This window comes from Pleurodeles waltl, chromosome 9, assembly GCF_031143425.1.
Source record: "Pleurodeles waltl isolate 20211129_DDA chromosome 9, aPleWal1.hap1.20221129, whole genome shotgun sequence".
Classification (NCBI taxonomy): Eukaryota; Metazoa; Chordata; class Amphibia; order Caudata; family Salamandridae; genus Pleurodeles; species Pleurodeles waltl.
This window is the reverse complement of record NC_090448.1, coordinates 194,441,914-194,514,002: the sequence shown is the minus strand read 5'-3', so window position 1 is coordinate 194,514,002 and position 72,089 is coordinate 194,441,914.

The following is a 72,089-nucleotide window of genomic DNA, read 5'->3' as shown; positions in this document are numbered from 1 at the left end:
GAATTCGGAATTCACAAAAATCAGGAATGGAGGTACATGCAACTTATGCACTGTGTGCGCAAGGTCCTAGGACCCCCCCGTGGACGATCAAAACCTCACCCGTTGTCAATTACCTGCAGAAATGGGGCCGACACAGAGGAGTTATGGCCGGTCTATACGCAGAGATTACGAATCACCTTTACTCGCAACCTCTCCTAGAGCGACTGCGTCTCAGATGGCAAGATCGACTAGCGATAGCCTACACAGAAGAAGACTGGCAAGACATAATCGAAGCCCTAGACAGGGGGGTCCGCGAGGCCCGCCTGAAAACCTGTCTCTTCAAAATCCTCCAGGACTGGTACTGGACTCCCACATAACTCTTCAGGGCAGGTCTGATACCACATGCGAAGTGTTGGCGATGTGCAGATCTCCATTGCGATCTACTTCATATTTTATGCCACTGTCCGACGATACAGCCCCTATGGGAAGCTGTGTCCCAGACACTTAGGGATTTCATATCAATACCAAACCCGTCACCAATAACACTCATTATCCTACACGACATGCGCCCATACCCCTCCCTATCACGTCCCCATAAACGGCTACTCCACACGGCAATTGCCACAGTGAAAATCCGCATTCTTCGACACTGGAGGTCTGCTATCGCCCCAACACCAACGGAATGGATGACAGCCATGTTCCAAACAGCTACCCATGAGCGAGTCATTTATAACCTACAGGATCAAACGGCCCTATTTACAGAAATTTGGAGCCCCTTCCTGTCAAGACCATGAGGCAGCTGGCTGATGGTCAGTGGATGACAGTTGACACCCCATCATCTTCCTTCCTTTCTTTCCCTCACTTCCCTCCCCGCCCTCCTACCCCTTTCCTCCACTCCGGAGAATATTCATCCCAGAGAACACCCTTTACACCATGCCATATCGACCTGCTTAAATACGTACTAGAAACTATCCTTCTTTGACTTGCTCGACCAGAGGCTAACTGTCCAACATTAGTAAGCAAGGCCGGATTCTTTATACATCTGACCCTGAATCTACACAGGTACTCTCTCTTGTCTACCCTCCCCCAGAATGGCCCCCTCCCCCCCCATAAATGTATCCTCTTGGCCCATCCCACTCTCCTCTCTATCATTCTTCTCTCTCTCCTGCTCCCTTCTACTACAATCTGACCCCCCAATAACCTTTACCCCCCTTCCCCCTACCCTTTATAATCTTCAAACCACAGTCTATGTCGACGAATCAGTGTACCTATTAGACAATGTACATTCAGATATCATTTGTAAAATTACCGACTGAACTACGGATTACTGGAAAAATGTCAATGCATACTGTGTACCGTCTTACATTTTTTTTTCTAATAAAAAATGTACAAAAAAAAAAATGACGTGCTGCTAGCTTCGAGGCAAAAATCGATGCTCCACCTCCATCGCGGCTGGGAAATCGATGCAACGTGGCTGGAGAAACGACATGCAACTGCCACTTACGGAGGCTGATACGACACAAGCCCCACGCAGCGCTGTTTTCTGATACCGTGCGACTGGATTTTCCATGCATGGTCACTGGGCATCCAAGTCCACCCGACTCTGCGCGGATCTGAGGTGCCCTGTCCGGAAATCAACGCATCGCTCTTTTGCGAGGGAGAAAAACGGTGCATCGCTGACCCAACCAGAGAAGGAATTGACGCAAGAACTCACTAGCAAACAAGGAATCGACGCATCACTACCCTTTTCTGATGTATGCTCACCCGTGTGGCTTAATTTTTTACACTTACTAGGTACTTTGTCTAACAACAACATTCTCACTGTTTTCTAAGGATTAAGACTCTACTCTTTTGAAAATTGGTATCTTGACTTGTGTATGTTGGATTTTTGTTGTTTTGGTCTTGTTTTTTTAAAGTAAATATTACCTATTTTTCTTAATCTGTTTTGTGTCATTATGTAGTAGTTCACTGTATTACTATATGCGTTGGTACAAATTCTTTACACATTGCTTCTGAGGTTAAGCATGCCTGCTCCTGCCAAGCTACCAAGGGAGTGAGCGGGGGTTAACTGAGTGTGATTCTCCTTTACCCTGACTAGAGTGAGGGTCCTTGCTTGGACAGGGGGTAACCTGACTGCCAACCAAAGACCCCATTTCTAACGAAAAAATATTTATAGAATGATTAAGAGAAGGAAGATTTGATTCAAGAATGGCCCGTGTATCAAATCCTTCTTTTATGCATGGTGACTCCAGACTCTTTAATATTCTGTGGGCCCTATTTGTATTTTCCATGTGCACTTTACCCTTGCTAAATAGGAGTAAAGTGCCAATAGATCCCTAGTATATGATGTAGAATGTACACCCAGGGGCTGGACATTTAGGCCCATATTTATGAAATGCTTGCGCTAGCTTAGCCTAATTGTTTATGCTAAAATGGTGCTACCTTAACTACATATACATATTTTGACTCTAGACCCATCAAAATATTGGAGTTGGTGCCATTTTTAGGATGTGCCAACCCACCTTAAGTCAATGAGATGCAAGATAGGGATTCCCTTCCTAAAAATGACGCTAGCCCCCCAGTGCCATATTTAACTCTGACACAGAAACGATGCACAACTGGGAGGAGGGCCTAAATAATGGCTCTAAGTCCATTGTTTAACATCTGGCAAACCAGGCGGTAGAGTGCAGGTAGGCCCATTTCTGTGGGAAACACCATGGAATTGGCACATAAATGCCCAACCCAACCCCCAGCAATACCACCACCCACACCACAGAGACACTACAGGAGGAGGGAGCCCATCCCAGGTAAGTTGCAGATGAGTGTTTGTTTATGTGTGTGGTGTACCATTGGGGGCTCATTACAGAGGGCCCCTTGCCCGGCACTGGGTATGTAGGGCTTGCCCAGGGGACACTGGTCCCCTGTGGTGGGCATTGGGATAGGGGTAATGACTGCTGTCTATACTTAGACAGGAGTCATTTTTTGGCTGCTTGTGCGTAAAAAAATGACGCAAGGCTAACTAGCAGCAGATATTCTGCCGCTAAGCTCATTTCTGACCCACTAGCCCCATCACTTCGAATGCCATCCCTCAATGGCTAGCATTTTTTTTAGAGACACTAGCCATTCCTTAGCACCATCGTGTGCCATTTTATAAATATGGCACATGGATGGGGTTAGTGACTGTCATTAGCCAGCATTAAACAAAATGTTAGCACAGTTGTGAGCCATTTTTCATAAATATGGGCCTTAATGTCACCTGTAGACTGTAGCACCTGTGGTTTAACTGTAAAATATGCCTTCAGGCCTTCAAGGTGTAGGCTCACTGCAGCAGCCTACACAAATGTCGAGTCTGTCAAAATAACCCTGTTTGACAGATGAGAACCCCTGCATTTAAGTGTGAATAGGTTATGTCTAAGTGCACACAAGGTGAGGTACCTGATATTTGCAAGTAGAACATGTGTCAAATCAAAGTTGGCATGTTCCTCCAGTGAATACATCCCAGAAGATTTTTCACCACAGGGCTGTCATTTAATCCTCAAAAATATCAGAGTCCAGAGATAAATTTTAATTTACAGTTTGTTACACAAAATGGCTAGTCATTCAAATACTATTCTTCATATTAATGAAAATTTAATCGAGAAGTTCAATTTTTTATATTTATAAAAAATAACTATGTGAAAGCTCCAGGAGCATAATTTTCATTAGCCAGCTAGCAGCTGTCCAGCCAGTGCCTTATTTTATTGAGGTGTGAAAACTGCTTGAAGAACAGAACAGTGACATAGGCCTTGAGACAGAATTCCCTGAGTGTGGGCCATTTTACACCTATCAGTTGAGGAAGTACAGTTTGAATGCATCAATGAACTTCATTAACTTGAGAGGGACAGAGGAGAGGGTACACTGGTCTATTCATATTCTTATGTAAGGGGAGACCTGAATGTGGCAACCCGGCGTGCAAATGATCAGATATCTCGCTAGACCTGCTGCCAGTGACCTGAGGAGAGCCCTTAAATACTGGACCTTCTCCCTCTTGATCTCATGGCAAAGAAGTGGACTCTAAGGTTCAGTGGGCGGAACTCCTGTGTGGCTTTTTTTTTCAGAAATGACAGTTGACCAGTACCAACTGCACCGGGACAGGGCCTTGCTGATGGCCTCTGCTGGAGTGTGGGTCTTGGCCCCTAAGTGGTGTCCCTTATCAATGACTCAAAAGAGTTGCTTCAGAAACCCTGATATGTTGGGACTTAATAACATTTGGACTTCCAAATCCTCTAAAATCATCAGGAGGTCCTCACAGAAAAGGTATCTGATTCCAATGGAGCTTCCTCTGATGTTATGCAAGGATTGCCTCTCCAGGGGATTTTAATCTCTATAAAAAGCTGCTAACATTTTTGATGGGAGGAGCACACTTGCATTCATCACTGTCGGCCTGATATCGTACTTAGAACTGGGATACCTCTTCCATAGACTACCATTGGTGCTTTCTGGTGCTATTTGTGCTTAAAACTTCAAATTCAAATATTTGGTTCCCCAATTGGATGGTTGATGTTCTGGTTTCAATTTGTTTACTAAAATATACAAAAATTTTTGTATTCAGTTTTGGATTTTTGGCAGCATATTTATACTTTTTGACGCAAAACTGCACCAACTCAGTTTTTCATCAAAATGTTTAGCACCCGCTTGCCCCTTTCCTAAGCACCAGCGAGGCACCATATTTATAGAATGGCACAATCCGGTGCAAAGGGTGGGCTAGCATAAAAAAAAAAAAAAATTATGTTAGCCGGGTGGGGGTGGCGGTATGGGAGAAGGGGATTTTTGCACCAAAAAATGACATTAGGCTAGTTAGAGGCAAAATAAAATGCCTCTAACCAGCCTAGCATCATTTTCTGACACAAAACCATCCATACCACATAACTCCTGTCTTAGAAAAGCCACCCCTAGGGCCAGCACAGGGGCCCAGTGTCCCCTGGGCATGTCCATTGCACCCTGTGCCATGCAGTTGCCCCCGATGGCACTTTAATTTAATAAAAAAAAATACTTACCTATACTTACCTTACGTCTCCCATCCTCCAGTGTCCCTTTGGTATGGGTGGGGATGTTCCTGGGACTTGAGAAAGGCACCTCTGGACCCATTCCGCCTAGTCTGACCCCGGCGTTATATGGGGCCATGGGGTTAGCACCATTGTTTAGATGGGAACACCTACCTTGCATCAGATTGATGCAAGGTAGTTTCATGCATCTAAAAAATGGTGCAAAATCCAATATTTTGACGTTAGACGTGTCTAACATCAAAATGTAAATATGGAGTTAATTTAGCGCAGAATTTGAAAAAAAGATGCAAATTTTGCGCAAATGGGGTATAAATATGCCCTTTATTGTTTAGTGTTATGAGTTTGTTACTGGTTTGGTAACAGGGTGCTGGGCTCAGGTTAATGAAGTGTCTTGTGTTCAGAGTTCAACTTGTTGACAGCATAAGATTCCTTAAATTGGGGGACCTTCCAGTCCAAATATTAATCCATTTCTTAGAGTTAGTTTTTTGCAACATCCCAATACTGATAAGAAGTGTGATCAAAACATTGCTGCCTAAGCGACTATAGCACTGGCTGTAGTACGGATTCTTTCTTGAGAGTCTGAGGGGAACGCATGAACTAGCTTCAACCAATGCCAACTGTCATTTATCCACTCTTTCTAACTTTATAAATACTCATGCATAGCAGGGAGTAAGAGCTGGATTGAAAGTGAGAATGAAAGAAGAACCCACACAATTGTGTTCTTAGCCCTCTACGTTTGAGCTTGATCATGTTGTATTCCTCTTTTTCTTTACTGGTTGTATCCATTGTACTCGATCTTATATTTACAGCAAATCTGAAACACAACTATGAAATTATGAGATTTTAACATTCTGTATACAAACGCACTCCCTGTGTTGGCCACAAACAAGAAAATAAGCCTACAATTATAATTTTAGTCCGCTACCTTAATGTGAATAATTATTTTCAATACTCGTTATTAAAAAAACATGCCATTAGCAATAAAACGATCTTATTTTGGAGAGACTGTTAATAAATATAGACTGCACGCTAATTTCTGCTTTACAAAACGGAAATAAAGTGTTGGAAAGGACGTATTTTCTGAATCAGCTAAACTGGCAGCATGCCCTACACATTCTTGCTCACATTGTTACAATATCAGAAACATAGCTATCAAGTTAAGTTAATTAGACTAATGCTCAGAAAATATGGCACAGCAGATTGGGGGTAATGAATTATGCAGTCAGATTGAATGATGAAATAAACAATAAAAGAACGCAAAGAAAACTCAATTTGACAGCATGACTGAGCATACACAATTGATAGGTCAAGTTTAAGAACCATGACAAAGACATTGGGCTTTGCGGATAAGGATGTGTTAATGAGAACGTGTGGAAGACTTTATAACAGCTCTTTTCATTTAATATTAAATGTAAAGACATTTTTGTTTAGCTGTTAACACAGCGATCGCAAAGTGATTTATTTTCTAATGCTAGAATTGTGCAAAACGCTCCTTATGTTACTACTTTATTGTATATATTTCACCTATGTTATTTATAGAGTGCAAACCTATCTTCAAATCAAAGAAGAATTGTACAAGAGGTGTAATACAGAAGAAAATTGGGGTAGTAAAAGAACACACGACTGTGGAAAGGGGAGAGAGACGAGTTAGCAGCTGGCTGAGAGGGGTGCTAAATATAGGATTAAGAAGGCACTATGCACCACAGACTAGTGGGATTGGAGATGTATCGGCAAGCTATGTGCTTCGTATAGATAGATGCTTGCATTTGCAAAAGAGGAGCACGTTTAGAAACTGAGAGATTGTCATGCACGTTTAAAGATGGGAGCAGGTGGAAAAGATGGTATTTTGTACAATGAACTATGGATTTGTCATTTCAATTCCAATAAATTGGATTTTGGAGAGGTTTTATAGTTACTCTTTAAAAAACATGTTCCTATCATTTGGTATTATTATTATTATTATCATCATCATCATTATTGTCTTGTTTCCCACCGTCACATTTATCATAATTTTTTATCAATATCAGTAGTAGTGAGGATATTATCAACATAATCATTTCAGAAATACAGATTCAAGCTTAACACATTCCACTGACTCCTTGGCATAGTTCCCCCAGAATAAACAAGACATGATTAAAATCCAAAATGTGTCCCCTTGGCACCCTGCCAAATATTAAATGAAAAATAGCCTTTTCCAGACATTCTTGTTATATTGACTTAAAATTTTAAACTGAATATTTCTGGTTCTACTGCATTCCTATAAATTGATTTTGATTTTTTTTTGTGTTGGGTCTCCTTTGTATGAGTGTTTGCGTTTTGTCCAAATACTTTACACATTTCCTATAAGTTAAACCTGACTGCTGAAGGGTGAAGCGCAGGTTAATTTAGTGACTTTTGTTGATCACCCCGACAAGGATTGTGCTTACTGTATGAGTAGGGAATAGGGCCTCCTCAGCCAATAACCTTGATGTCTTACATTGGTATTCAATGGTGGGATCCAGTACTTGTGTTTGTGGAGTGCCACTCAGTGATTTTGTGTAACTCTAAAATCCCATATAAATTACCTAGCACCAGATTCATCTTTATTTTACAATTCCCCTTGATTGTCCTTGTTTGCTTTTTTCATATGTAATTCATACCTCATTTGTGCACCTGTAGCTCTTGCCTGCAAAGAGTTTGAGTTTAACAACCTGGAGTTCTACATTGTGACTGGGCTCAAGGGATTCTGCATGGAGATGGGGCTTCCAGCAATCAAGGGATCAAAGAAGTAAACCTCCTGACTATGGCCCCAGAGGAGAGAGAGAGAGCTATTCTGCTACATCCAGGGTAGGCATCAGCATCTCTTGCCACAACATCTCCCCTGAAGAAGTGGAGGACCTGATAGGGGGAATGCGCAAATAGGCAGTGAATATGTTCCTCTCAGTCTTTGACCCTTTTCTGTGTAGGTCTCATTGTGTAGGTATGAAAGTGAGTTCAGGCTGCAGCTGGCAAAACTCAAGATGGAGGAGGCTGATGCAAAGAGGATTGCAGAAGACACTTGCTATCCGGAGAGCTAAGGAGAAGAAAAAATGAGCTGTAATTAAGAAACAAGCTGTGAGTCTCAAGTAGCTGGGCATAAGGGTCAAGCAATGGACAAGCTCCTGCAACAATGGTGGCAGCACAAACCTAGTACCCAGTGGACAAAGGAAGGTCCACATCTTATCTGGAAGCACATGCCTATGATGGGAAGGGATAACTTGCTGAATTTAGAAGTAGAAGAAAAGATGATGTATGTTCTTGTGAAAGTCATTTTCATCGCCAAATTTAGACTCTCCCCAAGGAAGTACTACTTGTGATTTAGGGACAGACAGAAACTGCCAAACCAGTCTTTGGAAGATTTACTTCACTACTCCAGTAAAGCACTAAGTGGTTAGGTGAGAGAGCACATGTTCAGTATGTGCTTTACAGAGTAGGACCAACACCTGATTGATAGCAAGCTAGCATTTCCTAGGGAGCTTGCCAAAGAAGACCTCTGGGTGAGCACCAGAGTGTCCAAATCATTACCTGGAGGATCCCCAGAAGAATGGACAGGGTCCCCACCAGTTGGAAGATGGAGGAGACAAAAATAAAAAAGTGTTTAGCTAATGGCTACCAAAACAGTCATCAGGAAAAGGAGTCCTAGTCCCAATCTGATCGGGAGCATAGTTTCTGTGAGCTGAAATTATCAGACAAATTCTTCCCCAAATACTATGAGCAGCAAAGGTACAGGCATATCAAGGGGGACCCCCAATTCTCTAAGAAGGCATAGTCTCCATTGTCAGGGGACACCATGGTTGAGGAATGTAAGCTGTAGGAAGAGATTGTCCCAGTTGGTATGGGGGGGTCATGAAGAGGTTACCCTAGTGCTCCTGGGTGAGAAAGAGATGCCTAACGCACACATGCCTAAAATATTTTCAGTAAGCAGTGGGTCACAATCAATTGTCAGTGGGTGGAGGCTCTGAAAAACGCAAGAGCTGGTATCACTACTGTTAGGTGTCATCTGGTGTCCTCAGAGCAGATAATCCCTAATGTAGTCCACGCGGCTGAGGTAGCAGTCAACCGTGAGAGTCACTATTCTGTGGCCCTGGTTCACTTTGAATGTGGAGCAGGCGGGCTTAGTTTCCTTAAGGGTAGCTATAGGTCCATCCATGATTATCTGACGGGCAAAGACATTGAGCACACCACCTAGAAGGAGGATGAGCTGCAAGTTCAATTAGAGATGTTAGGAAATTCGCCCAGGTACTTGCCAAAAAGAGGAAAGGCTAGAATGCAGGAAACCTCCTACTGCTCTCATGGTCCGGGAAAAAGCTGAGCTGGAGGGTGACACATCAGAACAGGGTAGGACATCTGACTGGGGAACCAACATTATGTGGGATGAGTGTGCAGTAATTTACAAGTTCCCCATACTCTATCATATTTAGACCATTGGGGTTGTTGAGAGATTCAACTAGACCCTACAAGGCATGATCCTGCAACTGTCAGAACCCATGGGACAGAAGTGGTTTGTCCTTTTGCCATGCCTGTTTCTTGAATACAGGGAGGTGTTACAGAATAAAGTTAGCTTCCGTGGCTTTGTGCTCCTCTATGGATACCCTGTCAGAGGACCTCTCAGCCTTATAAAGGAGTGGGGCAAACTCCAAAGAAGACCCTCCAGGATGTAGTCAGCTACATTTTGCCTCACAGGATTCTGATGAAGCATTTTTAGAAGAAGTATTCTGAGAACCTTGAAGCCAGCCAGGAGCTTATGATTCTCTGGTATGACCAAAGACAACTCTGGTTGAGTAGTAGCCTGGTCAAAAAGTATGGGATGTGGCAGGACCAGTGGTCTAGGCCCTATGAGGTGAAGTTGCAAAAAAATTAGGTGTCCTACTAGGTAGACCATAAGACCCCCTGGGGCCTTTTGAGGGTCATGCATGTCAATCGCCTCAAAGCTCAGATGATGGAGTAGATTGGAAAGTGATCCTCTCCCTAACACCTTAGCTACGAAGGAGTAGGAGGAGTCAGTGGAAGGTGTCAACCTATTCCCTGACCCCAGAGCAACAGAGGGACTGTCACCACATTTTGGACAGTTTTCCTGTATGTTCTCACTTACCCCTAGGCTCACTAATCTGTGTACCCATGATATTGACACTGGGGGCAGTATGCCTGTGAAGAACAATATCCACAGGGTATCTGACAAAGTGAGAGACATCATCAAGGAGGGTTTCTCCAAGATGCTAGAGTTGTGGGTGATTAAGCACTCCCATTGCTCTTGGTCCAACACTGTGGTCATGGTACCTAAAGCTGCCCAACTGAGTGCCACACCATAACTCCAGTTCTGTGTGGATTACAGAGGAATCAATTCAGCCACCAAAACTGACACTCACATCATCCTCCAAGCTGATGAGCTTATAGAGTGGTTGGGCTCTGCCAAGTTTGTTTTGATGTTCAGGTACTGGAAGATTGCCATAAATTTGGGGGCTAAGCAGAGGGCTTAATTCCCCACCCCAGAGGGCAACTTTCAGTTTAAAGCAATGCCTTTTCAGTCAAAGTATGCCCCTGCCACCTTTCAGAGGTTGGTTAACAAAGTCCTGGCTGGGATGAAGACTTTCAATGCTGCCTACCTGGACAATATTGTAGGATTCAGTTCTAACAGAGAGGACCTTCTGTTCCACCACCAGGTAGTTCTTGAGGCCCTGCAACAAGTGGGCTTCACCATCAAGGCCAATAAGTGCTGGATAGGAGAGAGTTATTTGGCCTACTTGGGAGTCTAAATTGATGGTTGGCACGGTGCAGCCCCTCCAGGCCAAAATTGAGACCATATCGGATTAGGAACCTCCAGGACTTAGACTGAGGTGAGAATTTTCATAGACCTCACCAGATACTATAGGAGATATGTCAACCATTGTTGTCCCCTTCACCAAGCTTACTTCAAAGAAGCAGCCCAGAAATATAATCTAGACAGAGATGTGGCAGACTGCTTTTGATACCCTGAAGGAGGTCCTGCATACAACACCAGTGCTCAAGACCCCTGACTTCTCCCAGGAATTAATTGTCCAGACGGATGACTTTGAGCATGACATGGAGGCTGTGCCCTCCCAGCTAAATGAAGACAGCCTAGACCAAACTGTAGCCTTCCTTAGCAGGAAGCTACCTCCCAGGGGCCAAAGGGGGAATGCAAAAGAAAGGGAAGCCTTTGCAGCAGTGTGTTCACCTTATCTGTCTGACGCTCACTTCTGGGTTCAGACAGACCACAGACTACTCAGATGGATAATGCAGCTGAGGGTTGAGAATCCCAAAATGTTGAGGTAGTTCATCTCCCTGCAGGGAATGGACTTTACAGTGTAACATCACCCTGGAACTGACCACATTAATGCTGATGGTCTTTCCAGGTACTTCCACCTTAGTGATTGCCACTGCAAACTAGTACTAAAATGCTTATGCTTTCTCGCTAAAACATGGTATAATTGTCTCACACCTAATTGTCACATTCATTTTACTTGTAAGCCCTTAGTAAGTGGCAATAGAGGTACCCAGGGTATGTAAATTAAATGCTACTAATGGGCCTGTAGTACGCATTCTGTCACCCACTTATGTAGCCTTTTAAAGCATATCTTAGGCCTGCACTGCAGCCTGTAGTGCAATTTTAAACTGTAATTTCAACATTATAAACCTATTGCCAAACCTAAACCTTCCTTTTTAATACGTGTACATCACCTCTAAGGTAGGCCCTAAAAGGCTTATAGTGCAGGGTGCATTGTAGTTAGAACGTAGGACATGTACTTTCACATTTTACATGTTCTCTTGGTAAAACACTCTTGAAGTTGTTTTTTTATAACTATAAGTCCTGTCTCTCCCATTGACTGACATGGTGTTACCTTTAAAAAGTGACACACTTTGATTGGGAGCAGATAGACATGTGATGCTTACACTCAAATGAATTGTCATTTAAAAAATCCTCTAAAGTCAGATTTTAAGGCACAATTCTGAACATGCCACTTTTAGAAAGTTGGTATTTTCCTGCCTTAGCCATTCAGTGCCTGCTGCCAGTGTCCTGGGTCAAAGACTGTGAATGGCTCTGCTTTGGGGATTTTTCCATTCCTGCTGGACAGTGAAACAAAGAGCATTAGATATTGGTAGGTTGGGCCATCCTTCCAGGATGTTTGAGGGCATAGCTGTTCCCTGCCCTACTTGCACTTCAAAGGGCTTGCCTCCAGCATACACAGAGGAATCTGGCACTAGTAATTTGTCACCCAAGTCTTATTGGAGCCTTGAGGGGAAAGATAGAACTTTCTGCTGCTTTAGGTTTGCCTTGTATCTCGGAGGACTGCCCAACTGCTACCAGATCACTGCCCTGCTGTGTGAGACTTGCCTTATCTTCCCCAGAGGACTGCTCTGCTGCTTGATGCCTGCCTTGATGCTTGAACCCAGGAATACCAGAGTGACTCCATGGGCTAACTGGCAGGCCTTCTGTGTATGCTCCAGAGACCTTAAACCTTGCACCCGGGATCTGCTGGAGTAAGTCCTGAACGTTTGGATGTGGTGTTAAACGTGCTGCTCTTGCTTTACGCTAAAAGTCAAACTTAGAAAAATGTTCACCAAAAAGTGGCCTGAGATGACTTACCTGCTCCCAAATACCCCAAAGGTGCATCGCCGATTGACCTGACTCTGCAGTAGCTCCTGCCTTGCAGCAACAAATCCTCTTCAGCAAGACTTCTCAGAAAATATATTTAGACCATATTTATACTTTTTTAGCACCGCATTTGTGTCATTTTTTTATGGAAAATCGGCTGAAACTTAATTGTATTTTGTAAGTTTGCGCCGATTTTGAGTAAAAAAACGACGCAAATGCAGCGCTAAAAAAGGATAAATTTGGGCCTTAATCTTTTGAAGTGCTCTTCAACTAAGTCCTGCAGCTCCACCCCACTGGAAACCCTATTTAAAAAAAAGGCCCCTACAACATACCACCAGGCGGTGGTGCAAGCACTGCTGCCCTGTGGATTATGAGTCATCAACTGCCAGCACCTTGGAAAGGCTGGCGGTAAGAGGGACTCGGGGTGCCCCTGAGGGCCCCTGCACTGCCCATGCAGTTGGCATGGGCAGTGCAGGGGCCCCCATGCACAGCTCCATCGCCCATTTCACTGCCTGAATTTCAGGCAGGGAAATGTGTGACGGGTGCTGCTGCACCCGCTGCACATCAATATTGCCACCGGCTCTATTATGAGCCGTCTGCAATGTTGATGTGACTTTTCCGCTGTCCCAACAGAAAAGTCATAGTAGGAAGCCACAAATGCGGTGCTAAAAAAGTATAAATATGGGCCTTAATCTTTTGAAGTGCTCTTCAACTAAGTCCTGCAGCTCTGCCCCACTGTAAACCCTATTCCCCAAAAAGGGACAAAGAGCCTCACTACGACCCTGGCGGCTGGCGGTACACCGGCAGTAACACCACCAACAGGCTGGCGGTGTACCGCCAGTAGATTATGACCGTGGCGCATTAGCCATGGCATTACCGCACGCCCCTACAACATACCACCAGGTGGCGGTGCAAGCACCACTGCCCTGGGGATAATGAGTCCCCAACCGGCAGCCTGTCCATGGCGGTAGACACCGCCATGGAAAGGCTGGCGGTAAGGGGGACTCAGGGTGCCCCTGAGGGCCCCTGCACTGCCCATGCAGTTGGCATTGGCAGTGTAGGGGCCCCCAGGTACAGCCCCATCGCGCATTTCATTGCCCGAATTTCAGGCAGTGAAATGCGTGACAGGTGCTGCTGCACCCGCTGCACATCAACATTTGCGCCAGCTCTATTATGAGCCGGCTGCAATGTTGATGTGATTTTTCCGCTGGCCCAAAGGAAAAGTCATAGTAGGGAGCCACATATACCGCCAGCACTGGCGGTATAGTGGTGCCCAAGGCTTCGGCAGTCTTCTAGTAAGACCCCCGAAGTCGTAATGAGGGCCAAAGTTTGAAGGTAAAAATCTTCACTACATCTCTGTCCAGGGTCTCCTCTTTTCCAATGCCTCCTCCTCAGACAGTGCAGTTACCTTGCCCAGCTGAACTTTGCCTGTTCAGAAACTTTTCTTCAAGTTCCTTCTAAGTCTGAAAATAAGTTGAGACAGTGCCAAACCACCTCAGTATGTGACCCACACTGCATTACAGTTGGTCTTAAATTTGGACTTTGCCCCAGTCTCGCAAGACCAGATACCAGCATTTGGCGCTTTGATCTTTTAGGTGCTTTTTCCACTAAAACTTTAAAAATACATAATTCCAGTTCTACCAAAAAGATTTTTAGTTTTGGTGTCATTTTATTACATTTTTCACAATTGTTTTAGAATTGATGTGAGCATTTCTTCTGTTATATTTTCACTTTACTTCTGTTTGTGTGCTTCAAAAATACTTTGCCTCTAAGTTAAGTTATTTGTGCCAAGCTACAGGAGAGTTGAGCACAGGTTGATTTTGTAACTTTTGCTGTTCACCCTGACAAGAATTGGGCTTACTGCTTCAGTAGGTTTATCACTCGACTTTATACCTTTCACAGATGCTTTGCAATGTTATTTTCTGAGATGTCAAATCGGTCTTGGTATTATGTGCAGAGGCCTACTTTTTCAGTGAAATAGCAGGATCTTTTTGAGACATGTTTGGTGGTAAGTATTATACACAATATAGGGACCTCGGGGTCTCGACACAGAATGAGGAGACAGAGGGGGCTCTCAGCACTTTAGAGAGCACTCAGAATACCAGGTAGCACCCATGGGAGTCCCAGAGCACGGGGACAAAGGAGTTGCAAAGTGCGGTCGTCGCAGCATTACATTGGAGGATACCACGCTGCAGGAGAACAACTCAGGGAGCTGCGCGTCGCAGGATGGAATGCTAGGGACCAGGGCTATGTTGTGCATGAAGAACTTTTGGAAGAAGTGCACAGAAGCCCAAGGAGTTGCAGAAGACATAGTGCACAGGGGTACTGTCGCAGCACGGGGAGGCAAGATCTTACCTCCACCAAATTTGGACAGCTGGACCTTTGGACAGTCTGGACCACTTCAGCTACCACCTGTGTTCCAGGGGGCATGCTCATCACCAGGAGAAGAGTTCCAGAATACCGGTTGTCATCGCAGAGGGGTACCTGCTGAAACAGGGAAGTGACTCTGTCACTCCATGGGAGATTCCTTTGGTTCTTCTCATGCAGGGTGAAAACAGGCAGACCTCAGAGCATGCACACCTGGGAAACTGTTGTAATTGCTGGCTGGAGCTGAAGTTGCATGTCACAGGAGTCGTCCTAGATACTTTGTTGCAGTTACAGTGGTTCCTGGAGCAGTCTGCCGTTGATCCAACAGTCAGAACCTGGTGAAGGACGGGGCGTGTCCAGTTTCACACCAGAACAGGGACTTGGGGTCCCTGAACCAGTGTAGACTGGATTATGCAAGGAGGGCACCGTTTGTGCCTTTCAAAGAATTCCCAGAGGATCTAGGAGGATACCCCTCCCATGCCTGTAACACCTACTTCCAATGGGAGAGGGTGTAACACCCCTCTCCTAAAGAAAATTCATTGTTCTGCCTTCCTGGGATTGAGCTGCTCAATCCCCAGGAGGCCAGAAACGTGTCTCTGAGGTGGCAGCAGCTGGGGCTGCAGTTTAAACCTCAGAGAGCTGGATTGGTAATTCTGGGGGTCCATGGTAGAGCCCCCAGGGTGCATGGGATTGTCCCCCTAATACCAGATTTGGACTGGGGGGTTAAATCCATGATCTTAGACACCTCACATGGCAATATTCGGATTTACCATTCTGAAGCTCCCTATGTGTATTGACATAAATGTAGTGCATGCTTATAATGGCGTCCCTGCAGTCACGATGTCTGGGGAATTGGCCTGGACAACGTGGGGGCACCTTTGCTAGTGCAAGGGTGCCCTCACACACAGTAACTTGGCACCTAGCCTTCAATAAATGACGGGAAGACATATAGGTGACTTATAAGTCACCTGTGCAGTGAAAATCAGCTGTGAAAGAGTGTGTGCACTATTTCACTCAGGCTGCAGTGGAAGTCATTATGAAAGGTTTGTATGAGGTCCTTATGAGTGGCAAAAGAAAGGCTGTAGCCCATAAGAGTCTTCTGGAACCCCAATGACTTGGTGTGAGAGAACAGGGCTGATTGCAGAGGCCCCCTAACTTTTTGCCCCCATTTTCCACTTTTTGCTGGTGTTTTCCTGACTCTGATGGTGCCCTGGGTACTGCTAACCAGACCCAGGGCCTGTGCTCTGTGTAAAATCAGTATGCAAATTAGGCTAATTATAATTGGCTAGGTCAACCTACCTATAAGTCCCTAGTATATGGTAGGGCATGTAGGTTTAGGGACCCCATCATAGGTAGTGCACCCATAGGTGCACTGCTGAGGTGCCCAGTGTCATTTTTAAGGCAGGCCTGCCTTGCTGGCTGCTTTTAAACTAAAATTATATGCAAATTTGACTTTGGAATTAAAAGTAAAACTTGATGAGGTAAGGAGTTTAAAACTTTACCTGAAAAGTTGCCAACTTCAGCCTTGCAGTGTTTTTGCTGCTGTGCTCTGATTGGCCAGCCTCTGACAGCCTGGCCAGGCTGCCTTGATGAGGTGTGAAGTGGCCTGGCTCCACACAAAGAGATGTGCCTGTGGGAGGAGATCTCCCCTCAGCAGATGGTGAGGCAGGAAGTAGGAGGGCTGCCAAACTGGTCTTCAAAGGCAGAGAAGGACATTTGGAGCAACCCAGCAACACCCTCACATCCTGCAAACCCAGACAATTAGGTGCCCCCTTGATTAGATTAGGAGAGGGCAGGAGAGGAGTATGTTTAGGATTTTTAGCCACACCAGTGGGTGGGCTCAGCCAGATGTAACCTCCAAAAATCACTTTCAGCTATGATGGATTTTTGAGGAATGTTGCTCCCTGGGATTGATTTTTGCCACACTTCCCAGGAAGTGGTCATCACAGGGGGAAGGACCCTGCCCCTGATTGGAGAACCAGGACCCCCCTGTTTTTCACCCAGGAGCAAGGACAAAACTAACAGACCTGCACCCACACCTCAGTTCCCTACCAGATCCCTATCAGATTCCAACAAGGAAGAACTACAGGAGAAGAAGGACTGCCCTGCTGGACCCCTGACCTGCACCTGGACACTGCACTCTGGAGGACTGCACAAGCTGCACACTTGGGCTTCACCACTAAAAGGACTTTACCTGTCTTCTACTGCTTCAAGAAGGGACTACCTGTTTGCTACAGGTACAAAGGAGCTACCCAGAGTCCCCTGCATCAAGTCCTGCAAGCAGAGCCCAGCCGACCAACGTGCAGTGGCCATTTGAGGATTCTGACCAGGTGCATTCTGGGAATTGTAGTCCCAACTCGCAAGGAGAAACTCAGAGCTTCTGGAACCTTGGATCAAGTTGTGGACACAAAAAGGACCTCTGGAAGAAGATTTAGAAGTTTGGAAACTTTTGGAGCAACTCCATAAGTTAAAGAGGTGCATTATGGGAGTTGTAGTCCCAGACCCCAAGAGGCACACCAGAGCCTGTGAACCCTTGGCTGGTGCTGTTGACCACTTTCCTGAATCAAACACTTCTGAAAGTAAGTGTGACAGTGTTACCTCGTGGGTGGCCTGAACTCTAGACTTTGTTCCTTTCCTGTGTGACGTTTTTTAACCCTTTGAGCGCTAGTTGCTTCTGTGCGCTAGAAAGCATTAATTCTTTAAAAATTCATATCTCTGGTTCCCCTTATCTGATTTTATTCGTTTTGGTGTTATTTTAATGATAAAAATATAATCTATTGTTATAAATTGATTTTGGATTTTTAGACTGTTTCCTGTGTTTTATTTAATTACTGTTTTGTGATATTTGAATGCTTTACACGCTGTCTCCTAAGTTAAGCCTTGTCGCTTGTTGCCAAGCTACCAAGGGTTGAGCTGGGTTTAATTTACTGAGACCTAACTGGACATAAGTGGAGGTTAGTGGCCTATTGCTAAGTGTGGGTACTTACCTGCCCTTACCAGTAATCCATTTTCCAACACCTGGGTACCATATACTAGGGTCTTAAAAGGGGGAGGAGGGTGCAGTGTGCCAATTACGATTTGAATATGGAGTCACTAAACTATAGTGACAAATTTGGTAACAGAGAGAGCATAAGCACTGGAGTTCTGGTTAGCAGAAATCCAGCGACAGTCAAGCATACTGACAACACACATAGGCCACAAAGTATGAGCACTGGGGTCCTGGCTAGCAGGATCCCAGTGAGACTGTATAAACAAACTGACAAATTGGGTTTAAAGTATGAGCACTGGGGTCCTGGTTAGCAGGATCCCAGTGAGACAGTAAAAACACACTGACAAACACTGACAAACAGGCCAAAAATGGGGGTAACCATGCTGGAGATCCTTTGTTTCTTGTCACGCAGGGTGAAGACAGGCAGTCCTCAGAGCATGCACACCTTGGAAACTGTTGTAATTGCTGGCTGGAGCTGAAGTTGCAGGTCACAGGAGTCGACCTGGATACTTTTTTGCAGTTACAGCGGTTCCTGGAGCAGTCTGCGGTTGATCCAAAGGTCAGAAGCTGAAGCAGAGGATGCATAGGAGTCCTAGAGGGATCTTGAAAACTGAATCTGAGGAAACACCCAGAGGAGAGACCCTAAACAGCCCTGAGAGATGGATGGCTACCTACCGAGGTATGCTCTTATCAGGGGAGGTCTCTGATGTCACCTGCTGGCATTGGCCACTCAGAGGTCTCCAGAGAATCCCCACACCTTGGAATCCAAGATGGCTAATGCCAGGGACACTCTGGAGGAGCTCTGGGCACTACCACTGGGGTGGTGATGGACAAGGGAGTGGTCACTCCCCTTTCCTTTATCCAGTTCCACACCAGAGCAGGGACTTGGGGTCCCTGAACTGGTGTAGACAGGATTATGCAAGGAGAGCACCATTTGTGCCTTTCAAAGCATTTCCAGAGGTTCTGGGAGGATACCCCTCCAATGCCTGTAACACCTACTTCAATGGGAGAGGGTGTAACACCCCCTCCTAAAGGAAATTAATTGGTCTGCCTTCCTGGGATTGAGCTGCTCAATCCCTAGGAGGGCAGAAACCTGTGTCTGGGGTGGCAGCAGCTGGGGCTGCAGTGGAAACCTCAGAGAGCTAGATTGGCAGTACTGGGGGTCCATGGTGGAGCCCCCAGGGTGCATGGGATTGTCCCCCTAATACCAGATTTGGATTAGGGGGTCAATTACATGATCTTAGACACCTCACATAGCAATATTCGGAGTTACCATTCTGAAGCTACCTATATGTATTGACATATATGTAGTGCACACTTATAATGGTGTCCCCGCACTCACAAAGTCTGGGGAATTGGCCCTGGACAACGTGAGGGCACCTTTGCTAGTGCAAGGGTGCCCTCACACACAGTAACTTTGCACCTAGCCTTCAGTAAATGACGGTTAGACATATAGGTGACTTATAAGTTACCTGGTGCAGTGAAAAATGGCTGTGAAGTAGTGTGTGCACTATTTCACTCAGGCTGCAGTGGCAGTCATGATGAAAGGTTTGTATAAGCTCCTTATGGGAGGCAAAGGAAAGGCTGCAGCCCATAAGGATCTCCTGAAACCCCAATGACCTGGGTATCTAGGTACCATATACTAGGGTCTTAAAAGGGGGAGGAGGGTCCAGTGTGCCAATTACAATTTGAATATGGAGTAACTAAACTATAGTGACAAATTTGGTGACAGAGAGAGCATAAGCACTGGAGTTCTGGTTAGCAGAACTCCAGTGACAGTCAAGCATACTGACAACACACATAAGCCATAAAGTATGAGCGCTAGGGTCCTGGCTAGTAGGATCCCATTGAGACTGTAAAAACACTCTGACAAATATGGTTTAAACTATGAGCACTGGGGTCCTGGATAGCAGGATCCCAGTGAGACAGTAAAAACACACTGACAAACACTAACAGACAGGCCACAAATGGGGGTAACCATGCTGGGAAGAAGCTACTTTCTCACTTAACCCCCACCCCAAACGAAGGACAATAAGGCTAACCTTGGACAGTTGAGACTTTATTGTCTGAGTGGTGTTAAGTGGAGAGTAGATCTACAATAGAGTGGTTACTCCATTTATCATCCACTGTATGATTACTTCCCTTTGGGGATGTAAATAACCCTGTTTGGAGATTTCTACCTAGAAAACAGTGCAAGTGTATATTCTTAGAGTATCTATTTTTAAGTTTTAAAGTGGGGTAGTGCAATTGTTCCTCTGAGCCTATGTCAAGACAGGGGTGCTGTCCTAAGGAAGAGAATGCTAGACAGGGATGCTCTCAGTAAGGCCATAACTGGCAAAAAGTTTATCTCTGGCTGAAAGAGAGAAGAGGGTTGCTGTTTCTCTTGGGTTGGAGCAGGGCATGGATGCTGTTCTATAAGCTCCACACTAGGACAGGGCTGCTGTCCTATGTGTTCAGAGGTAGTGCAGGGCTGCTGCACTCACGTTTCTCTGAGAGGGCTGGAGGGTTGATCCAAATTTACTAAAACAGTGCAATTTTGCAAAATCTGGTTTAGTGGTTCAACAGAGAGGTATGTTTACTTCTGAGAGTTCAGCTGTGGTAGCTGTGAGCTCCCTTGGTACAGGTTCCACCCCTGGAGACGTTTCTCCCACCACAGGAATGGTATCTTAGTGGTAGGGTAGGGAAGGGATATTTTGATACCCTATTTCTCTTCTTTGCTTTTTCATTTCACCTGAAATGAGAGGAAGAAATTCCTCAGGGATACCCACCATGGATGCATGGTTCCTAAACTCTACCTCAGTCGAGCCTGAGGCCTCTAGGTCATTACCTAAGAGACAGTCTACAGGTAAGCTAGGTGATACCACAACCTGCTTTGAGCCTGTAACTCCACCCCAACTGAGTTGCACTACAGCTAAGAGGGGAGACTGAGTGGAGTTGTTGACATCAGTAACCTGGTACTTCTGTCCAAGGAGGTGTTGTGCATGTGACACCAAGTTTTCAGTCACCAAGGTGATACTGGCACTTTTGTCCCTGTATGCCTTTGCCTCAACCCCATTTATTAGAATTGACTGCTTGTATTTGTCCATGTTAAGGGGACAAACAGACAATGTGGCAAGGCCAACTGTCTTGAGAGTGTCTCCCCCATTTTCTATGATGGATCCAAAAGTGAACCCAACTACACCCTTTGTTTGACTATTGCCAGTAGGCTCACCCCTATTACCACTACTGCTAGGGGCAGTAGAGTTTGATGAATTAGTGGTGGTAGGCTAAGGGGCTTTACCTGGGCAGGACTTAACCCCTGGCCTATGGCCTTTACCTCTGCACACATAGCGCAGTGGCTTTTTATTGTGTGTATAGTGAGAAGAAGAGGAAGATGATCCATCCCTACCCCCAGAGGAGTGTTGTGGACTTGAAGAAGGATCTACGTGTATCCCCATGCTTAACCTGAGATTTGTCACCATCTTTCTTATTTTCTTTGTCACCCCCTGTATGAGCTTTTCTGCTCACTCTTGCTCTAACCCATTTGTCTGCCTTCTTTCCCAATTCTTGGGGAGAGGTCAGATCTGAGTCAATAAGATACTGGTGTAACAAGTCAGACACACAACTATTCAACATATGCTCTATCAAAATCAGATTATACATGCCCTGGTAATGAGCCACTTTATTGCCATGTAACCAACCCTCTAAAGCTTTCACAGAACAGTTCACAAAGTCAACCCAATTGTGTGAAGATTCTTTCTTGGTTTCCCTAAACTTGATCCTGTATTGCTTTGCAGTTAGGCCAAAACCATCAATGAGTGCATTCTTTAAAATGTTGTAGTTGTCTGCATCCTCCTCCCTAACAGCGAGCTGAGGAGTCTGACCCTCCCTTTGCCAGGGAAGGACAACCAAAGTATAGCAGCCCACTGCTTTTGAGGGACCTTTGGAACCTTACAGGCCCTCTCAGTGCAGCAATCCACTTTTGAATATCATCCCCCATCTTGTATGGAGGGAACAATTTTGTGTAAGTTTCTGAAGTTAATGCTGTCCTCCCTGACCTCATGAGTCCTGAAACTTTCAATGCTGCTGCCACCATGGGGAACTAACCCCAACCCCTGCCTTTCTCTTTCTAAGCTAAGGCTGTCCTATCTAGGGCCAGCTGTTGCTGTTTCAGCCTCAGCATGGCCTCCTCTATTCTCAGGTTTCTGAGTTTCCTACCTAGGGAGTTATCCTCAGGATTGGATATGTTAGACCCTTCAGAGGCTGATGTGATGTGAGAATGAGCAGAAGTAGATCCCTCCCTAACTTGTGTAACCTTAGTGACCTGGCCTCTAGTTGTGAAGGGTGCCCTACTTGTGTGAGACCCCTTCCCACTACCAGCTACACTAAGAGGTTTATTAAAGGAAAGATCTGTGGAAGGACCCTCCCCTGGATCTTCAGGACCCTCTCCTGAATCTACCTGGGTAGAATATCCCTCTACCTCCCCTTCTGGTTGTACATAACCATCAGGATGCTCCTGGTCATCTTGTAAGAGGAGATTCAAGAGGGAATCCTTGTTAGGATTCTTCCCAATCCCTAGTCTTCTCTCTAAACAGGGACCCCTCAGACTTTTGAAAATAAGATTTTCATAAGTGGTCTTGACAACCGTGGGGGTAGCCTCGACAGAAGACATAGGCCCTCATTACAACCCTGTCGGACGGCGGAAAAAGGGCGGTAAGACCGCAAACAGTCCGGCGGTCATTACTGCCCCATTATGACATAATGTCCTGCACCGTCCGCCACAACGGTAATGACCTCCAGGCTGGAGTCAACGGTCTCCAGCCCAGCGGCCGTCACTGGACCGCCGGTGCTATCAGGACCCTGCATACCTCCATGGATTTCATTGGGTTTTGTACTGCTACAAAATCCATGGCGGTATGTACCATCATCGCCAGGGAATTTGTTCCCTGGCACTGATTGGGGTCTCCCCCACTCTCCTCCCTCTCCCCTGAGTCCTCCTCCAACACCCACGACCCCCCTAACAACCCCCAAAGGTAGTAGGACCTCCTCCTGACCCCCATTGAAACCCACACACATACCCCCCACACCTCCCTACCCGCACGCTCACACCACACATACACGCGCACATACATGCACACATGCACACATACATACATGTTACATTTCCCATACACCCCCGCATGCACACACACACTCACACAACCCCTCTACACACTCACATGCACACCACCATGCACGCACACAACACACAACACCCCCCACCCCCTCCCCTAACGGACGATCACCTTAACTGTTCTGGTGATCCTCCAGGAGGTCACAGGATCCATGGGGGCTACTCCGCCACCAGCACCCCGTCACCAGGACACCGCCACACTGAATACTGGGTCATATTACGGTCGGCGGAGTTCTGATGATGTGGTAGTGACGGTGGAGCAGCATCCACTTCACCGCCGAACGCCAGTATGGCTGCTGGCAGGTCTCCGTCCAAAAATAAACAGAGGGCTGCCAGCAGTCATAATATGGTGGGCGGAAGACAATCACCGCTGTGAAAAGACCGCTGAGGTTGAAATGAGGGGCATAGTTATAGAAAAGTTGGAGAGAAGAGTAAGAAGTTAGCAAAGTATTTCAGCTAACTTTTTAGAAGAAAAGAAAAACTTTTCAGAACTTTGTAGAACTTTTTGGAAGTGAAAAAATGACTGCTAGTTACAATTGTATATAGTTCTAAGTATTGCGGTACACTTGTCTTGTGAAAAGCACCAGTAACAAAGTAGTAAAGCAATTGCAAGTACTTATCCCACAAGGCAAAAATATCTTAGAGGCAATACTCCTTCTGGAGGTAAGTATTATACACAATATTTACACAAGTAACCAAAATCAGGTCAGTAAACAGTCAAAGAATAGTGCAAACAGTAGAAAATACAATAGACTGCAATCGGCCTAGCGGCAACACAAACCATATACTGAAATAGTGGAATGCGAATGGTGAATTCCCCCCTAGGCAAGTGTAGTGTGTGGAGGGGCACTGGGAGTGTAGGAAAACACCAAAGGTAAGTAAAGTAGCCCAGAAAACAGGAGTAAAGAACAGCAGGTTTCCTCAGGACACACTACAAGTCATGATGAAGAATTATGCAAGAACCAAGTGAGACTGCAAGCAACAAATGATGGATTCCTGGACCTAAACACCTGTGGACAGAGAAGACCAAGTCCAGAAGTCAAAGAAGAGTGCGGGAAGATTAGGAGCCCCTGCCAACCTGGAAAAAGGTGCAATATTGGATTCTCCGGTTAGAAGAGAATTAGAGAAATGCAACAAAGAAGACAGCTGTGGGTGCCTGCTTGGTGCAAGAGATGTCCCATGTTGAATTGTTGGATGCAGGCTGTTTGTGTCACTGGATTCTGCCAACAAGCCTTGGTTCAAGCAAATATGCGGTTTGCGTCAAAGCGGAGCTGTCTGGACCCAGGAGGGACCTGGGGATCTCAACTCGGACTGAGGAGACAGAAGGAGCTTTCAGCACTACTGAGAGTCCTATGACGACCAGGCAGCACCCACTTGAGTCCCAGAGCACAAGGACAAAGGAGATGCAAAGTGTGGTCATTGCAGCACTACTCTGGAGGATCCTACGCTGCCAAAAACAACTCAGGGAGCTGTGTGTCACAGGATGGAGTGCTGGGGACCTGGGCTAAGCTGTGCACAAAGAACTTTTGGAAGAAGTGCACAGAAGCCCAAGGAGCTGCAGAAGACATGCTGCACAGGGTACTATTGCAGCAGGGGGAGGAAAACAATTACCTCCACCAAATTTGGACAGCTGGAACTTTGGACAGTCTGGGTCACTATGGTCCACCACCTTTGTTCTAGGGAGCACTCTCGTCACCAGGAGAGAAGTCCCAGAGTACCGGTTGTCATTGCAGAAGGGTGCCTGCTGAAGCAGGGAAGTGACTCCGTCACTCCACGTGAGATTCCTTTGGTTCTTCTGGTGCAGGGTGAAGATAAGCAGTCCACAGAGCATGCACACCTTGTAAACTGCTGCCCTTGCTGCCTGGAGCTGAAGTTGCCGGTCACAGGAGTCATTCTAGCTACTTTGTTGCAGTTACAGTGGTTCCTGGAGCAGTCTTCAGTTGACCCGACGGTCAGAAGCTGAAGCAGAGGATGCAGGGATGTCCTGGAGGAATCTTGCAAACCGAATCTGAGGTAACACCTAGAGGAAAGTGTAGGAGGTTGGCCTGGCTTATAATGGGTACCTGATGGTACTTACAACTTGTGCCGGGTCCAGTTATCCCTTATTAGTAGATTAGTAGTGTTGTAGCAGCTTAGGCTGAAAGAGGTATCTATAGCAGAGCAGCTTAGGCCGAACTAGGAGACATGCAAAGCTCCTACTATACCACTTATATCATATAGCACTATGGGGGTCATTCTGACCTTGGCGGTCCATGACCGCCATGGCGGAGTGCGGCGGAAGCACCGCCAACAGGCTGGCGGTGCTTCCTGGGCGATTCTGACCGCGGCGGTAAAGCCGCGGTAGGAAAAGGGGAGTCGGCGGTTTCCCGCCGGTTTCCCGCTGGCCCAGGGAACCCGCCATGGCTGCGCTGCTTGCAGCACCGCCATGGGGATTCCGATCCCCTTCCCGCCAGCCTGTTTCTGGCGGTGTCCACCGCCAGAACCAGGATGGCGGGAACGGGTGCCGTGGGGCCCCTGGGGGCCCCACAAAGATTTTCACTGTCTGCTTAGCAGACAGTGAAAATCGCGACGGGTGCCACTGCACCCGTCGCACCCCTTCAACTCCGCCGGCTCCATTCCGAGCCGGCTTCATTGTTGAAGGGGCTGTCCCACTGGGCCGGCCGGCGGTCTTCTGGCAGTCGCCCGCCGCCCCAGCGGGAAAGCCGGAATGGCCGCCGCGGTCTTTTGACCGCGGTGCGGTCTTTCGGCGGGAACCGCTTGGCGCGCGGCGACCGCCGACCGCCGCGGTCAGAATGACCGCCTATATCATAAGAATCGCAATACTCATAGTTATTAAAAATAAAGGTACTTTATTTTAGTGACAATGTGCCAAAAATATCTCAGAAGATATACTCCCTTAGGAGGTAAGTAAAATAGATAAAATATACACACAAACCAAAATCAGGGAAGTAAACATTTAGAAAAGTAGTGCAAACACTAGAATACAATAGGATGCAATAGGCCTAGGGGCAACACAAACCATATACTAAGAAAGTGGAATGTGAACCACTTAGGGACCTCAGGCCTAGTGCAGTTTGTAAAGGGTCGCTGGGAGTGTCAGAAAACACTAAGGGGCATATTTATACTCCGTTTGCGCCAAATTTGCGTCATTTTTTTCGACGCAAATTCGACGCAAAACTAACTCCATATTTATACTTTGGCGTTAGACGCGTCTAGCGCCAAAGTTCCTGGAATTAGCGTCATTTTTTTGCGTGAACACCTTCCTTGCGTTAATGATATGCAAGGTAGGCGTTCCCGTCTTAAAAAATGACTCCGATGCTTTTGCGTCGGATTTATACTCCCGGGCAAAAATGACGCCCGGGAGTGGGCGGGTCTAAAAAACCCGCATTTGCACCGGATTTTAGCGCCTGGGTCAGGGCCGGCGTTACGGGACCTGTGGGCTCAGAATGAGCCCAGAGGTGCCCTCCCCTGCCCCCAGGGACTCCCCCTGCCACCCTTGCCCACCCCAGGAGGACACCCAAGGATGGAGGGACCCACCCCAGGGACATTAAGATAAGTCCAGGTAAGTATTTTTTTTAAAAAAAAATTGTGGCATAGGGGGGCCTGATTTGTGCCCCCCTACATGCCACTATGCCCAATGACCATGCCCAGGGGACAGAAGTCCCCTGGGCATGGCCATTGGGCAAGGGGGCATGACTCCTGTCTTTGCTAAGACAGGAGTCATTTCAATGGGGGATGGGAGTCGGAAAAAAATGGCGCAAATCGGGTTAAGACGATTTTTTTTGCCTCAGCCTGACTTGCCCCATTTTTAGACGCCCAAACGCCATTTTTCCCTACGCCGGCGCTGGCTGGTGTATGTGGTTTTTTTTCACGCACACCAGGCAGCGCCGGTCGGCTAACGCCATTCAATAAATACGGCGCCCGCATGGTGCTTCAGAATGGCGTTAGCCGGCGCAAATTTTTTGGGCGCAAAACTGCGTTAGCGCAGTTTTGCGTCAAAAAGTATAAATATGGGCCCAAGGGTCTCCAGGATACTCCACACCAAGACCCTGAAAAGTAGGATTAAAGTTACCCTACTTCCCCAGAAACACACTAAAGTTGTGATAGGAGATTCTGCAAAGACCACAACAGACTGCAAAGCACTGAAGATGGATTTCTAGACCTGAGGACATGTAAAGGAAGGGGACCAAGTCCAAGAGTCACAAAAGTGTCCGGGTGGGGGGCAGGCGCCCACTAAACCCCAGATGAAGGTGCAAAATGGCTGCCACTAGGCAGAAGAAGCTGAAGATTCTGAAACAACGGAAGATGCCAGGAACTTCTCCTTTGCACTGACGATGTCCCACTGCATGCTGGAGGATGCAGAGTTCTTTCCGTGCAGAAAGACTGCAAAAAAGCCTTGCTAGCTGCAGAGGTCGCAGTTGAAGAAAAAGGGTGCTGCCTGGGCCCAGGAAGGACCAGGAGGTCGGCACTTGGAAGAGGAGACAGAGGGATGCCCAGCAACACAGACAGCCCACGCAGAATCAGGCATCACCAGCAGAAGCACTTGAACATGAGTTCAGGAAAACTGAGCATGGCGGTCATCTCAACACTAAAAAGGAGGGTCTCACGAATCCGGAGGTCAACTCAACGAGTTGAGCAATGCAGGACGGATTGTGGGGAACTGGGCTGTGCTGTGCATGAATGATTCCTTGCAAAAGTGCACAGAAGCCCTAGCAGCTGCAGTTCACAAGATACACAGGATTACAGTCTGGCGTGGGGAGGCAAGGACTTACCTCCACTAAATTTGGACAGATGGACAAAGTGGATTGTCGGTGTCACTTGGATCCAGCTCCTGTGTTACAGGGACCACACTCGTCACAAAGAGAGGGGACCCAGAGGACCGTTGAAGCAGAAGTTTGCTGCCTGCATTAGCAGGGGGAAGATTCTGTCGACCCACAGGAGATTTCTTCTTGGCTTCCAGTGCAGGGTGATGGCAGACAGCCCCCAGATCATGCACCACCAGGAAACAGTCGAGAAAGCCGGCAGGATTAGGTGCTACAATGTTGCTGGAAGTCTTCTTGCTACTTTGTTGCAGTTTTGCAGGCGTGCTGGAGCAGTCAGCGGTCGATCCTTGGGGAGGATCTGAAGAGGGAGATGCAGAGGAACTCTGGTGAGCTCTTGCATTCGTTATCTCAAGAGAAGCCCACAGGAGAGACCCTAAATAGCCCTCAGAGGAGGATTGGCCACCTAGTCAGGTAAGCACCTATTAGGAGGGGTCTCTGACATCACCTGCTGGCAATGGCCACTCAGAGGCCTCCATTGTGCCCTCACACCTCTGCATTTAATATAGCAGAGGTCTGGGACACACTGGAGGAGCTCTGGGCACCACCCCTGGGGTGGTGATGGACAGGGGAGTGGTCACTCCCCTTTCCTTTGTCCAGTTTTGCGCCAGAGCAGGGGCTGGGGATTCCTGAACCGGTGTAGACTGGTTCATGCAAGGAGGGCACCATCTGTGCCCTTCAAAGCATTCCCAGAGGCCGGGAGAGGCTACTCCTCTCAGGCCTTTAACACTTATTTCCAAAGGGAGAGGGTGTAACACCCGCTCTCAGAGCAAATACTTTGTTCTGCCTTCCTGGGACTGGGCTGCCCAGACCCCAGGAGGGCAGAATCCTGTCTGTGGGTTGGCAACAGCGGTAGTTGCAATGAAATCCCCAGAGAGCTGTTTTGGCTGTACCCAGGGTCCATGCTGGAGCCCCAGGGATGCATGGGATTAGCACCCAAATACCAGGTTTGGCATGTGGGGACAATTCCATGATCTTAGACATGTTACATGGCCATATTCGGGGTTACCACTGTGAAGCGACATATAGGTATTGACCTGTATGTAGTGCACGCGTATAATGGTGTCCCCGCACTCACAAAGTCTGGGGAAATTGACCTGAAATATGTGGGGGTACCTTGGCTAGCATCAGGGTGCCCTCACATTTAGTAACTTTGCACCTGCCCTTCACTAAGTGAGGTTAAGACATATAGGCGACTTATAAGTTACTTAAGTGCAGTATAAAATGGCTGTGATATGTAATATGTATTTACATATATGTAGTGCACTCTTACAATGGTGTCTCCGCACTCACAAAGTCTGGGGAATTGTCTCTGGACGATGTGCAACGGTGCCCTCACACACAGTACCTTTGCACCTAGCCTTCAGTAAATGAAGGTTAGACATATAGGTGATTTATAAGCTACCTGGTGCAGTGAAAAATGGCTCTGAAATAGTGTGTGCACTATTGCACTCAAGCTGCAGAGGAAGTCCTGATGAAAGGTTTGTCTGAGCTCCGTATGGGTGGCAAAAGAAATGCTGCAGCCCATAAGGATCTCCTGGAACCCCAATGCCCTGGGTACCTAGGTACCATATACTATGGACTTATAAGGGGGGTCCAGTGTGCCAATTAGAATTGGAATATGGAGTCACTAAACTATAGTGACAAATTTGGTAACAGAGAGAGCATAAGCCCTTGAGTTCTGGTTAGAAGAACTCCAGTGACACAGTCAAGCATACAGACAACACACATAGGCCACAAACTATGAGCACTGGGGTCCTGGCTAGCAGGATCCGAGTGAGACAGTAAAAACACACTGACAAATAGAGTTTAAACTATGAGCACTGGGGTCCTAGTTAACAGGACCCCAAAGAGACAGTAAAAACCCACTGACAAACAGGCCAAAAATGGGGGTAACCATGCTGGAAAGAGGCTACTTTCTCACATTAACCCCACCCCAAATGAAGGACAATAAGGCTAACCTTGGCCAGTTGAGACTTTATTGTCTAAGTGGTGATAAGTGGAGAGTAGATCTACAATAGAGTGGTTACTCCCTTTATCAGCCACTTTATCATCCACTGTATGATAACTTCCCTTTGGGGATGTAAACCACCCTGTTTGGAGATTTTTACCTAGAAACAGTGTGAGCATGAGCACTGGAGTTCTGGTTAGAAGAACTCCAGTAACACAGTCAAGCATACTGATCACACACATAGGCCAAAAATGGGGGTAACCATGCTAGAAAGAGGCTACTTTCTCACAGTGTTTCCTTCTTTTATATCCAAACACACCACATAATTTCTCAGTTGGAGTCATATTCGATAACTCTTCTTCCAGTGATTATGCGGGAGGTGATGAGGACAGTCCTGCTGTCCCTTCGCAAGCACAGTCTGTGCAGCGAGACAATAGCGGGTTAGCCCTATCCAGACAGCAGGTGCATGCGGCGGCAAGCACAGAGAGAGTGCTCTCTTGGGAGCTTCCCAATTTAGTTCAGCCCCAAATTCCACCGCCCAAATCCTATTGTGTAGACATCAAAATTATCTATCACAAAACAAACTGGGTTTGTAAGGCAGGGACCAGCAATTTTCGTCCTGGGCTCAGTGACCATATAAGGAAAGATATCAAACCAAGACATTTCTGGAAACTACATCCGGGGGAGTCCACAGAGGTGGAACTTGTGTGGATTCTCCAAAGTTTTCTTACCCAGAATACCCTGCAAAGCTGAAATGTTGAATAAAAACTCTATTTTTTCTTGCATTTCTATCATACAAACTACAGGAATATGCTGGTTTCCACAAAATTCTTACCACCCAATGTTTCCCCACCTGTCCTGATAAAAACACTACCCCACTTGAGTGCCTGTACCTAGTGCCTGCATCAGGAATGGATCACACCAGGGTCAACAGTTGCCCTCATGTAAGGACCAACATTGACCATTGTGTGATCTATTCCTGTCGCGGGCACTAGCCTACCCACACAAGTGAGGTTCCATTTTTATTGGGAGACCTGGGGGAATTCTGGGTAGATAGAAATGTGTGGCTCCTCTCAGATTACAGAACTTTCTATCACCGAAATATGAGGAAAAAGGTTTTTTTTAACCAAATATTGAGGTTTGCAAAGGATTCTGGGTAACAGAACCTGGAGAGAGTGCCACAAGTTACCCCATCCTGGGTTTCCCTCTGAGTTTAGTTTAAAAAAATGCACAGGTTTGGTAGGTTTCCTTAGGTGCCGGCTGAGCTAGAGGCCAAAATCCACTGCTAGGCACTTTGCAAAAAACAGATCTGTTTTCTTTGGGAAAATGTGATGTGTCCACGTTGTGTTTTGGGGCATTTCCTGTCTTGGGCACTAGGCCTACCCACAAAAGTGAGGTACCATTTTTATCGGGAGACTTTGGGGAATGCTGGGTGGAATTAAATGTGTGCCTTCTCTCAGATTTCATAATTTTTCTTTAACCGAAATGTGAGGAAAAAGTGTTTTTGTTTTTGCCCAAATTTTGAGGTTTGCAAAGGATCCTGGGTAACAGAACCTGGTGAGAGCCCCACATGTCACCCCATCTTGGATTCCCCTAGGTGTTTAGTTCTACAAAATGCACAGGTTTGGTAGGTTTCCCTAGGTGCTGGCTGAGTTAGAGTCCAAAATCCATAGCAAGGCACTTTGCAAAAAACAGCTCTGTTTTGTTCGGGAAAATGTGATCTGTCCATGCTGTGTTTTGGGGCATTTTCTGTCATGGGCGCTAGGCCTACCCACACAAGTGAGGTACCATTTTTATTGGGAGACTTAGGGGAGCGCTGACTGGAAAGGAAATTTTGGCCCCTCTCAGATTCCAGATCTTTCTGTCATCGAAATATGAGGAAAAATTGTTTTTTGGGCCAAATTTTGAGGTTTGCAAACGATTCTGGGTAACAGAACCTGGTGAGAGCCCCACAAGTCACCCCATATTGGATTCCCCTCTGTGTCTAGTTTTAAAAAATGCACAGGTTTGTTAGGTTTACCTAGGTGAGCTAGAGATAAAAAATCCACACGTAGGCACTTTCCAAAAAACATGTCAGTTTTTAATGTAAAAATGCGATGTGTCCATGTTGCGTTTCCTATTGCGGGGTTAGGCCTACCCACGCAAGTGAGGTACCATTTTTATCGGGAGACTTGGGGGAACAAAGAATAGCAGAAGTGTTCTTGCCCCTTGTCTTTCTCTACATTTTTTCCTTCCAAATGTAAACAGTGTGAAAAAAAAAAAACGTCAAGTTGAGAAATGCCTTGTAATTCACATGCTAGTACGGGTACCACAGAATTCAGGGATGTGCAAATAACCACTGCTTCTCAATACCTTATCTTGTGCACATTTTGGAAATACAAAGGTTTTCTTAATACCTATGTTTCACAATTTCTATTTCAGCAAATGAATTGCTGTATACCCAGTATAGAATGAAAACCCATTGGAAGGTGCAGCGCATTTATTGGCTCTGGGTACATAGGGTTCTTGATAAACCTACAAGCCCTATATATCCCTGCAACTAGAAGAGTCCAGCAGACATAACAAAATATTGCTTTCACAAATCTGACATGGCAGGAAAAAGTTACAGAGCAAAATGTGGAGAAAAATGGTTGTTGTTGTTTTAGCTCTATTTCAATATTTTTTTTATTTCAGCTGTTATTTTCTGTAGGAAACCCTTGTAGGATCCACACAAATGACCCTTTGCTGAATTCAGAATGTTGTCTACTTTTTAGAAAGGTTTAGCTCTTCGGGATCCAGCATTGGTTTCCCACCCATTTCTGTCACTAACTGGTAGGACGCTAAAAGCACAAACACAAACTAAAGATGGGGAATATCCCAGTAAAATTGCCAAAATTGTGTTGAAAAATTGGGTTTTCTGATTCAAGTCTGCCTGTTCCTGAAGGCTGGGAAGATGATTATTTTAGCCCCACAAACCCTTGATGCCATTTTCAGGGAACAAATCACAAGCCTTCTTCTGCAGCCATTTTTTCCCATTTCTTTAAAAAAATGATATTTTCGCTGTACTTTACCTGATTTCTTGGTCTCCTTCAGGGAAACCCACAATCTCTGGATACCCCTAGAAACCCTGAGATGTTGGGGAAAAAAAAGGACACAAAGTTGTCCTGGGTAGCTTATGTGGGCATAAAGTTATGAAGGCCTAAGCGTAAACTGCCCCAAATAGCTTAAAAAAGGTCGGGCACCTGAAGGGGAAAAGGCCTGCCAACGAAGGGTTTAAAAGGATAAAGACGAGCATGCAAAAAGAACACATGCCAAGAAGGTTATTGACAGTTAAAGTGAATGAGGTGCTTGGCTTGTACATATCTGCTTCACCTGAAACTAAAGCTGTTGCGGGGTCCCTGGGACACTTTCCCACCCTAGTAAAAAAAACAGCATGGCAGCATACTGGTGACAGAGGCTGTCATCTATGTGTCTCCAGTAGGGAAAATCTATTATACCTCATATTTATTTGTCCTGTAATGGCTTTGGACTGGAAGCTTTTTCAAGCCCTTTAAAAAAAAAAGCAATGAGATCCGTACATGTAGGCAGTCCGTCATATCTTGTTTAGAGCCTGACGACCCTATACTGAACTGCAGCTTTGCGAACTTTCTAATCAAATTTGAACAAAAAATAAACAAAGAACCAAATGAGCAGAGGGAGCATCAGTGACAGGGAATAAAAAAAAACACCCTAGTTCTCAGGGCCAGGCTGCTACGCGGGTAATTGACATTTATATCAAAGCCCTGATCTGTTGTGGTACCTTGTGATTGTATGACTCCTTGAGAACACCTGACAAAGTAGTGTGCATTTTTTTGCAGCTTTTAATCTTGTACACTTGCACTTTAAAAAAGCTATGTGACTTCGTGGTTTATGAGGCTGCTTGACAAAGTTGTGCTAGGATTATGCTGCTTTCAACTTGTATACCTTAGTTGTCGGAGCCAGGATGTTAGCTGGGGAATGGTCATTCATATCAAAACCTTAACCTATCCTGCTACCTTATGATTTTATGACTTTAGACCACCTGACAAAGTTGTTTGCTTGGTTTATACTGTTTTTAACTTCTTTACCTGCACTTTAGAACACCTTTTTTAACCGACCTCGGGATTATCCCCACTTCTTTTAACATACTCATCGGAACAATTGCTTGGCGTTCCTCTTTATTGTCCTGTTTAGAAATCATAATTATTATTTTCTTTTTCTTAAAAATAATGTTTTGTTTTGTGTATTTACATGAGTTTTTATTAACTGATGAAAATAAAGCTTACTTGCTTACTTATATTTCGTAATGAAAACCTAAGAACAAAATATGCCTACATTGTGCAAGTCTTAAACAGCTAAAAAAAAAAAACTATTGGAATAGTGTACTTTCGGCAATCATTAAAGGGGATTTGGATGCACAATCGTTGCTATATAGCTGAACATAAAAAATCAAAACCTCTATTCAATCTTTAGGTAAAACGAAGACATTATCAAACTTGTATTTTCCTATTAGCCTCCAACCTCTAACCCACCTCTGATCATTTTAGCACTTTACTTCTTTGTAGAAAGTACTTTTTCCTTCCAAGGTGTGAAACGATATTTTATTGAGAGGACCCAGTTAGTGTCTGTGATGCCCTACGTCAGCAATGACATTTCACAAACTTGCCTCTTGAGGTCCTGATAACACTTCTACACTTCCTCCTCCTCACGTGGCAATGTTAACACTTCACTGACTTGGTCCGCGTTTCTTTCCAAAGACAGGTATGGATTTGGGGAGGGGTGATTGCTTTTAATCTCAGGTGCCCCACAATTCTCATGTGGTGCTTTCCTATACCATCAACAAAGGCTTCAAACTCTGGCTCCGAAAATTTCCATTTAAGTTGTCTCCTGACATACATCTTGTTGCTATATGTGCTTTATAGTAGCAGCAAATGAAGGCCCATATTTATACTTTTTGATGCAAAACTGCACTAACGCAGTTTTGCGCCAAAAAAATTAGCGCCGGCTAACGCCATTCTGAAGCGCCATGCGGGCGCCGTATTTATTGAATGGCGTTAGCCGGCGTTAGCCGACCGACGCTGCCTGTTGTGCGTGAAAAAAAACCACGTACAGCAGGCAGCGCCGGCGTAGGGAAAAATGGCGTTTGGGCGTCCAAAAATGGGGCAAGTCAGGCTGAGGCAAAAAAATCGTCTTAACCCGATTTGCGCCATTTTTTTGGGGCGCCCAGATGCCATTAACATGACTCCTGTCTTAGCAAAGACAGGAGTCATGCCCCCTTGCCCAATGGCCATGCCCAGGGGACTTCTGTCCCCTGGGCATGGTCATTGGGCATAGTGGCATGTAGGGGGGCACAAATCAGGCCCCCCTATGCCAAATTTTTTTTAAAAAAAAATACTTACCACAACTTACCTTTTCTTCCCTGGGATGGGTCCCTCCATCCTTGGGTGTCCTCCTGGGGTGGGCAAGGGTGGCAGGGGGTGTCCCTGGGGGCTTGGGAGGGCACCTCTGGGCTCATTCTGAGCCCACAGGTCCCTTAACGCCTGCCCTGACCCAGGCGCTAAAATCCGGCGCAAATGCGGGTTTTTTAGTCCCGCCCACTCCCGGGCGTCATTTTTGCCCGGGAGTATAAATACGACGCATATGCATCGCAGTCATTTTTTAAGACGGGAACGCCTACCTTGCATATCATTAACGCAAATAAAGTGTTCACACAAAAAAATGACGCTAACTCCATGAACTTTGGCGCTAGACGCGTCTAACGCCAAAGTATAAATATGGAGTTAGTTTTGCGTCGAATTTGTGTCGAAAAAAATGACGCAAATTCGGCGCAAACGGAGTATAAATATGCCCCGAAGTCTCTGGAAGGGTGGATGTAGATTTCTTACCACTTTCAGTTATCTTCAACAGGTACAGACAATTCCTGCTTTCTTCTAATATTCCCTTTCCAGTCCTTTTGGGACATTTCTGGAGACTACAAATGATCAAATAAGGTCTGCATGCATGATTCCCACTATACCACAAACATACTTCTAATGGGGAATACACCTTACATCCTATGGCTCCTGAAATGGCTACTTCCGGTAGTTTAGTGCATGCCTGTTTCTTTCTCAATCCGATATTTTATACGAGTTAACAGGCCAAACTGTGAATAACGATTATTGCAATATGATATTTAGCACCTGCACTGATTCACACACCCTCTAAATAATTATACGGCTTGGTACGGTAAAAACTCATATTCCCACAATTTTTACTCCACGGTGTCGTCATGGAACGGGTTCAGTGTTTCTCCCCGATTTTACATACAACTCACAGTCAGGCCCTTTGTGTTTCATATTTGCATTGTGCTTGGTAGTTGGGAAGAAAGAACCGTTATGATGAAGTTGTACCAAGCTTACAGCTGAGATTTAAACGGTAGTAAGAATTGACACAATCTCAGTTGGTGCCCAACAAATAGGGCTCTTGGAGGTGATGTACATAAATTATTGACAAAATGATTGTACAATATATTGTAAGGTTTTGAAAACACATACAAATGCACGAATGGTTTAAGTATTTGGCTGTTTGTAAAAATATGAACATAAGGGAATTTTGTAAACTGATAGCTAAATTAAATAGTATGACATGAACGTCCCTGGAATTCGCAATGAGTGACTGTGACTAGGAGGTGTACATCAAAGAACTGTATGAGTCGGGTAATATTAGATACCTGAGTATAAATGTGCTAAGAAAAGAATGTACAGTTGCCATATCTCTTCCCCATCACAGCCGGTCTTGCCATTTTCTGGCAACCAAAATGTGAAATACTCCTCCCTCGACTTTAGTTTTATAGACAACAGCGCATTTTTTAAAGGATTTAAAAACTCATTTCTTTATATCTGCATACCTAATCATCCTTTCTTATTTTAACGTTCTTCTATTCCCCATTTCCAGCACCATGATTCCCTCTCTGGGTGAGAGCGCATGCTTTATTAACATATTAACATAATACAACAAAACCTTGCAGGTCCCAAAACAAAATTAAATCCTGTTCTACATGTAAATGCTTACAGCTTCTTTTTGAGAAAAGGCTAATGTGCGTCAAGTTTTAAGAATAATAATTTTATTGATTGTATATCATTTTGGGCAAGACATACCTATAAACAGCCTAAATGGTTTATATTAAAATACAGTTGCCACACTTTTTATCAGTCCCTCAAATACCTTAAAAAGCTTTGCATCTGTCTGAGCGGATCTCATCCAAAACAGTAAAAATCCCCATAAAGAAAAATATAGAGCAGTGGTTCCCAACCTTTTCACATCTGTGGACCACCACTTTATCATTACTGGAACCCGGGGACCCCCACTGAATCATTATTGGAGTCTGGAGACCCCCTACTAAGCCATTACTGAAAGCTAGGGACCTAATCTGTTCATTTTAGTTTATTTTCTGAGCAGTCGCAGACCCCCTGAGGAGGCTTCGCGGACCCCCAGGGGTCCCCGGACCACAGGTTGGGAACCACTGATATAGAGTATTTGAATGAACTTTATTAACCTTTGTTTTTACCAGAACATACTACCCTAAAATGACTTAAAGGAGAACGTACAAAATGCTACCTCCTAAAATGGACTTTGAATCAAATTAATCTATATAAACTCATTTATTTCAAATATTTCTTGAGCAATACTTTAAAATGTAAACAAACCTCATTCGCTAACATTTTGTTTTGATTTAAATTGTAACAGGTTAGGTTATACATTATGCTTCTAACTAATTGTAATAATTTTTTGTTTTAGTCAGAACGCTTAGCTGCACCTTTTCTGATGCTAGTCGTGATAGCGCCATTTGTGCAGTATTAGCATAAAAAAAGCCCACAACCAAGAAAAAAAAAACATAGACTCAAGCTGGAGAATGCAGGCCAGGAAAGACCCCATAGAGATCCCAATCAGCCCAAACAAGCCAGGATTGAGAGCAAAATCCTAGGAGAAGGAGAAAAGGAAACAGAAGTATCACTTCAGTGAGGAGGAGATTGACATCTTGGTCAGAGAGGGGACGAAGCACCAGCACCAGCTCTTTGTCAACTATAAATTTCCAATAGGTATGAAGAAGGCTATATGGCAGTAAATAGTAGATAAAGTCAACAGTGTGGTAGAGGTGAAGAGGACTGTCACCTATTGCATGAAGTGTTGGCATGTTTGTAAGTGCAAAACTAAAGAGAAACTGACCAGGAACGGAAAGGTAGCACTGCAGACTGGAGGTGAAAGTCCCACACCCCAGGAGGACCTGAATGACCTGGAGATGATGGCAGCAGTCATCCCAGAGGAGCTGGCCACCATAATCGCAGGACAGCGCAGAATTCCTAAACCTACCACAAATGCATGGTAAGTTGGAGTGGGGGACACTCTGCAAATTACCAAATGACAGAAGGGGCAGGCACATAGGACACACTGAATGCATACAAAAGGGTTGCATCGGGACACATATGGTCATATGCAACATGTCATATGGCCACTGGAGCACCACTTTTAGTGATGCTCCAGTGGCAATATTGCCACTGCATTGCACCATATTTACAAGGTGGCATTAGGCCACTTTTTGTTGCTTAACACCACCTTGTAAATATGGCCCCTTCACACGCAGCACTTTGCGTGGAAGGGGTGTTCAATGGGTCTTGCTGTTGGAGTGCCACAGCAACACCCATTGCACTTTGACGGTACCCTAGATATACATGTTTATGTAAACCTGAGGCTGCGCCAAAATCTATTACCACCCCAGAGCTGGCATTAGCATCACTCAAAGAGGAGAAATGTTTTCATTCCTCCTAATTTTTTGCTCTTCCTATGTGCACTGGACCCTGCAGCAGACATAGAAAGGGCAAATGGCCATAAAATATTTTTTTGTGTAGGAAGGTGTCCCTTTCTGCATAAAAATAATCTCCTCCCTAGGTCAGCCATGGCCCAAGGGTTTCTGAGTTGGCGCTCAGCAGCAAAAATAGCGCCAGCACAAGGGGCAACACAGGGGTGTGCCATATACCATTTAAAATGGTGCATCCCTGTGTATTGAAAATGATGGAGCGTGACTGACAAATGTGGAGCTGAATTGTGCTCTGTCATTTTCTTTGAAACCTGGGCCGTAAAGGCCAAATATTTCAAATGCGCCCACACCTTCTCCCCTTTATAGACCAACCATTTTAAACCCCTCACCGCAATTGCTTCACTGTTGTCATTGATCCACCTGCCCATGTGTAACACTCAGAGGGTAACATGTACCATGCTTGTTGCACAGGGTGGCCAAACAAGAACTGCCACACTCCTCCATGCACCATTGGGAATGGACACAAATTGAACATATACAACGAATGGGCCATGTCTGCATACATAATCTGTGCTGCTGTACAAGTAGCTCCCATTTCACCATGTGGTAAGGTTGCCAAGGGAATGGTTGGTGCCATGCACAAAGGGACACCTTCATGCATAACAACAGCTAAACATGGTCTTATTGTCACAATAGGGTCCCAATTTTACGAGCCCACAATGCAACATTAGTATCATACAAATTGTTGTCAATGTGAATACAAGTGGCCCCTTCCCCTTGTGATACATGAACAAAGTCACACAATGCATGCATAATTCCATATTGTACATTCTTCCACCACTATCTACCTGAGCGATATATGATGTATGCAAGGAAAGATCCCATACATAGGGAGGGAATAATTAATGGGGCTAACAATCCATAAAGGTTGCGTTGTGCTATCTGATAACTTCATGTATGAGGTGTGCCTAAGGCAGGTGAAAAATTGACGCAATCATTGTAAGCAATGGACCTCTCTGTGCTTTGCTGCACTAGTGCCATCATTCATGGTGCCAATGCAGTAAAGCACCTCTACAGTGACAAAACTCATCAGTCTACTGTGGTAATGTACACCATGGTGACCAGTAATGTAAATAGCATGCTTTCATGGTGTCGGTGGCTGTGGTAAGGATCCTGCAAGGAAAATGGTGGTGTGGGATCAGTGCACCAAATAGATTGAACGTTTTCCCTATGTGTGATGCACAATAGAACACACCATAAACAACTACAATCTGTAGAATTAAAAACTTGTCACACACCCACGTGTCACTCCCACACCACCCAGTTCTTGGACTACACTTAACTATTTCCAGATGTACAGAACCTTTTTAAGGCATCAGAAGCTGGGTGGGCCACACGTGTTGCATGGGAAGATCACAAATATGCACATGGAATGACTATTACATGCAGTGTCAGGTGTGAGAGGGGCACATGGAAAATACACCAGGATAAGGTATGCAAGGTGCCTCACCTTGGCATGTTATGTATGACCTATCCCTATCCACCACTGCAGTGGAAGATAAAAAAATAATATGCTTGGTTAGAACACCATGATGTCTGTGTCTGGATATACTGGCACATGATTACCCATTTATGAAGAAACATTCAATGCAACAGCTCAGCTTGCTCTGCAGCATCAATTCAAATGTGCAGGGATGTGTACTTGTCACAGAGAGTCAATGCATCCCTCTACTAACCTTGGTAGTGCCTAAATATATGAAGGACAATACCTACTTTTTCGCACAATCTGCATGGTGCATGGATATCCCTCTTGCCGGTCCTAATGCACACCGTCAGGAAGGACTACATTCTGCTAAATCTACTAACAGGAATGCTGTCTGACACGTAGAATGTTTGATCATGTTTGCAACACACATTGAAATTAGTCCACAATAGGATTACTACAATGTCAGTCCTTAGCACCACAACTGCAATGCCACCCCTGATGTGGTGTCACAACATGACACATCCACACATCAAAAAACCTCAAAATGTATCAGGTCTGCCTCCCACAACACATGTGTTGTCAGAGTGATGGAAGTGGGTGGGCTTCCCAAATGCATCCCACTTCCCACTTCCCACTTTGAGTCATGAGTTCAGCATCCTGTGCCACACAACAGAACAATGAACCACCTGGTGTGTATGTGTGCAAACAGGTGTGCAAACAGGAAGGTCTATCTTCCACCAAAACAACACTCAATCGAGCAATGCAGCCATCCTTGTAGCTATGCAACAAGGAAACCTGAGATGCATGGATGAGTGTTGCGCTGCAGGAAGGGAGAAAATTCTGTCTGCACACATGCACACAAGGTAGTTGAATCTCACAATGGTGCTGCAGGATGCTGGACAAACTACTCAAAGTGGCTAGGAGGAAACATATGGACAGCTCACTCCCTACCATCACTCCAACAACACATGTAGGCTGGCAGATGAGTCAGTTACTCACTTAAATATCTGTAAAACCAAATTCTTAGTATTTCTGTACATCACCACTTGTGGTGTGAGCACAAATCCAGAACAACACCCATGGCATGCAAAGTTAACACAGTCATGTCAATGAAAGGGGTACATATGTCGAAGCACATGATAAATCTACCAAGGTGGATGTAAAACCATAGGAACTGTGGACTGGCAGACTGTACAAATGGTGACTCCATGGAAATTATGTTTAGGTGGCACAGTGTGCCAATAGGGATCCGTAAATATGTGCCTTCATGTATGGGTCAGTACCATGTCACTGAGACACCAGTAGTGAGTAAATAATGAACCATATCAACCACAACTGTCAAAAATTGACCTTTCACTATCCTATTGCAGAGGATGATGCCTTACCTGCTGTGGACATGCCTGCCCTGGAATTTACAGATGATATGGATTACCAGCTGCCAACCATCAATGCTGGCACTCTCCAGGATGTCCTGGGTTCCTTCCAGACACTATATTCAGTCACAGGGAGGACACACAGCATCGTGGGTGTCCACATTAACTGCCCAACTATCAACACACAGCATCAACCAGTCCTGCCACAGCCCTGGACTCTGAGGACCCAGACATTACCTTTGAGAGGACAGCAGTAGGAATCCAGTGTGAGCTGGTACAGCAGGTGCAGGTGGGGATGAAGACCATGGCTGGCAGCCCAGAGGGAGTGCAAAGGTGCCTCAGTCTGAATAAGGACAATCTGCTGCCATCAGAGGCACCCACTATGTGGACTCCAGCAGACCCTGGCCAACATAGCTGCTGTCATGAGGCAGAGGATTAACCAAATGGCCTCCCAAAGTGCTAGCAGCATGACTGATGACATTCTGGGGGCCATAGAAAATGTCCTGGCGTTCATGCATTGGGATCTAGCCTCCCTCACTAAAGGCATGTCTGCTTACCACTGTGATGTAGCAGCTGTGTAGCAAAACCAGAAGTTCCTCCTTGCTGCAGTGATGCCTTATCCATTCTCACAAATGGCAGCTGCCGATACCTTTGATTCCACATCTCTTTTCCTTGATGTGTGTGTGCCCCCCTCAACTTCAACACAGCACCACCCACGGCACAGGAGGCACCACACACATCAGAGGATGAAGATGAGGAAGGAACATTACCACAAAAAAGCACTCAATAGCTACTGTTTGTGCCACATGGACAGTTTCTCTTTGGTTGTGTGCTTAAATCATGCCAGGGTTATGACAGCTGGCAATGTGTCCTCTTCACTCATCCATTGTTGATTTATCATGCATGGACTGTCATTGTCTCAGTTCCTGCCTGTTGTCAATTTGGATACCTTACTAATACTAATTGGATGCATACTAATCAGTCTCCCATTAATTGTTTGAATCAGGGCTAGAAATTGAATTGGTTAGGGTTAGGACCAGGTTCTTATTGGCCAGTAAGGCTATTTAAGCCTAGGACTCAGGGCGTCTCAGCCCAGGCAGTTGCCTGTTTGGGCCTGTGCGGTACAGGTAGGGACTAGGGCTTAGGGCCAGAAATGCTGCCCATTTCACTATGGACCAGGAATGGTTTCAGTCCCTACACATCCATCACCATGCAAACATATTATCTGCAAAGACATCCAAATCATGCATCACAAACTGACCGCATGCAGATTACAATGTCCCATCACCCAACACAATACCCTTTATGCAACGCATACACACTTATCCTCCACAACTACAACAGTCAAACACCTTCATTCTCACAGCAAATACTACTCTGTCCACTCCCACTAACACAACCTGCCATCACCCACACAACACAAAACTGCAGTATACATTTCTCTCAGCCTTCCAGATACACACTCTCTGCTCATACTAACCAATAACACTATCCGCTGTTTGCTCCACACAGACCACCTTTCATCATAACAATGCCAAAACCCAGCCTTCCAACACACCATCTACAAACACTCTTCCCCTCTCTTCACCAATTACACACAACCAAACAATCCCCACATTTCACTCCACCACACATATTACCTCTTTCAGTCATCACAACTAACACTAACTCCCCTGACACACATCCATCACCTCTTACACACCTCGTACATTCATCTCCAAAACACATCAACACCCCACCTAACACTCTAATTCCACTCACCAGCACTCACATACAAATCCCCTCTCACTATTCCACAAAAACAATACAGAGCACACACATCAGCACATCAAATCAACACAAACTTTCATTACACTTATCGTCATACCCACTCCCACCCTCAGGACTACACAAAGAATACAAATTCCATCCTATCTTCACCCATACTTTCTCACTCTTCACAAACACCTACCACAAGCACCCCAACCCAGAAACTTTCATTCACTCGCCTCTCCTCCACTGCACAATTTAGAGCCTTACATCATGATCCACATGCTCCTCCACCACCCCTAACCCATTCTCCATCCACACTAAACAAACGCAAACAAAATAAAAAGCATGCCACTCTTAGCAACCTCGCATCCCCTTGTCTATTACATAATAAGACTACCCTACAAAAAACAGTACACTCTTCATGTCTCGCTCAGCCACCAAGTCTACCACCCACACACACAGACCCAACAAAATGCCTCCTTAACCTGCTGAAAGAGGAACACTATATTGAAAAGCAAGACTATTGTGAGCCTCAATCAGTTATCACAACTAGCAACACTCCGGATTTCAGCTCATATTATACTACTTAACCTTCTCAGAAACAAAACAACACTACCACTAACACACCTTTTCCAAGCTGCCAGCTCATAAATGCTTGATCACTCTCAAAAAACAAGCACCACATCTACGACTTGCTCACAGACACACAACCTGACTTACTATTCATAACGGAATTCTGGTTGGGAGATGACATGGCCCCAGTGTTGCACAAAGCCGTTCCTCTGGGCTATTAAACATCATACAAAACCATATAGGCAAGAGAGGAGGTGGACTAGCTATTATATTCAAACAGGCAATGAACCTCAGTAAAACAAACAACATCTCCATACAAGGTTGTGAAGGCCTCCTCACCAGATGCCACCCTATTCCAAATTCCTCCTGTAACTTTCTCCTCCTTTACAGACCTCCACCTAACAACTCCACATTCCCAGATGCTTTTCTAGATAAAGTCTCAAACCTTATTATACTATACTCCAACCTATGAATTCTTGGGGATCTAAACATTTGGTTTGACAAACCCAATATGCCCCATCCAAAAGCTATTACCACTGGCCTAGTCGCATTGTACCTACATCAGATTGTACACAATCCCACACACATAGCTGGACACATCCTAGATGTAATTTTTGCTAAGCCTAAACTAGTTACCGTTCATAGCATCACGCCAATCACTAGGTCAGACCACCATTTGATAACTTTCCAACATACAACTCCAGAAATCAACACACCCCACAACTACTTACATACATGCACCTATCGACCATGGAGCAAACTCAATTTTGATGACCTAGAAACACAGCTAACAGCCAACACAGATCTAAATACAATTAATTCTGTGCCAAAACTGTATGAGTGGTTACAGGAAGCTTTTGGTATCCTAATACCACTCAGAAAAACTAAACACGACAAAAGAAAACCAACACCTCGGAGAAACACAGAACTTTAAAAGATAAAAGAACAAATCAGAAAGTTGCAGCGGACCTGGCTCAAAACAAACAACAGTCAAGACAAACTGCAGCTACACAAACTTAACAGATTATACAAATCATCAATCAAACAAGCTAAAAAAAGGTACTACTCAGACAGAATTCAAAATGCTCAGTCTACAACCAAGGAATTTTATAAAATTTTGAAAACCTACATGCATGGAAGGAAGTCATCCCACTACTCAGGATTTCACAAACAAATTGGCAACTCACGACAAAACCGAGGCATATTGGACTCCTATTTCAAACAGAAGAAAACCATCAGCACCAACCCCTTTCCTAAAATACCCTCTAAGAATAAACCAACCCAACCTCTACAGTCCTTCCAACAAATACCCCAAGGGATGGGGAAGTGAATTTATGGATTTGGTCAAAGCAAGCAGACCTTCTGGTTGCCCTTCTGACCCTTGCCCACCACAATTCTTCAAGAACATTCTTCTATCTACTTCTGCTGCCACACCTGTAAGAAGAATCATCAACAACTCTTTAACTACAGGAACTTTTCCTGTAGACCTGAAAAAGGCATACATACAACCGTTATTAAAGATAACAAACCTAGACCCGCTAGACCCCAACAACTACAGACCAATCACAAATGAACCTTTCCTGGGCAAATTGATAGAAAGAGCAGCATTCGCCCAGATGTCACAATTCATTGAAGACAAATCTATACTTTCAGACTTCCAAATTGGATTCCACCCAGGAACAGGCACTGAATCGGCACTCATAGCAATCTGGGATGATCTTAAAAACACAGTCGACCACAATGGAGTTGCTGCACTCCTTCTCTTGGACCTCTCGGCTGCCTTTGATATGGTTGATCATGACACCCTAATTCAAAGACTCCACGAAGCCGGCATACAAGGGACTGCTCTCGACTGGATTACTTCCTATCTTCAAAAAAGATCTAATATCATCTACTTGCCCCCCTTCTCGTCCAAACCCTACCTCACAAAAGCAGGGGTCCGCCAAGGATAAATCATATCACCTTTGCTTTTCAACATCTACATTATATTATTACCAGAACTGATCAATGACTTCCATCTCACATGCTACAACTATGCAGATGGCACACAAATACTACTTAAATTAGAATGCCCCAAAAACATTTGAAACTCAGAAATCTTCAGTTGCCTCAGAGCCGTTGATCAGTGGATGACCTGGAGCCATCTCAAACTAAATACCTCCAAAACAGAAATACTCATATGTGGTGACTGGAAAAGTTATGACCCTCTGTGCGTCTGGCCTGACGATCTCAGACCACCTCCTCAATTATTCAAGGAAGTTAAAAACCTTGGAATCACCATGGATTCCAAGTTAACTATGAATGCCCAAGTGGACAAATTAGCACGAACAAGCTTCATCACCTTGAAGACTGTACAACGCATCTTCCCCCACCTCGGATTTCCACACAAGGTGCAAGCTACGATCTTGCTTGTACTATCCAAACTGGATTATGCCAATGGCCTCTACCATGGATCATCTCTATCTATTATGAAAAAACTAAAACGTATTCAGAACTCCGCAGCCAGGCTACTATTACATGTTAAGCCGCAAGCCCACATCTCCCCTGCCTTGAGAGCACTGCACTGGTTACCCGTTACCAGAAGATGCAATTTCAAGCTGCTTTGAATCACCCACAAAGCTATACATGGAACAGGACAGCTTTTTATCAGAAACAAAATAACCAAATACATCCAACAAAGAAACCTCCACTCAAGATTGGCACCCCGCCTTAGAGCACCACCATACAAGAAAAAAACTGTAGGTGGTACATCCTTCTCCGTTCAAGCAGCCAAACTATGGAATTCATTACCCCCAACTATAAGAGCCGCAGATAACTTTCTTGTCTTCTGTGAACTAGACAAGAGTTGTCTCTTTCCTTCATAACCACCACATTTAAACAACTATGGACTGCATATGCCTATGTTGGTAAATATATTTTCTGATTATGTGTCGATTTCTAGTTATCAATCAATCAATCAAAAAAATTTATAGAGCGCGCTACTCAGCCGTGAGGGTCTCAAGGCACTTTTGGGGGGTGGGGTTGAGGGGGGTTACTGTTCAAACAACCATGTCTTGAGGTTTTTTCTGAAGAGTAGGAGGTCTTTGGTTTTGCGGAGGTTGGTGGGGAGGGAGTTCCAGGTTGTGGGGGCGAGGTAAGAGAAGGCCCTGCCTCCTGTGGTAGTTCGTTGGATGCAGGGGACTGTAGTTAGGCCGGCTGATTGGAGGTTGCGGTTGGAAGTGTGGAAGTTCACTCTTTCGTTGAGGTCGGTCAGGCCGGTGTTGTGGAGGGATTTGTGTGCGTGGATGAGGATCTTGAAAGTGATTCTGTTGTCTATGGGGAGCCAGTGAAGGGATTTGAGGTGTGGTGAGATTCGTTCCTGGTGGGGGAGGCCAAGGATGAGGGGTGCAGCTGTGATCTGGATTCGGTTTCTTCCTGTGTGGTGGTGGCCCAGGTGGTGAGTGTGGTGGGGGGGTCATGAGTGGGGGTTGAGTTGGGTGAGTGAGGGGTGTGTGTGGTGGGTGTGTGTGGTATGAAGCTGTTGTGGATGTCCAGGATTTTGTGGTGGAAGTGGTTGGAGAGGGCGTCACATTGGGGCTGTGTATGTGTGGGGTCTATGTTGGTGGCTTTGGGTTTGGCTAGCTCTTTAATGATGGCGATGAGTTATTTGCTGTTTTGGGAGTTGATGTCAAGGTGTGTCTTGTAGTGATCTCTTTTGGTGGTGCGTATGAGTTGGTGATGGGCGCGAATGGTAGTTTTGAGGGTGGAGAAGTTGGTTGTAGAGGGTTCTTGTCGCCATATTTTCTCCGCTTGGCGTTCTTGATGTTGCTGGTGGCGATGTGTTTTCTGAGGGGGGCTAGTGTGTCTGGGCACGTAGTGATCCATTTAGAGAGGTTGTGTGCTCCTGCGTAGGGTCGTTGGTGCGGGGGGGAGGTTGTGAGCCATTTGGGAGTTCAGGCGTTCTGTGGGGATCTTGTCCCACATACGGTAGGGTGTGGTGTGTTGATGGTGGTGTGTGGGGGGTTTGGTGAAGGAGAATTGGACGCAGTGGTGGTCAGTCCAGTGGAGTTCGGTGGTGTGGGTGTAGGCTATGTGTTGGCTTGGGGTGAAAATTGTGTCGAGTGTGTGTCCTGCTGAGTGGGTGGGTGAGGTGACCAGTTGTTTGAGTTCGAGGTTGGTGAGGTTGTCTATGAGGGACGTTTAGTTGTGGCCTTGAGGGTTGTCCAAGTGAAAGTTGAAATCACCGAGGAGGATGTAGTCTGTGGAGGTGAGGGCGTGCGAGCTGATGGTGTCAGTGATGGTGTTGCAGAAGGCGGGGAGTGGTCCTGGTGGTCTGTAGATTAGTGTACCTCTGAGGGTGGAGTTGTTGTTAATGTGGATTAGGAAGTGCATGTGTTCTGTGTTGTCGATAGTATCTTGGGAGCTGGTGGTGACTTTGATGGTGTCCCTGTGTAGGATGGCGATGCCACCAGCTGGCCTGTTGAGGCGGTCTTTGCGTTGGAGTTTGTATCCGTTGGTGGTAGCGATGGCTATGTCGGGTTCCGAGGAGGGGTTGGTCCAGGTTTCCGTGAGGAAGGCGATGTCAGGTGAGTGTGATGTGATGAGGTCCCAGAGTTCTATGGAATGCTTGTGAAGGGAGCGAGTGTTGAGGAACAGGCAGTTGAGGTGGTTGTGGTGGGTGGTGTTGGTGTGGTGCATGAGGGTGTTGTTGCGAGGTGTGTTCTGGTTGTGGGGTGGTGTGCGGTGGGGCTGGTTAGTGGGGGTGAGGGCAGAGCAAGTGAGTATTGTGTTGGGGGTGTTGTGTTTGTTGTTGGGGGTCGCTATGGTTGGTGTATGGTGTGAGGGATGAGGAGCAGGTGAAATGACAGGTGTAGCAGGTGAAGGGGCCATGGGTTCGTGTGGGGCTGGAAAGGGTGCAGGTGGGGCGAGGGCCTGGGTTGAGTGAGTGGAGGGTGAGGGGGGAGTAGCTTTGTCTGAGGGGACCAGGGTGACTGCCGCTGGGCGGGGTCATGGCGCGGACGGGCGCAGACGGGCTTGCCGCAGCTGCCATAAATGGGGAGGAGGGAGGGAGTGGCAGCTAGGAGGAGGGAGGCTGGGATAATTGGATTTCTGGGGGGCTGCAGGGATTAGCAGCGGCGGGAAAAAACGGCCGAAAATGAGGTGGGGCAGGTGCCGCGGGGACGCAGGGGCAGGATGTTTTTACAAAAGGAGAGGAAACGGACAGAAAGGAGGTGGGAGGAGGGGCCGCTGGGACGCAGCAGCAGGGTTATTTTTAGAAAAGGAGAGGAAACGGATGGAAAGGAGGTGGGGGAGGGGCCGCAGGGATGCAGTAGCAGGGGTTTTTTTTTACAAAAGGAGAGGAAACGGACAGAAATGAGGTGGGGGACGGGGGAGGGGCTGCGGGACGAAGCGGCAGTTTTTTTTTTACAAAAGGAGAGGAAATGGATGGAAAGAAGGGGGGGAGGGGCCGCAGGGACGCAGCGGCAGAGGTTCTAGAGAAGAGAACCGACGGAGGCTGGGAAGGGTATAACTGGAAAAGTGGAGGCGGCGCTCGGCGGTGGCACGAGGAGCGCCCTGCCTGCTGGTTATGTATAGTTCTTTAGAAAATATGTATTGCTACTATGTCATAACAATAAAATACACACATACTCTTTAAACCTGTTTGACTAAGTATATTTACCCATGGTTCTAATTATGTATTGTAAGTACATATATGTGCACATATGTGTGGGTATTCATTTGTGTTTGTATGTGTGTATGTATATATATATATATGTATATATGTATGTATGTGTATATGTTGTTTGTGCGCTTGGCATGTTCGTAGGTCATTGCATAGCTCCTGGGTGGGTTGTTATACTAGATATCTATGAATCCCTGCTCTCATCTTATCACACTTATCTACCCATCATCAAATGTCATGTCTCTATCAAACTATCCTCCATTCCCACTCTGACTCATCCCAAATCCATTCTACTACTTTCATCCCCTAAATAACTCCGCCTAAGCTCTTCCCTCCGCTTCCACATCTAACTCACCAAACCTCACTCTACCACCATGACCTCCCAAACAACCCTACTAAATTTTCCCTAATTTATCGCACCCTGCTACTATGATCTCCATAACTCTTCCACAGACTCTTCCCTCTTCCATCCCCCTTTACTCATCCCAAGCCTTTGGGATGAGTAAATTAGAGATATACTCCCAATTAACACTTCTGGATTTCTTTCCTCCTCCACCCCTCCATTACTCCAGTCAATCAAACTAACAAATTAACTCATAATAATACTAAAACTCTACTCATATATCCCGATACTAATCCATCACTAATTCTTGTTGGGTTCCCGAGTAGCGTGCTACTCGCCGAAAAACGCTTTGATGCCTCATCAGGGGTAGTAAGCGCTATATAAATACCATTACAATACAATACAATTTGGATACCTCCTCACTAAGGATCACCTCACCTTCACATGTCTCTTGGCATGTCCCTCACCCTTGGACTCTGACTGGACAGTCAATGGCTTGGGATTTCTCATGGGGTCAGTGAAAAGTACAGTGGACATCACTGGAAAAAAACTTGCACATGTAAAGAAATCACCACATTTACAGATGTCCTTTTTTCAGTGTTCCGTCAACTGTTAAAAATTTATGAATTGTGTGAAGCTATGCCAATGACTATATAGCCAAAGAACATGTGTGGCCTTCTGTCAGACAGAAAGACACACACTAGGACTCAAACATGATTAAAGTGACTGATAGTATTATGAACTACAACCAACTTTCTGAGTCTTCAAAGCATGTATTAAACAGGTATACGTGCAAGTTGACATTTGGCTTGTGTGGTTCAGAACACAAGTGTCTGGAACTTTCCCTGATAATTGTACCAGCACAACATTGATGTGAGCAACTAAATAGACATATGTAAGACTGTGAGGGGCAGCCATTAGTGTGCCAGAATCCTTTCCCCAAATAAGGTGGAGTTTAATGTGCTAAACTTTTCAAGAATGATTGTTACAGACCTTAGCACTAACAATGTAATGTTGCATGGTTACCTGTCTAAGATTTTGTATCCATACACAAGCCGAGTGTCAGGAACTGCACTGAAAAGTGTCTTGAGTAGCTGATGTCGTACCGCTGCCAATCAGATAGATCCTTGGTCATAGTTGATTCACAGAGTCACACATGTAAATCAATACTTAATGCATACCCAAAGGCATTTGTCTAGCGTGGCTAGTGCAGTGCCTGTGGCAGTCCATAATCATGGACACCTTATTGTCAAAATCTAGCAGGATTTATTGATATTAAAAAACACTACCTATCAAAATCTAAACTACACACTAACCTACACTAAGGTAACCTGTACTAGCTTATCTTTACTCAGGCCTACAGCTATCTATCCTAATCTAAACTTGTCTCATACTTATAATGCCACACAATAAACATTGTTTCCCCACCCCCCTTAAGAGACAATAGAGGAGTAGGACAACATGAACTAAAGATACATTGAGCCCCATACATAAACTCCCAACACCCCTAAAAACAAAAATAATCCCGAAACCCCACCTCCCCTAACTATATTAGCTATGTCCTACAACAAACCTAATCTATGCGAACTAACCTATGCTTACCCACCTAAAACCCACAAAAACAATTTACAATGTAATCTAGGGGAAGAGAAGGAACTGGGGGGCCAGTCACTGTCCACACTCATTACTTCTTGAGTTTCTTCTTGATGAATGAACTTTAAGAGTTTTTATCTACGGGCATTGTCCCCCTCCAGTTTGCCAACCTTGCATTGAGGTCTGCCATGTCCCTCTGCATATCTCCCTCAATGGAGAAGCCTGTGGCAGCTCATGGTGGCTATTGCTGGGCTGCTGGTGTATCATGTGCTGTGGATGTGAAGGGGGTTGGACCTGCTGAGGCACTCCTGACCCTTGGGGTTGAGGTGATACTTTTGTTGCTGCTGGTTGCAGGCTGTTTTGCAGGTCCCCTATGTGGGAATGCCTGCCACAACCCCAGTGTCTTCTCCCTACGGGACCTCTTCTTCATCTTGCTGTACCCTGTCTGCAGCTTGCAGATGTGGCAAAAATGCTCAGCCCTCTTCTCAAGTGCACACTTCTGTGCTGAGGTCATTGTGGCTGCTAAAACACAAGGAGAGCATGTCATCAAAAACTGCGTTGTGTATACAGCATCTTCAGATGACACATGTTGTCCACCAGACAGACTGCAACAATGTCAAGACCCAAGTCCATGCAAATCTGCCGACCAGGCATCTAAGCTATCATGTTCATGTCACAGGGATAACGGCTATCCAATGTTGCACACTAGGGCCCAGATTTAGGAGGGACCAGAACCTCCTTGCACCACATTAGCATCATTATTATTGTGATACTGCTGTGGCCCAACAAGGCCAAATTCCGTGTGCAATAATAAAAAAGTGGCACAACGCATGCATTGCATCACTTTGTCACCCCTTGAGCCACATTATGCCTTGGCCAGGCATAATGGATGCAAGGGGGGCTTCCCCTGGGGGGGGGGCGGCTGCAAAACAAGGCACAGGTGAATCTAAGAGATTCCAGTGCTCCTTTTTATTGGTTACTTTTAACACCTTCTCAGAGCAGCCCGTACAAGGGGGCACATCATTGATGACAATGGGTCCCTATGTACAGAACAGGGTAAGTGTAAAATAATGTTGTGCTAACCCTAGACAGTACGTCAATAGAGTAAAAATATTTACTATATGAACCCCTACCCTACGCCACGGTGTGCAGAATTTCAAATACAGTGCACACATGAAGGTGGTAGGGTTGTGATAAGGGGCGCTGGAAAAGTGGCTCTGCATTAGGTGCTGTGCCACTTTTATTTAATCTTCTATCTGTGCACAGGCTTGTTACATCTCTTAAGTACCACGTAAGCACTCATCATGCACATGTCATACACACATGATGTGACCATGCTCGCTCACAATTATCATGATGGGTAAATCATGTAGGTTACTCTGCACACATCTTATTTGCTACAATCCTTAGACATGTCCCTCATCCATCTGGAGAAGAGCTGAAATCTATATGTGTGCTCAACTGACTGTTGCCCTTCACAAAAAGCTCCTTGCATGACTGGTGCCTCACTTCATTTCTGAACATTTGTGAAGCACCAGTGGTGCTAGTGTCTCACTGATAAGCCCCATGGAGACCTCAACATATATACATAAATTGTACCATGTCCAGATTAAATTAGTGCATTGAGGGCCTCATTTCAAAGTGCCATTATGCCATATTATGACCACAGCGGTACCGCCGCGGTCACACCGCCGGGACCGGCGGTCGCAATCTGCCAGGGCAGCACTGCCCGGGGGATTTTGATTCCCTTACTGCCAGCCTGTCCATGGCGGTAGACACTGCCATGGAAAGGCTGGAAGTAAGGGGACTCGCAGGGCCCCTAGGGGCCCCTGCACTGCCCATGCACTTGGTATGGCAAGTGCAGGGGCCCCCAGGCACAGCCCCATCGCAATTTCCACTGTCTGCTTGGCAGACAGTGGATAGCGCAATGGGTGTTGCTGCACCCGCCGCACCACCACATTGCCACCGGCTCCATTAGAAACTGGCTGCAATGTTACCGCCCACATCCCCAGCGAGGATGTTGTAATACGGCCGGCTGGTTAGGCGGTTCAACCTTGGCGGGCGGCCTCCGCTGCCCGCAAAGGTTGTAATGAGGGCCTGAGTTGCAGAAAGTCCAGCAACATGTGTTGTGACAAATATATATTCTAAAAGCTAGCATCTCTGACACATATCCTGACTGACATCTCTGTGTTTGCGGGCATAATTACCTTTTCCTAAGAACCACAAATCCATTGCAGCACACATTGGCACCTGTGCATCATTAAACTCATTCCACATCCTCAACAAAACATCAGACATGATGGCGATACCCAAGCACAGATGATGGTGTCACAACCCACACACATGTCATATTAACATGGCATTGTACACATCATACTCTGTCACACACATGTGACATACAAGGTGACACTTACTGGCTGCATCGGGGTGTTCAAATCAGGAAACCTCTTCAATAGTGTAAGGTGGAGGCCCACCTGCAAGACATGACTGTGGGAGGCTGGCCTGGTTTGTAGTGGGTACCAAAAGCTACTTTACACCTTATACCAGGTCCAGTTATCCCTTATTAGTGAAATGTAGTAAGTGTCTAGAAGCCAGGCTGTCTAGAGGTAGCTGTAGGCAGAGCAGCCAAGGCTGAACTAGGAGACATGCAAAGCTCTTGCTCTACCACTGTAATCACACAGTACTTACACACATGAAAGACAATACTCAGTGTTACAAAAATAAAGGGACTTTATTTTAGTCACACAATGCCAAAAATAGGTTGGAGACTATACTCCCTTAGGAGGTAAGTAAATTATACAATATATACACTAGTAACCAAAAACAGGTAAGTAAATAGTCAGAAAATAGTGCACACAGTGAAAATCACAATACGATGCAATGGGCCTAGGGGAACACAAACCACATACAAAAATATTGTAATGTGAAAGTTGGTTTCGCACCTAGGCAAGTGTAGTGTGTAGGAAAACACCAAAGTAAGTAAAATACCCCATCCCAGAGCCCAGGGAAGCAGGAGTAAAACAAAGCAATTTCCTAAAACACACTAGAAGTTGTGATAGAAATTAATGCAAGAACCAGAAGAGACTGCAAGACACTAATGATTGATTCCCGGACTTGAAGACCTGTGGAAGAAGGGGACAAAGTCCAAGATGCACTGTACAGTCCAGGGAGAACAGGAGCCCCTGCTAACCCGGATTAAGGTGCAAAAGAAGAACCACCGGTGAGAAAAAAAGTCAGTATTGCTCCAAAGAAGACAGATGCAGGATCCTGGTTGGTGCAGAAGATGTCCCACGCCGGATGGATGAATGCAGTCTGGTTTGCATCGCTGGATTCTGCCAACAAGCCTTGGCACACGCAAAGCTTGCAGTTATCAGAAAATGGCGCTGAGTGGGACCAGGAAGAACCTGGTGGCCTCTACCAAGGAGGGGGAAGAGAGGGGGCTCTCAGCAACTCAGAGAGCCCTCAAAAGACCAGGCAGCGCACACAAGGGTCCCAGAGCACAGGGAGAAAGGAGGGGCAAATGGAGGCCCATGCAGTACAACACAAAGGATTCCCACGCCACCGGAGAACCACTCAGGAAGGTGTGCTTCTCAGGATGGAGTGATGGGGCCTAAGCTGTGCTTTGCACAAAGAACATCTTGGAAGGTTGCACACAAGCCTTGGTAACTGTGGTGCATGGGGGTACTGTCTTGCGTAGGGAGGCAAGCTTGGACAGCTGGACGTTGGGACTGTCGGAGTCACTTTAGTCCACCACCTGTGTCACTGGATCCGTGCCTGTCGTCTGGAGAGGGAACCCAAGCCACCAGTCGTCACTGCAGAGAGGTGCCTGCTGAAGCCAGGAACTGACTCCGTCATTCCACAAGCTATTCCTTTGGTTTCTCTGGTGCAGGCTGAAGACAGGCAGTCCTCAGATGAAGCACGACCAATAAACTGTTGCAGTTGCTGGCAGGAGCTGAAGACACAATGTTGCAGAAGTCATCTTAGCTTCTTTTTTGCAGAGTTCCTGGAGCAGTCAGCGGTTGATCTGTCGGTAGAAGATGAAATAAAGGATGCAGAGGATTCCTGCTAGAGTCCTGCAATCCAAATCTGAAGAAACACCCAGAGGAGAGACCCTAAATAGCCTTGAGAGGGGGACTGGTCACGTATTCAGGTAAGCACCTATCGGGAGGGGTCCCTGACGTCACCTGCTAGCACTGGCCACTCAGATGCTCCCAGAGTGCCCCACTACCTTGGAATCCAGGATGGCAAAATCCAGGGACACTCTGGAGAAGCTCCGGGCACAACCCCTGCGTGGTGATGGACAGGGTAGTGGTCACTCCCCTTTCCTTTGTACAGTTTTGTGCCACAGTAGGGACTGGGGGTCTCTGAACTGGTGTAGACTGGATTATGCAAGGAGGGCACCATCTGTGCCCCTCAAAGTATTTCCAGAGGCTCTGGAGCATACCGCTCCTATGCTTGTAACACCTATTTCCAAAGGGAGAGGGTGTAACATCCCTCTCCTAAAGGAAATGCATTGTTCTGCCTTCCTGGGATTAAGCTGCTCAAGCCCTAGGAGAGCAGAAGCCTGTCTGTGAGGTGGCAGCAGCTAGGGCTGCCTGGAAAACCTCCGAAGGCTGGTATTGCAGTACTGGGGGTTCACTGTGGAGCCCTTAGAGTGCCTAGGATTGTGAACCAATACTGGAATCAGTATTGGGGTATAATTCCCAATTAGACACCTTACTTGGCCATATTCAGCATTACCATTGTGAAGACATGCACAGGTACTGACCTATGTACAGTGCACACTTCAAAATGGTAACCTCATTCTCACAAAGTCCGGGGAAATGGTCCTGGATGATGTGGGGGCCCCTCTACTAGTGCAGGGGTGCCCTCACATGCAGGTGCTTTGCACCCAGCCTTCAGGTTTGGAAGACCTGACACATAGGTGACTTATGCATGACCTGGTGCAGTAAAAATAGCTGTGAAATAGTGAATACACTATTTTACACAGGCTGCAATGGCAGTCCTGAAGAAGCCTTTGTATGGGCTCTTTATGGGTGTCAAAAGAAATGCTGTTGCCCTTAAGGATCCCCAATGCTCTGATTACCTGTATACCATGTACTAGGGACTTATAAGGGGGGACTAGTATGCCAATTTGGAGTAAAATACTGAGTCACCAGTATGTAGTGACAAATTTAGAAACAGCGAGAGCATGATCAATGGAGTTCTGATTAGGAGGGCTCCAGTGACAATTTAGAAAACAGTGAAACACACAGACAAGCTGGCCATAAACCATGAGCACTGGGGTCCTGACTAGCAAGATCCCGGTGACACAGTCAAAAACACACTGGCATCAGGCAGAAATTGGGGGTAACATGCCAAAAACAGTGTACTTTTCTACAATGGCAGGAAAACATAGCTTTGTGATTGTTGAACAAATAAAAGCATGGACAACTGTTACACATTCCACCTGTTTAGCTGAGTGAGGTAATCAACTTAGTGTTAGGGATGAATAACTGCCAACTATTACATGTCAGTCAGAAAGACATGGTTAGCCCACAAAAAACATGTACAGAAATGGGATGCACACATATTCAGATACCTACATTACAAATTGATTGGGGACAGGATACTGTCCATTGGCAGAAGCTTAGAACTTTGTAGTCAATCTATGTGAAAATGGATCAACCACTCAGACGCTTGACTCTTGTCAAACTCACTACCCCACAACTCCATCATGTGTGTGCGATATGTAACATATGGCACACCATGGTGTATTCATGACACTGACGTTGTAAACAATGACATTATGGGGGCACTTAGCAAAGCTTTGCACCATACATGAGGGTGCTAATCCTGCTAAGTGAAATTAGGCATTTTGATAACAGTGTAATTGTCATTTTACCAACCTGCCTAAGGCACTAATGCAAGTTAACTTCAAAAATGGCACAGTGGAACAAAGTTGACTGAAAGGCTCTTTTTAAATGTGCCACCTACAGCAGGTATACTGTACACACCTTGCATTCAGCAGGCCTGGTACTACCATCATGTGGCATCAGGTTTTAAAACTGCTGCATTGTGCAAATTCTGACAGATGGTTAGGTAATACTTTCCTCCATCAGTCACATTACCTACAAAAATGGTGACACTGATGTTGCATTAGGAGTCAATTAGTCCTTTTTAAATTTGTGTTATTGTTGTGTCACTCTGCACATACATGACTCAAGGAACACACACCCATGACCTCAAATATGCCTGCGTCATGTTTGTCATCACTTAATAATTACTTAGCACATTTATACAGTTGTAAAGCCCATGATGGAAATTTACATTTTTTGCCTGGGAAACAGGAACACTTGCACCATTGCACATGTGTGTACCATTTTCAGCACTTCAATATGTATAAGCGATACACAAGGTACACAGAAGGGAATGTGCAAATTGTCTGCAACCGGTGCATTATTGACCTCTCATAAATGCAGGTTGGTTGAGACACAAACATGCTGTCCTCACTCTTGTCATGACATGCTGCACTTATGACCTGCTGTCATGCACATGAGGATGTTGCAATGTAAAAGGGGTACTTACTAACAGGTCCCCCAACCTGAATCACCAGGTGATCCAAGAGATCCCCTTCACAGGCAATGAGGTCTTCCCAGCAGTGTTTAAGCTGGTGGTCCTTGTGCTCCACTGAGAACATCCAATGTAGCTGGTAAAGCACTTTTCCCCACCACAGTTTCATGGCCTCCGTTGGGTAGCCCATGATGACCCGCCCACCCATAGTCACCATGTTGGGGAGGTAGTAGCACACTAACCAGATGAATCCTGCCAGATCATCACCACTCATACGATGGGTCTCCCCTGTCCCAACATCTTGCAGTTTCCCTCCACTGCAAAATATTAACCCTAACAATAATGTACTACACTCCACATAACCCCAAATACCTCAACAAACTGAACTACCCCAAGATAGACACCTAATAGTTAGACAATTACAGGACAACAATGTACGAAAAACGCACACATTTTACAAAATTGACTAGACAGAACACAGCACAAAACAAGCAAGATCCACCACACGTCACACCTGCACAAGCAGCACACAACCTCTCTCAATCACAGACTACAGGACTGTAAAGTAAAAGTGAAAGTAAATTCACTTTTCCACTTGTGCAGCAAGGAAGTCATGTTACATCACTGCCTGGGCGAATGAGTCACGTTATCTGGTATGCATTGTTTTTTTGACAGATGACGGCCATGTGTTGAATTTTTCTGTGAAGGCTGACAAGGCCTTTCGACTTAGATTTGACACGCAGCTGCAAGGCTTAATTTTTGGCATATGGGATGTTTGTAGGACTATGGTGTGTGTCTTTTTTGCTGCATGTCGGGCATGCATGGATTTCGTAGGGAAGGCTGAGAAGGCAAAACGATTTAGAACAGACGTGCATGGTGCCAGGCAACAGTTTTGTGATTTGCGATGTATGGAGAAGTACAGTGAGCATCATTTTTTTTTGTCTCATGATGGTCATGGATGGATTTTTGGGGAAAGGTTGACAGTGCACCTAGATTCACATACCTTGTTACAGGAGCTTTGCATCTATGTAGTTCGTATGACATGGCAACATGTGTATGCATGTGCATTTCACTGTGTACTGATTACATATGAATATGTTACCATATGTTTATAGGTGTGTGTGATGCATGGGAGGACTGATTCCTAATGTGCATGTGTATGAAGAATGTTTTCCACATACATGTTTACACATGTGTAGTGAGTGTACAATTGGGATGCTCTTCATATTGTGGGTATACCACATTGTCATGTCAGAATTTAAACAGTATGATTCAAAACACCACATAATATTGCATGGGCTATGTAAAATACAGGTTCTTACATATGATACTCTTGACAAATCTTTAGCAAAGGATGCTGTTGACTAAGGATGGGATAAGATCCGGTAAGCCATGACAATGTGAGTGCACGTAAGTCCACACTCTGGTGTGTTGAAAGGGCCAGACTTAATGATGCAAAGCAACACATGTAATGCATAATTCCCAATGCATGCAAAATGTTGAAGATGGTGCGCTGACATGTCTCATTGTAAGTAGGTGACATGTTTGTGTGTGAAAAGATATGTTTCATGTATGGTAAGTGATGCATGATACAGTGGCGTGTTTAGAGATTTGACACATACCAATTGTCGATTCCAGGAGTGATGTATGTAGCCTATTGTTTCCAGGCTGTGTACTCATACCTTTGCTAACTGTGTTTCCAATGTGGGAATATGTGTACTGGTCATCTCATTTTGCAAGTAATCATGTGACACATACACATTTTGTCATAAATTGTGCACTTTTGTCAATACGCAAATAGACGACACCAAACCTGGCCAACCTAGGTGGAACATGTGGTAAAAAATTTAGGTCTTACGTGTTAACAACATACACTTGGAATGTACAATGACTCAAATTTAGTTTGTATTGCAGATTTGCATACAATCTGTATGGCAGGGCTGCTCTCAGGCAGTGATGGCACCCTAGTCATAAGTGCTCCTCCGGTACTTTGTATGCTCAAACAGGTCAGTTGTTGCATGTATTGACACAGGTTGACTGTGCTCACCTCAGTTCAGTTAACTGTGCACAATCAGAAAGCCCTTGACTCTGTCAAGAGTCAATGTAGCATCCTCTGGTGGTTTGGGGGGCATTTGGTGGTGATTTGCCATCCTCATGATGGATCATGAACACTCCGATGCACAGTCCTCTGCAGACATACACCTGCACATTTGTGATTCCATGGCCAATTATGTTTTGTTACCTTTGGGGTTCATGATGTCAGGCTTGCCCTATCATATGCTAGGGACTGGCAGCTTGTTTGTGTAGGACATGTCTCATCATTTGCCATGGTTTTACATGACTTGGCATAAATAGGTGAGATTATTCCTATGATGATTGGTTAGGTCATTGATAAACTGTGGAACTGGATCATGTCTGTACACCCAGGGTACAGGTAAAGTCATTTGTCACTAGCTTCTGTCACAGTTGTAGTCGTTGTCAGTGTGACTGGAATATGTATTCTCTGTAGATATCTGTCTGGTGTTACAAGGAAACACTGTTGTGTAATACAGTGAGTATTAGTCTATGTGTGTTCCTTCACACACATTGATGACATATCTTGTAATGTATGGTACTAAACTACATTGCTGGTATAATTTCTGCTGATTAGTCTTAGTACCCATCTTTGTCATTAACATTGTCCCTTCATTCATGCACAGTATACTAAGTCAGATTTGGTTCTTTGTAGCTGGACAGAGCCACTTCTGCAGGCAAACTAGTAGTATCTCCACCATTTCAAGGCCTACCTAGATCACTTGACTGCCCCCACACATCACAGAACAGCAGCCACAGCGCTTGTGTAGTGTCTGAGTGACCTCTAAATGTTGGATCTCAAAATGATGAAAGGGAGTCCCTCAGCTGTCCTATCGTATCAGTTTTATAATAATTATTTTTCTTTTTCTTTTTATTAACACTTTGCCAAGAACATATCATATAGATCTGAATGTTCTAGACAGAGAATAGCAGCAAGCTACTAGCACAATCTGTGGCATTGCTGTCATTACCAATCTTTAACTATGGACATGCAAGATTTCCTCTCCGACACCTCCCGGTCTACCTGCAGCTCACAACAGTTCCCATCCAGGATGGACATTGTTTAAAATGAGGGGGCTAGTACATATATTTCCCCTGTAAGTGTTCAAGCTACCCCTGATGTTTACCACTTCCTCCACCACCATGCACCAGTCCAAGTCTCTCTTAAAGTTGCGGACTTCTGGCACAAGAGACGCCCCCCATAGTCTCCCAATGTTTCTTTTGGCTATCTTCAATCAAAGCATCATCCATGACACCAACACCCTCCCAAGACCCGTATCCTTCCAGATGTTTAACAGTCACCATTCGGATGAGCCAACTATTGTGATACCCCACACCTTGTTCATGCTGGCAATCACTGACTTCCACTAGTTCTGTATGGCAGGGCACTCCCATATTATGTGCAAATAAGACAACAACCACCATTTGTTTTGTCTACTTTGGCCTTAACCATGTCTGCCAGTTAGTACCTATGCAGGATCCATAACTGCACCAGGTGAAACTGGGCTCTATTTCCCCCTACCGTAGGGAAGCCAGCACTGCATAACATTTGTCCTCATTAAGACTTCCCACATCCTGCTCCCATCTTCCCGTGAGGTGTGTAAATGGGTGTTGCGTATTATTGACTAGCTTTAGATAAGTTAGGTATATGGCTTTTGTATGCAGGTGTTCTTTCAGCAGTCTACTTTCCAGGGGGGAGGACTCATTAAGGTCTACTCCCCCCACAAACACTGAGCAAAGAGCGTGATGCACCTGAATACAGTGGTAGTATTCGGTTGGAGCCAAGGCATACACTGCCTGTAGAACTAAAAAGGGAACAACCTGAGACATTGACCATAGGTCTCCAACTTTTGATATGCCTATTAGATTCCACTCATCAAACCCAGCCAAATCTCTCAGATTACCAAGAGCCCCAGAATCCCATAGAGGTGTGGCCTATGTAATTTTCCCAGCCCAGCCCAGGACGAAAAGTGTGGTGTGCCAGTGTGTGAGTGTTGTTGCTGTTTGTTCACTAGTGTGCATCATCTTTGGGGTGGCATATAGGGCTCTCAATTACCCCCTCGGTTGCATCAGCTAGCTATCCATACAGTAGGCAGGGTCATCTGGGGATGCGTGCATCCAATAATATATGGTTGTGAATTGTGCTGCCCAGTGATATTTTCTGATATCAAGAAGGGAAAGTTTGCCATCATACCTGCTCCTTGCCAGCTTGGCCAGAGCTATTCTTGCTGTGCCTCCATCCCATACTTGAATTCTGAGTTTGCTATCAATAGCACTATGGTATGATGAGGGTACTGGAAAGCGGCTATTATACAATACATATAGAAAGTGTGGGAGAGATATTGGGGGTCATTCGACCTCGGCGGTAAAAGGCCGCCGCGGTCAAAATACACACACAGCTCCAAAACACGGCCACATTGGTCATTTTGAAACACACACACCTGATACACATACTAACACCACTCCCACACACCCAACACACTATAAAACACACACCCACATCACCCACAAACCCCTACGACCACCATTTATTGACTAAGGCCAGAGAGAGACACCACCAGCTAGTACAGAGCATTCACAGGCACATAACACCATCACTCACACAACATCCACGCACAAAACACCACACACCACCACACTCACCACACTCATCACCACAAACGCCACCCCACACCTCATCCACACCACCCCATGGCACCCCAAAGACACCCCAGGTTTTCAGACGCTGAACTCAGGGTCATGGTGGAGGAAATAGTTCGGGTAGAGCCCCAGCTCTTCGGGGCACAGGTGCAGCACACCACCATTGCCAGGAAGATGGAGCTATGGCAAAGAATAGTGGACAGGGTCAACACTGTGGGACAGCATCCACGAAATCGGGACGACATCAGGAAGCGGTGGAACAACCTACGGGGGAAGGTGAGTTCCATGGTATCCAGACACAACATCGCGGTGCAGAAGACCGGCGGCGGACCCCCACCTCAACCCCCAGAATTCACAACATGGGAGGAACAGGTCTTGGCGATCCTGCATCCTGAGGGCCTCGCAGGAGTAGGCGGAGGAATGGACTCTGGTAAGTTTAATCTCACCTACTTCATCCCCCCCATCCACTGGCATGCCAAATCATACCCCCACCCACGCCCCCACCCCCATCACACATCCTCCTTGCTAATGTCTCACCATCACAACCCACCCATCCCCACACCAAGCCCTGCTTGCGACCACAAACCATGGACACCCCTCACCTAAGCATGCCCACTGCACATACCCATCCCCCCCCAAACCACCGTCACAACAGCCCCCACAAGGGAATGCCAGCACTGGGGTACACGGGCACCCACCCATTGCACGCTATGGCACACACAGAAGCAATAACCATACTCTTATACCCCTGCAGGACCCGAACGCCACGACACCGCCCAGGAGGGTCCAGAAATGTCCATTCCACCCCCAGAAGAGGCCCACAGTGATGACAGCAGCTCTGTCTCCCTGGACCCAGATGACCAGCCCGGCCCATCGAGGACCTCAGGACAGTCAGTTCCCCTCAGACAGCCACAGGCCACAGCAGACCTACCCCCTCTGGGAACACCAGCACAGCACCCACCAAGCGGGCCCATGCCTCTTTCTCCAGGACACGTCAATCAGCGGTGTGTCCACCACTACAGGGCACCCAGGTTAACCCACCACCCCAACAACAACAGGGACCTGGGGGCAGTGTTAGTGGGCACACAGTCCAGGGGACAGAGGCCCAGGGAAACAGGGGAACTGGGAGGGCTGCTGTGCGACAGGGGGGGACAGGCCCAGGGAACCCACTCTCCACGAGGCCCTATCCTCCATCATGGGAGCATACCACCACTCCCAGGAGACGATGGCAACGGTCCTGGCCAGGTTCCAGGAGATCCAGGTACTGCAGAAGGAACAGTATATGGGGTTCAGGGAAGAACTCAGAAATATCAGTTCCGCAATGGGCACCATCGTTGTGGCTCTCAATCTGATTGTCACCACAGTGCGGGACCATGTGGCACCACAACGGGCCACTGTCACTAGCATGGACCAAGAACAGGCTACCACCTCCGCCGACGCTAGTGGACAGGAGGCCCCGACACAAGAACAACAGGCCACCAGAACCCCACCCCCTGCAGAAGGAGAACCACCCCGCAAGCGGTGCCTGAGATCTAGGAAGAAGACAGAGTAGGATGCCAAGACCCCCGCCAGGAAAGGATACCCCCTGATTGTCATCCCACTGTCCCACATTGTCACCCTGTCCAACCTTAAATTGCCCCTGCTCCACCTTCCACAGGCATATGGACAATGCACCTGTGAGACTCAAAATCTGGACTCTGCATGGACATTCCTCCACCATCACCCATCACCGATTTGCAACCATTACCCAAATTTGAGCACTTTAATAAACACACTTATTGCACAAAAATAATCTGGAGTCTGCCTGTATTTTTGAACAAATGTATTACACAGAACCGTGCCAAAATGTCCATTTACATTGTGATGACAACATTCCACTGTCACACAGCTGTAGTCCAAGGGGAAACAAAGCAGAGGTCACGGAGTGGGGCCCACATCTCTGAAATTGGAAGGGAAAGACACAACTTAGTGAACATACACTGGGTGGAAACTCAGACAGTAGAGAGGCAGGAGACTTTAAGTAAATGTAAATTCCGGTGTTGATTCTTACCTGTATGTTATTGAAAATACTGCTGTATTACTCTGTCCCTGTTGTCTGTGTCGTCCTCTTCGTCTTCCTCCTCTTCACTCTCCGCAGGCTCCACAGCTGACACAACACCACCATCTGGACCATCCTCCTGCAGGAAAGGCACCTGGCGGCGCAAAGCCAGGTTGTGAAGCATACAGCAGGCCACGATGATATGGCACACCTTCTTTGGTGAGTACATTAGGGATCCACCTGTCATATGGAGGCACCTAAACCTGGCCTTCAGGAGGCCGAAGGTCCTCTCGATCACCCTCCTAGTACGCCCATGGGCCTCATTGTACCATTCCTCTGCCCTTGTCCTGGGATTCCTCACTGGGGTCAGTAGCCATGACAGGTTAGGGTAACCAGAGTCACCAATTAGCCACACACGGTGTCTCTGAAGTAGTACCATCAGGTAAGGGATGCTGTTATTTCGCATGATGTACGCGTCATGCACTGACCTAGGGAACTTGGCATTTACATGGGAGATGTACTGGTCAGCCAAACAGGCCACCTGGACATTCATGGAATGATAACTTTTTCTGTTCCTGTACACCTGTTCACTCGTGCTGGGGGGGACCAAAGCAACATGTGTCCCATCAATTGCACCAATGATGTTGGGAATATGTCCAAGCGCTTAGAAATCACCCTTCACCGTAGCCAAATCGCCCACCTCAGGGAAAACAATGTAGCTCTGCATGTATTTCAACAGGGCAGACAACACTCTGGACAACACCTTGGAAAACATAGGCTGTGACATCCCTGATGAAATGGCCACTGTAGTTTGGAATGACCCACTTGCCAAGAAATGGAGTACTGACAGAACCTGCACTAGAGGGGGAATCCCTGTGGGTTGGCGGATGGGTGACATCAGGTCTGGCTCCAGTTGGGCACACAGTTCCTGTATAGTGGCTCTGTCAAGCCTGTATGTCAGTATGACATGTCTTTCTTCCATTGTCGACAGGTCCACCAGCGGTCTGTACACGGGAAGATTCCTCCATCTCCTCGCAAGTCCCAGCGGACGGTGCCTAGGAAGGACAACATGGAGCACAGAGTCAATCAACCCACAGGTACGTTCCCCCAGCCTGCACAGTACACGATTCTCAATGCATTGAATGGCTTGTATGAGTGTTGATGCAAGGCCTAGGTATGTGTGACGCAGTAGATTTTAAGCCATGTGGGTCCTTGAAATGGCGGCTGCCTGACCTGTGAAGTGCGACAGTGGGATGTGAGGTCAATGCGCTGGCGTGGCACACCGTGGCGGGAGGCGGTCGAAGACCGCGGCGCAAAGCCGCATTGGTTAACATTGAACCCTATGGGTCTCAGGAGCCAATGACGATGTGCGCCGGCGGTCGCGGTCGCAGTACGCGCCGCCGTGGGCGTGACCGCCATTTTCTCTCTGCTTAATCACTCGATACCTGATCATCCACAGGAGAGGACCTATACTGCAAGTGCTGCTGTGACCTCGGTCTGGAAGAGACAATGGCTGCTGTGACTGGGGAAAGGGCCCCTGCCTTCACTTCTGAAGAATTGGAGAAACTCGTGGATGGGGTCCTCCCCCAGTATGCGCTACTCTACGGTCCTCCAGACCAACAGGTATGTACACTGGGACCATGCTTTGTGGCCAATGCCTAGGTTGAGTGGGGTGAATGAACGATGGTGGGGAGGGGAGCGAATGAGGCATGCATCAAACGACAGATGAGAGCATGTGCCACATGGCAAGGGTGGGGATGGGGGGCCACTCACATCAAGCATGCAGAAAATGATTGTTTAATTTTCTCCCCCTGTACATGTCACATAGGTCAGCGCCCATCAGAAAATCGACATTTGACGTGCCATCGCCAAGGACGTCCGGACCCTGGGGGTCCACAACAGACGGGGCACCCACTGCCGCAAGAGGTGGGAGGACATCCGCCGCGGGAGCAGGAAGACCGCGGAGGCTCTGCTGGGGATGGCCTCCCAACGTAGGAGGGGTGGCACTCGTCAATTGACCCCCCTGATGTCCCGGATCCTGGCAGTGGCCTACCCCGATTTGGATGGGCCCGTGAGGACATCACAGCAGACACAAGGGGGTGAGTACAAATACATTCTGCAGACTTTGCGCGCAGTGGAGGTGTCTGGGTGGGGAAGGAGGGCTGTGGCTAACCCTAGGCCAGGGTGATTTCCGTAGGCTAGGCCCCTCCATTAGGCATAGCCCTGTGCCCCCGCCCCCCACCTCTGTAGGTTGCCTAGTACAGCTAATCATGGCCCTGTGTCACCTATGTGTGGATTTGTCGTCCATAGGCTTGTAGGCCATGTCCCACGGATTGAGTAGTGTACCCCAAGTGCGCGGCATAGTGCAGGGGGCTTCTGTGTCTGTCCTCTCCGCCAACTGTGTCGCCAATGCATGCACTCAACATGTCTTTATTTCTCCCCCCCCCTTTTTTTGGTGGTCTTCCTGTTCATGTGTGCATTAGCATCATCAGGCGGAGGAGAAGTGGCATCGGAGCACGAGGGAGCTGCATCTCAAATGGCCATGGAGGGCCATGCAACCGACTCGGAGTTCACCAGTGAGACGGAGGGCGAGGGGAGCTCCACAGCGGGGACACGTGGTGACACCAGCGACACAGACATGTCCTCGGAAGGGAGCTCCCTTGTGGTGGCGGCAACATCCGTGCCCACCGCAACAACAGGTACAGCCGCCACCCAGCGCACCAGCTCCGCCCTCCCAGCAGCCCCTCAGCCTTCGCCCCGTGCCCGCTCACCCAGGAAGGTGGGCATCTCCTTCGCCCCAGGCACCTCAAGCCCTGCCCCAGTTACCCCTGCTGCCCTCAGTGAGGAGGTCATTGACCTCCTGAGGACGCTCATTGTTGTGCAGTCTACCCTTTTGAATGCCATCCAGGGTGTAGAAAGGGAGGTGCACCGGAGTAATGCATACCTGGAAGGCATTCATTCGGGTCAGGCTGCCCATCAGCGATCGTTCAACGCTCTGGCCTCAGCACTGACGGCAGCCATTGTCCCTGTCTCCTGCCTCCCTCCTCCAACTTCCTCAACTCAGTCCCACTCCCCTGTACCTCTGCCTATCCCAGACACACCTACAGACCAGCCTGCACACACCTCAACACCCAAGGGAAGCTCATCCAGACATAAGCACCACACATCACACAAGCATTCACCCAAGCAACAGCCACATGCAGACATGCCAACAGCCACTGCCTCCTCTGTGTCCCCCTCCTCCTCGTCTCCCTCCTCCCTCCTTGTGACGTCTCCACTCACACTTGCATGCACAACATCATCAGCCACTACGTCCATCACCAGCACCCCCACCAGAACACTCCGCACACGTGCAGTCACAACCCCCACTACCATTTACACGTCCCCTGTGTCCTCTCCCACTGTGTCTGTTACCCCCTCTTCCAAACCACACAAACGCAGGCAGCCACCCACCCAACAGCCATCCACCTCACAACAGCCTACAGCACAAGCACCTGCACCCAAAGACACCAGACTTGACTCACCTACAACCACATCCTCTTCCTCCACTCCCATACCCACTACACCTACCCTTCCCACTGCTCCAAAAAAGTTTTTGCTGTCCAAAATTAACCTCTTTCCATCACCTGACCCTCCCCCTCCATCTCATAAGACTCCAACCAGCACCTCAGCCACCACAAAACCTGGACCTACAAGGACAATAGTCCAAGGATTTTGGAGTCCAACACCTTCAAGGCCAGCTACTTCGGCTAGCAGTAAAGATACAGCCAGCCCACCCCCTGGAAAGAAAGCCAAAAAAGCCAGTGCCCAGCACAAGAGTGCAGAGACAGCAGGCTCCAAGGGCACTACCCTGGCACCGTCAGGAAGTGGGGTGCCACCTGGCACACCGACAAAGGGAGGAAAGGGCCACAGAGGAGCAGGGAAGGGTGGCAAGGGCAGCACGCCCAACAAGTCCGGCAGCAGGCGAGCTGCCCAGGAGGGCCCCACCAGCCCCATTCCAGGGGTGAAGGAGGACACCCAAGGGCCCGGGACGGCAGCACAGGAGGGCCCCGCAAGCGAGAAGACAGATGTGCACGAAGGGCACGGCAGCCACATGTCGGGTGGCGAGTGAGATCCATGTCATGGCCAGATCTGGTGCCCTGGAGACACATGTCAAGCACCGCTGAACAGGGCCCTTCAAGACAAGCACCGCTGAACAGGGCACCGCCGTCTCAAGAACCGCTGAACAGGGCCCTTCAAGACAAGCACCGCTGAACAGGGCACCGCCGTCTCAAGAACCGCTGAACAGGGCCCTTCAAGACAAGCACCGCTGAACAGGGCAACGCCGTGTCAAGAACCGCTGAACAGGGCCCTTCAAGACAAGCACCGCTGAACAGGGCACCGCCGTGTCAAGAACCGCTGAACAGGGCCCTTCAAGACAAGCACCGCTGAACAGGGCACCGCCCTGTCAAGAACCGCTGAACAGGGCCCTTCAAGACAAGCACCGCTGAACAGGGCACCGCCGTGTCAAGAACTGCTGAACAGGGCCCTTCAAGACAAGCACCGCTCCGCTGGGCACCGCCGTCTCTGCACCGCTCCGCTGGGCCCTTCAAGTCAAGCACCGCTCCGCTGGGCCCCGCCTTCTCTGCACCGCTCTGCTGGGCCCTTCAAGTCAAGCACCACTGGACAGGGCACCGCCGTCTCAAGAACCGCTGAACAGGGCCCTTCAAGACAAGCACCGCTGGACAGGGCACCGCCGTGTCAAGAACCGCTGAACAGGGCCCTTCAAGACAAGCACCGCTGAACAGGGCACCGCCGTGTCAAGAACCGCTGAACAGGGCCCTTCAAGTCAAGCACCGCTCCGCTGGGCACCGCCGTCTCTGCACCGCTCCGCTGGGCCCTTCAAGTCAAGCACCGCTCCGCTGGGCCCTTCAAGTCAAGCACCGCTCTGCTGGGCCCTTCAAGTCAAGCACCGCTCCGCTGGGTCCTTCAAGTCAAGCACCGCTCCGCTGGGCACCGCCGTCTCTGCACCGCTCCACTGGGCCCTTCAAGTCAAGCACCGCTCTGCTGGGCACTTCAAGTCAAGCACCGCTCCGCTGGGCGCTTCAAGTCAAGCACCGCTCCGCTGGGCACTGCCGTCTCTGCACCACTCCGCTGGGCCCTTCAAGTCAAGCACCGCTCCGCTGGGCCCTTCAAGTCAAGCACCGCTCCGCTGGGCACCGCCGTCTCTGCACCGCTCCGCTGGGCCCTTCAAGTCAAGCACCGCTCCGCTGGGCCCCGCCATCTCTGCATCGCTCCGCTGGGCCCTTCAAGTCAAGCACCGCTGGACAGGGCACTGCAGTCTCATGCACCGCTGGCCCACGGGCAGAAGGGGCAGGGCCAGATCTGTGTCGGGCAGGGCTGCACGAAGCACTCTGGGCACCATGCCTCCTCCAGAACCAGTGGAGTCTGTAATCCACTTGATTGACTGTGGCTTTGCACTCCTCGGGATGGCACAGTGGGCAATCCACCCACTGTAGAGACTTGTGAGACTGTGGCTTTGCACTCCCCAGGATGGCACAGTGGGCAATCCACCCACTGTAGAGACTTGTGAGACTGTGGCTTTGCACTCCCCAGGATGGCACAGTGGGCAATCCACCCACTGTCTGGACTTGTGAGACTGTGGCTTTGCACTCCCCAGGATGGCACAGTGGGCAATCCACCCACTGTCTGGACTTGTGAGACTGTGGCTTTGCACTCCCCAGGATGGCACAGTGGGCAATCCACCCACTGTAGAGACTTGTGAGACTGTGGCTTTGCACTCCTCAGGATGGCACAGTGGGCAATCCACCCACTGTCTGGACTTGTGAGAATGTGGCTTTGCACTCCCCAGGATGGCACAGTGGGCAATCCACCCACTGTCTGGACTTGTGAGACTGGGGCTGTCACTCTGAGTTGTTGCTCTGCATTGATGTGTATGTAGTTGTGGGTGAGGCTGAGGGTGGGTGTGTCGCGTATGTGTGTGCCCGTAATTTTTTGCCTCCCCTGTGTCGTAGGTGCAGTACTCACCGGTGTCTTCTGAGCCGGCGTTCGTGCTCCTGGTAGAGGAGCAGGAAGACAATAGCTGGTAGGATGTGTAGTTCAGGCTCCATGCTGTTCGGATTCCTCGTGGAGTGTGTAGAGGTGAGCGTTTTCCGTTCGTAATGTCTGTTTCCGCCGTGTTTTTATCGGCGTGGCTACCGCCCCGGAAAAGGTGGCGGATTGGTGGGTTGTGATAGGGTGGGCGGTACATTGGCTCCCGCCTGTCTGTTGGCGGTGAGCGCCGCGCTGTTTGTTTGTCCCGCCGTGGCGGTCGGAGTGTTAAAGTGGCGGTCTCTGTTGGCGGTTCCCGCCAGGGTCAGAATTCCGTTTTTTTTACCGCCTGCCTGTTGGCGGGTTGGCCGCCGCTTTAACACCGACCGCCAGGGTTGGAATGACCCCCATAATCTTGAAAAGAACAGTCCTGCCCAGCAATGACAAGGGGAGAGCACTCCCTTGTTCAACGTCTCCTCAAAGGCAGGTCATGAGTGGGAGATGATTACGAGAGTAGAAGCCTGTTGGGTCTTTAGTTGTATAAATGCCCAGGTATTTGAAGCCGTCAGTCACCATCTTGGCTTCACAGTCGCATGGCAGTCTGGGGAGAGCTCCCTTGAGGATATAGATAGAAGATTTGTTGGAGTTAAACGTGTAGCCTGAGCACTAGCCAAATTGAGTCATTATGGGTACTATGAGGTCTAGGATCCTGTTAGGGTCTGCCACATACAGCAGAATATCATCAGCATACAGTGATAATCTGTCTATCCTTTTGTCTGCCCAGCTGAGGCCACGGATTAAGGGTCATGACACACCCAATCTGCCGCGATTCTAGGACCAAGGCAAACAGGAGGGAGAAGAGTGGGCACCCTTGCCTCGTGCCCGGGTGAAGGGAAAATAGTTCAGACCAAGTGCTGGTCACTAGTAAGTGGACCTTGGGGCTGTATATATGTGTTGTTTCCAGCTAATAAAGCAGGGGCTGAAACCCAGCCACTCCAGGACTGCGAACAGGTACTCCCATTTCACGGTGTCAAAGGCCATGAGTGTATAAAGGAATAAGATCAAAGCGCCTTCCTAAATGGTGTCTGTGTGGCCTAGTACCCTGTGTAATCTACGGAGCTTAAGAGCCATATTGCGTTGTGGCATGAAGCCTGAATGGCCTGCGTTTATCAAGTTGTAGACTACAGGGCTCAACCGCAAGGCCAGCACTTTGGCTAATATTTTCACTTTGGAGTTCAGCAAAAAGATAG